The sequence below is a fragment of the Neomonachus schauinslandi genome, chromosome 5 (assembly GCF_002201575.2).
Source record: "Neomonachus schauinslandi chromosome 5, ASM220157v2, whole genome shotgun sequence".
Lineage (NCBI taxonomy): Eukaryota > Metazoa > Chordata > Mammalia > Carnivora > Phocidae > Neomonachus > Neomonachus schauinslandi.
Genome location: NC_058407.1, coordinates 33,422,330 through 33,494,418, shown reverse-complemented (window position 1 = coordinate 33,494,418; position 72,089 = coordinate 33,422,330). Strand labels below are relative to the sequence as shown.

Genomic DNA, 72,089 nt, shown 5'->3' with positions numbered 1-72,089 from the left:
CAAAACAACATTGAAGGAAAAGCAAAGAAACCAAGAGATATCTATCTATGCACAGTGTGTACATTAGACCCACCCATCTTTGGGTCAGACTGGTTTTGAAAATAGAGTGTATAAATAATAAGTACAGTCACCACAACAGAGAATCTCTCTGTTATGAGAATAATAAAAAATTAAAATGTATCAGTTACCTCATTTTTCCCATAACATTGGACTAATCTGAGAAGCATACATGTTTCACCTTGTCAATAATTCATTGTCAATGCATACTTTAAACATTTGTTTTAGACAAACCTCCATGTAATATATAGTGCCATTGTGCCTATAACGCATAGGAAGCCATTTCTCTAATTCCAATAATTAAGGTTTACTCAAACACAACTGTCTGCCATTGGATTAAATTTAAAAATGTACAGCAAAAATTATCTGAAGTAGTAAGCTTGGAACCAAATAGTCAATCCCCTGTAAGAGTAAATTTAAATGTTTCTTCTCTTCTGGCTGAGAGCCTCCCAGAAATAAATGTAGCAGGTGAGTAACATTAATTGCTCCATCCAAAAATAAAACTTTAAAATGTATCAAAGCCATGGGATACCTTAGCGACCAGCCTTTCCTGTCCATCAGAAACCCAGGGGCATGAATCCTGCCTGTTGAGAGGCAGAATTCCACAGCAGTTAGCCCTACGGATTTTAGAGACAGCTACCTGGATTCAAACGCTGACTCTGTCAACCCCCTGCCTTTAGAACTTCAGACAACTCAAAGTATCTACCTTAGTGCACTTACCTTCCAAAACACAGAAATGAGAAATAAAAACCTACCTCACAGCATTACTGAAATGGTTAAATAGTTGCGTATATGCAAAACACACTAAAACAGGGGCACCTGGGTGGCGCAGTCCATTGGGTGTCTGACTTGGGCTCAGGTCATGATCTCAGAGTCCTGAGATCGAGCCCCACATCTGGCTCCAGGCTCAGTGGAAAGCCTGCTTCTCCCTCTCCTTTTGCCCCTCCCCCTGCTTGTGCTCTCTGTCTCTCAAATAAATAAAATATAAAAAAAACAACACTCTAAAACAGTACCTGATGCATATTATGAACTCTGTGTGTTCATATTACTTTTTATCCCTATTCTACGTGTCCAGAGCATCTTTCTATGGAAGAAAGATTTTACATAAAGTTTAAGGCATAAGCCTAAAGCAGAGAGAAAAACATAGGTGACTGGGGTGCCTGGATGGCTCAGTCGTTAAGCGTTTGCCTTCGGCTCAGGTCATGATCTCAGGGTCCTGAGATTGAGCCCCTCATCAGGCTCCCTGCTCAGTGGGAAGCCTGCTTCTCCCTCTCCCACTCCCCCTGCTTGTGTTCCCTCTCTGGCTGTGTCTCTCTTTGTCTAATAAATCAATAAAATCTTTAAAAATATATATGTAAGTGACTAGTGATTAATTTGCGAATCTCAAGGAAGTAGACTCAGTAAGTGTAGTGATTCCCATCAAAATCCAACCTTCCAGGGGCATGCAAGGAGACAGCAATTGAGGACCAGACTTTTAATTTCTTGTTCTTCTTCCTTTTTCCCAGCTACTTTTAGAGTATTGTATGAGTCTACTTTCAATGAAGTTTTGTTTTATAGGATCAATTCTCAGTCTGCTCCAAGCAAATACCGTAGACTCTTGACCAATACAGGGATCAGGAATTCTGCCCTCCCTCCCCCCGCCCACCCCAGGCAGTTGAAAATCCACATAGGACTTTTGACTCCCCCCAGAACTAAACTACTAGTAGCCTACTGTTGATCAGAAGCCTTAGTGATAAAATAAACAGTCAATAAACATATATTTTATTTGTTATGTGTATTATAGACTATACCCTTACAATAAAGTAAGCTAAAGAAAAGAAAATGTTATTAAGAAAAGCATAAGAGAAAATAAATGTATAATACTGCGCTATATTTATAAAAAAAATCATGTGTAAATGGATCTGTGTGGTCCAAACCCATGTTGTTTAAGGATCAGCTGTCCTCAGAAAATATTTAAATTTTCAAGGTAATTTTAATTATCATTCTACGGATAAAATAACCCAATTTAAAAAATGATTAATCGGTCTTAAGTCACACAAGTAATCATAATATTTAATCCCATGCTAGAATCAACTAGTAAGGCTTTTGATACCATTTCATGCCCTTTTCCCTGTTCGAAGATTTTGAATAGTAAAACTCAGAGATTGAAATTCTTCCATTTGGAATCCTACTATATCAAACCAATCAAGGTTACATTTAGTAAAAAATAGCAAAATGTGTGAACTATAGAAAAACGAAAGAAATTAGTACTAGAAACCATACCAGGCTGTCCAAGTTGAAACCACAGAACAAGATTTATAATGCAACTGCCTAAGACAATTTCATATTCTGAAGTCATCAAAAAATATGTTTTCCTAAGTCAGTTGTGTTTGCCCCTTTGATGTTCTATCTCTCCGTGTCAATGGTACCATCCTCTCAGTGTGGATGGCCATCTGGGGATTTATTCTAGACTTTACCTTTTCTCTTGCCCCTACATCTTTGCAGGAAGCCCAGTTATTGTACTTCAGACTTCCTCTTTATCTCCTCCTTACTCCTTTCCTTCCACAATCTCTACCTCACCGCAAGCCCTCACCAGCTTTGTGTGGATTGTCTCCTAGCCTCCTTTCTCAATCATCTTTTGTCAGAGGCAGGGAATTCCAAAACTTTAGATTGAATTATTAAGGCCTTAGATAATGTGACCCAATCCACATTTCCAACCCTATTTCTTACTATCCTCCACCAGCGCTCCACCTTCTTCACTGTGCCCTATACAGCTTCTTCTTGTACTCCGCAAGCACTAACATGCCCTCATATTTCCATCCCCTTTTCTTCCTCTTCCCTTCATTCCTTAAGATTCAAATATTTCTTCCTCTGAATTTGCATATTCTGCATTAGCCACTGGGGAAATTGTTGCTTTCTTGTTACTTTTTCCCTCTCAGATGCCTTTCTTTACCTCTCACAAGAAATAGAAAGACAGATGGCCCTGGGTTGGCCAGTCACAGTACCCCCACTCTGCTGGCAATGGTTATGGTCTAGTATGGATTTAGCCTGTCCAATCAGAGTCCCTTTCTAATATTTTTCTTACTTGAGTAACAAAGAAACTCTCTATTTTTCCTGGAACATAGAACAGGAAACATGTTAATCTAGGTCAGACAGCATGCATATTCTCCATCAGATGAAAAAGCTTGTCTGTAGGGTAGAGGATGATGTGAAGTAGAGAGGAAAGGCAAGTGGAAAGATAATATTGACAGAGTTGAATTGCTCTCTAATTCCTGAGGTTCCCAGAGATATCAGGGTTACTATAGAACTTCCTTCCATTGTGGGAGCTTCTCTTTTGTCTTTCCAACATATCTACTTTTTTTTTTTTTTTTACAAGTAAGTTAGTTGCATTTCTGTCACTTGCAACCACAGAGTCCGAATGAATAATAGTGCCCACCTTGGACCGCATACTACCAGAGCACTTTCATTTTCTATTGTATTGTATTTATTTTATTCCCCAAATAAGACTGAAAATTGTTTTTTTTTAGGAGGGAGGGGAGATGATGGTGCCTCACGTCTGATTCTACAAAATATTAACACAATAAGTAATACATAATGATTGAATAAATATATTAACAACTGACTTAGCAAACTTTTAAAATAAAGCAAATTTAAACAAATATACAATTATAAACTTCGAAATAATAAATTTTTGTAAATGTTAAACTTTTTTCTCATAATCAAATTATGAATTACAATGTTTGACTGCAGTTCATAAAGCCCAATATAATCATTTTGCAGATGAAAGATATAGTACTCAAATGATGAAATTTTACCAAGATCACACAGTTGGTATGTGCCAACCTTCTCAACAACAACAAAAATAATAAAAAAGGAATATCCAAAGAAAAGTAATTCAATACATCAAATTAGATAAATTACTTTGTCATCTTTGTTAGTGTCATTGCTTCCATTTACTTATAAATTCCCTCATTTATATTTATTGTTTCTGCTTTTTAACAATGAATTCCAGGAATTAAAACTTTAACAGCTATAAAAAATAGATATCTTTCTCTTATATCTATTTATGTTTGTCCAACAGAGAATAAATCAATAGTAAAAAAGAGAGTGAGTTTGTCAATATGACACTCCAGGATACAGAACTGATTCTTAAGCTTTTGACATTTACCATAATTATATACTGTGAACATCATCCACCAAGACTTTTTAAAGATTTTTTCCTTCATTAGAAATAAACAGCGAAAATTGATGTGAATCAGTCCTACAATATTTTCTCTGAGTACTTCACAGAGTACTTGGTGAGAAATGAAATCTTTCAAAAATATGTGTAAATATTTTAAAGTTATAACAAATTCTAAATCATATAAAGAGTGTGAAATTTAAAAAGGCAACATTCAGGGGGTTTTTGAGTAAAAAATATTTTTGAGTAAAAAACATCTAGTTTAAGCTGTTTTTATGAAAATTCCATCAGTAAAATTAGGGATTAATTTCATCTACTAAATTTAGTATGTGCAAAAAAATAAATAGCAACAAAAAAATCCCTCCTTGTTTAACTCATGCCCCACATCTAATTTTTCAAAAAAAAGTTCACCATGACATCAGCACATTTCGCATTTGATTAGCCCTCATTACCTCCACTGCTATCACCTACAGTCAACCTCCATTTCTCACTTGAAATATTTCAGTAGATTCTTAACTAGTCATTGTTTTTTAATGACCCCACCTCCAGCTTTTTGATCTACATACAGTGTCATAGGGATCCTCTTAAAACATAGCTTAGGTTTTGTCCCTCCTATGTCTTCTCAGCTTACTTAGAGAAACTGTAGCTTGTACGGTGACCTATCATACCTGCATAACCTAGCAGTTGCCTCTCAGATTCCCAATTACTGAATTCTCTTCATCATGCTTCCAACCACCCGCTCTTCCCAGTTGTTCTGTGAACATATCACGCATGCCCACAACTCAGGGTATGTACTTTCTGTTCTCTCTGAAAAGCTCTGCACCCTGTTACCTGCACCCAGCTTTGTGAGAACTTCTGAAGGAGAGGACCTAACTCCCCAGGTTGATGACCCATAGAAGCTGTGAAATAATAAATTTGCTTTGTTTTTAGGCTGCTAAGTTTTGAGATAATTTGTTATGCTGCAATCGATAAATGATCAGATAAAGTAATTTTGCATGAATTTATTTGTTCATGGAACTTGAAAGATACCTTTTTTTCCTGGTGTTTCTTAAACTTATTTATTTATTTATTTATTTATTTATTTATTTATTTATTTATTTAGTCAGTGCAGCAATTTATCATTAACAAAGTACAGTTTCTTCCAAAATAAATTTTTTCTTAACCCTCAAAGGCATCATCACCCAGATCTAAGAATAATCAAAACTTCTTGAAAGTTTTTTCTTTTCTTTTTTAATATAGGGGATGTTAGATAAATCATTCCATCACGTATTACATGTAAAGGTTAAATATTGCTTTGAATTACTTATCATGCTCAGTTGGTTTCCCACATAACCTATTTTATTGTTTCTAAAAGAAATTGCTTATCTGGGGAGCTTTCCATTTCCTATCTCTTCTAGGGCCTTTTTGATTATTTATTCTGTTTTTGGTTTTGGCACATCATTGAGATTAGTCTTTGCCTACATAATCTCTCACCTAATTTTATGACCACTATTTTTTTTTTCTGACTCACCATTGTTTTCCTTTAATTTACTGGAATTTTTTTTTTTCTCAGAGTGATATATTAACTTTTCTTCTTCTTTTTTATGTAATTAAGACTTTATGTTCCAAACAACAACAACAACAACAACAATGCCAAAGACCAGCAAGGCTTTACTGTTATCCTTCAACAAAGTTCCCTAGGAACATTTATTTTACAACACAATAGTAGGTCATTTGTAAAACTAAGAAACTCAAAAGGAGCTTGTTCTTGGAGAAAAAGAATTGGCTGGAACTAAAGCTAATGCAATTTAGAAGTCACAAAACTAGCATCATTAACCTAGAATTTCTGTCTCTAAACCTTCATGAAAGAAGTGGGTGGTCAATATCTTGACTAGAAAGAGCTTATGGGATCAAGTAAAATATACTCAGTTTTCAGCAGGTGAGGAATGAAAACAGACAGAGTCATGATTTTAAGATCATCTCGTGCTAGAAAGAAAGCAATTTCTGTGCCCCTTTCTCCTACCGGTGAGTTGCATCTTTATGTAATTAAAGGTTTGTTGTAACCTGGAGGAATACCTTTCATCTCACTAGATTCCTGAAAGAAAACTACTATATTTCTTTCCTCCGTGACTTAGTGAAATGTCTGCATGTATAACTATACCCTGGAGCTTAATTATGTGTCTTCAATATAATGCAAGTCAAACTATTAATTATTTGTCCTTGGAAGTCCTTACCGTAAGATATAAGAAAATAGAAAAGAGAAAGCAACAGAATGACTTTCAGTCCTGAACAACAAAAGCACTTATTTTCTTTTTTCAAGTTATTTTCTACACAGGAACTAGCTCTCAATTCAGCAGATATATTCTATTGTAAATGATTGACTTCCTGATCTCATGCATGTTCAAGTGTTAGTTTGAGCCAAGTGAAATTGTAAATCTCTTAAGTGAAAAATGGTTTAATAGTAGTAATTTTATATTGCTGAACCTAGCAGAATACTTGATTTCCAATTATTCTTTTAAGAAATGTTAACCTACATTTGGGTTATTGTTCACCAGAAAGGAATATGTGTTTCTCACTTCCCACATTGTTTTTGTTCAGAGAGGGAGAGAGGTGGGGAAGGGGCAGGGGGAGAGGGAGAGAGAGAGACTCTTAAGCACCCTCCATGCCCAGCGCAGAGCCTGATCTCACAACCCTGAGATCATGACCTGAGCCAAAATCTAGAGTCAGACACTTAACCAACTGAGCCGCCCAGGCACTCCTCCCAAATTGTTTTTAAAACACATTGAACAAGTTTGCATATAAGATTTCATCTTTTCCAAACCTAATTATAATCATACATTTCAGCATATGTCTAGACTTGAGACAACATAATATTATATATAATACCAACTAGATTGCCTTGTGACCCAGGTGTGGACCTGCAGCTTGCACAGGCTCATATTCGTGTTCAGTTGTTTGTTTATTTTCTATGAGAACACGAATTAGCCTTTTAAAGCCAGGGAGGAACTTCTCTTGTGATCAGTGGAACAAATTGACCAAGTTGATTTTTTTTTTTAAGATTTTTTTTATTTATTTGAGAGAGAGAGAGAGAAACAGCATGAGAGGGGAGAGGGTCAGAGGGAGAAGCAGACTCCCCGCGGAGCAGGGAGCCCGACGCGGGACTCGATCCCGGGACTCCAGGATCATGACCTGAATCGAAGGCAGTCGCTTAACCAACTGAGCCACCCAGGCGCCCAACCAAGTTGATTTTTTTATTTTATTTTTTTATTGCAGGTAGAGCATATTTTCACTGTAGAAAACCTAGAATATATAATTGGGTCAAATGAAAAAATTAAAACCAGTTTCTACATTGGACACCTGTTACTCTTCTGATGTATGTTCTTCTAGTTTTTTTCCTCTATATTCACATAAATCAATATACACACATGCATTATATATATTTTGTGTGTGTGCGTGTGTGTGCAGTTGCATAGAAAAAAATTGTAGTTGATGGACCTGTTAACATGTTCTTCTATGAATTCTTGTTACTGTAGTATCCGTTCTGTTTCTCTGCGTCATGAACATTTTGAGGCAAACGCTAACCTATTAATAACTGTCTCATTATCTTAGAAATATGAGTATTTGTATATTCCTCTGATGCTAATACATGAATGTGTGCTTCAACTCATGTAAAATCAAATGTAATGGAACCGAAGCTTTGTCTAGTGAGGTTAAAGCAAAATAGGAATTAGCTGACTACTTAATAAGTAAAGTAAAATTGGAAAAAAAAGATTCCAGATGAATTTAATTACTTCTCAATGAATATGAGAAAATAATTGCTAAAACTACAATTTAATTTGGATTAGGTAAGCCAGTGTTTCCTAAAATGTTTCATAAAATGCTATTTTAGTGGATCTTTTTAGGTGCAACAGAAAAAAAAAAGTTTAGTAACCAAGTAAGTTTGGACATAGGTATCTTAAGTAAAGGAGGTTATTTGTTGTCATTGTTGTTTCTTATTGTGTATTTCTTTTGTTCTTAACACAGACACTTTAGATCTTTTCATATGCGAATGTACATTGCAAATATTCAGTAATGAAAAGTAGGATGAAATAGTTCCCCAAACTTTTGGCCAAGGAACTCCTTCATTCCTTAGATTTAAAAGATCTGACTAGTATTTCAGGGAACAATTCCTGACAAATATACTTGTGTAAAAATAAGAAACTATTCTTTTTGAATGCGTGGCACATTTCCTTTCATAGCTTTTATTTAGTGGTCTGTCTACATAAGACTCTTAGCCTAATGCAAATTTTCTAACATGATAGCTTCATATGACTCTGAACTCTTTAAATTCAGGAGCCTTTACTCTTTAGTCCCTAAGGTATTTCAACATCAGTTTCTACTGCTTAATCCTAAACTCTGAAATATTTCTTTTATTACCTCTTCTGTCCCACTTGTCTCACTTCTTTCCTTGATTGAACAGACTCCCAGTCACTAGACATCATAGTCCATAGTTCAATGTACCTTTTCCTTCTTTCCTCCACCTTGGGTTTATTTATCAATATAATCAATTGAAACTCTTTTTAAAGTCATTATAATAAACAGCTTAGGCTTAAGGCCACTGCTCTGTGTATTTTCTCTTTGTTATAGCAATGAATTTTTCAATCCTAACAGTGCCTTAAAATCAGCAAATCAGAATCTTAAATCTTTTATCTGTTCTTGATTGTACTGTCCTGATTGATTTACAATTTTATATATACACATATATAACTTTTTTAAGATTTTATTTATTTATTTGACAGAGAGAGCACAAGCAGGGGGAGCGGCAGGCAGAGGGAGAGGGAGAAGCAGGCTCCCCGCTGAGCGGGGAGCCCGATGCAGGACCCCGGGACCATGACCTGAGCCAAAGGCAGCCACTCAACCAACTGAGCCACTCAGGAGCCCCTCAAAATTTCTTAATCATGTTATTGCCAACTTATTGCCTATCCAAATCAAATATAGGGGCACCTATATTTATCTCTTTCAAATAAATAAACTCTTTTTAAAAAAATCAAATATAAACAAATGCAACATTTTTTTCACTTTTTCTAAGTACGTTTCCTCTAGTCAATCTAGACTCCTCAGATCTCTTGCTCATTCATTAATCTTTTATTCCTTTGCTTATGTTTTTTCTCTCTAGTTATAACTTTCCACGTTGCCTTCAGGATCCAAAATGAGATTTTTGACTCACTCATTTAGTTTCAAATCTGACATGTTATCATGGGAAATTTGCTTTTTCTCTTTTGGCCTCAGTTTTTTGTTTGTTTTTATCTATATGGTTGAGAGGATATCTATCTCTCAGAGTTGTGAAATTGAAATATGAGATAATGATTGCAAAGTCCCTAGCTAAATATAGATCTTCAAAATGTTAGTTTTCTTTCCTAAGAGATTTTCCCTCCCATATAGGCCTCTTTACATTTCTGTCATGTTTCTTTCTGTTATTCATCATTCAACTCTTTTATGGCTGTACATCTTGCTTCTTCAGTAAGCTCTTAGGAAACTGCACCCCTATTGTGAATCATATATCTTTTGTATCCACCATAGTAGTTAACATGTATTATATTCATTGTTAGGATCATCCAATATTTGTTGAGTGGATTTTGCTAAAGAAATTATGAAACCTTCTATTAAAGTACAAATCAAAATCTTGCAAGTTTAAATTGTGAAGGATCTCATGGGAGCTCTTAATGTGTAGATAAAAAAAAAAAAAGCCACCTAACTTTTAGTATTTAAGAAGAAAACACAAAAGGAAGGAAGGAAGGTTGGAAGGAAGGAAGCATGGACTACCTGCTCAGTGGGGAGCCTGCTTCTGCTTCTCCATCTGCTGCTCCCCCTGCTGTGTACTCTCTCTCTCTCTCTCTGTCAAATAAATAAATAAAATCTTTTAAAAAAATCTCTAAAATGTAGGTAAATTCTCTTTTAACTGTCTTCCATGTGAGTTATGATGGTAGGACATTATCATATATAGAGATATTTTAAGGCTTTTATAAAATTTCAAAGAACTACTATCTATAAAATGAGATCATTGTATATACTGTAAATATTGTATAGGTGTTTCTTCCCAGATTTCTAATATTTGATGTATTCTTATCATTCTTCTGATTAGTCATAGTTTTATGTTTATGTATCATTCATTACACACGATACGACCTACCCTTCCTCCCCTGCCCCTCTTGCTGAATGTGCTACCTGGAGTTGAAACCCATCCAAGTTCAGCTTCTTCACCCATCCCTAGGCGTTGTGTGCATTAAGTTTCAGAACCAAGCCTGGAGATGTCTTATTATAATCAGAGTACAGTAAACTCTCAATTATCTATGATGAGGGGTTACCAGGAGAGCCTATGTAAACAAATTGCTTTGGAGATTTGTCACCTTGGGTAAACTCTTCCATCCCTGGGGGGTGGCAGAAAGGGCAGGGTGGGGGGAGCAGGCAGGTTCCCTCCTCACAGTGACTGAAGCTGCGGAGGGGAGCTTCACAGGTAACGTCCCGAGTGTCCCTGTGTCATTCCCTCCTCATGGATAAAAGGCCTGACAAGGCTCAGAGCCTCTAGCAGCAAACATTTGTTTAGCAAATGCATAAATGAGAGGATTTATTTGGTGGGGCTTCACAGACCTGAAGTAAATAAATATATTTCACTGAAGAGACTGGTAACGCAAACTCGTAATGAAGGGGAGCTATATTCGAATGCTAGACATTTTTGTCGGGGATTCTATAAAATACGTTCACTGCAATAAGGCAACAAACAACCATGAAACATTTTGAAATCAATACTAAATATAGAATAATGCATCTGTAAAGATTGCCCAATTCAGAAACAATCCCTCTTCAGCTTCTATGGGAACTGCTGCTGATTTTCCCGTAGTAGATGCACAGGAAAATGTAAACGGCTTTTTGAGACAGGTGGGAAGACAGCCTCCTTCTAATTGTGCAACTAGTTGTCACTGACTGAGGTAGCTTGAACTCAACCAATATTCATTAAATACTTGTCAACTCTAGGCATTTTTCTAGTGACTAAGGATGAAAAGGTAAAGACGATAGTGCCCTGACCATTGTTGCTCCTAGGGCTATTTGGGGTGAGTTACAGAATTTGATCCAGGCTCTAGCTTTTCTAGGGCTACACAATACTTTGCTCTCCGTTCTGGGTTTGGGGTGTGTGTGTGTGTGTGTGTGTGTGTGTTTTCCTCTAAAGAAAGTGACAGTAAGGTAAATATTCTTAGAAAATTAGAATTGGAATACCAAGCACTACACGAATGCAAAGACTATAAGGAATCCACTTTCCTAGAGGCAATATGTGGAAGAAGAGAAAAGGACAGGGGCACCTGGGTGGCTCAGTCGTTAAGCGTCTGCCTTCAGCTCAGGTCATGGTCCCAGGGTCCTGGGATCGAGCCCCGCATCGGGCTCCCTGCTCCGCGGGAAGCCTGCTTCTCCCTCTCCCACTCCCCCTGCTTGTGTTCCCTCTCTCACGGTCTCTCTCTCTGTCAAATAAATAAATAAAATCTTTAAAAAAAAAAAAAGACACTCTTGTGAATTCAAAGGCCTGAATCTCAGTCATAATTCCACCATAAAACTTCAGTTGTCTGGGACTCTGTTTACTTTTTATAAGATGAGGCATTTGGAGTACACGAACTCTTAAGTTTGTTTCAGATGCCAACTACTATGAGACCAGGATTAGAGAAAGATGGGATTTTTGAGAAATACATGGGTGTCAAATAGATTTGGAAACATTGCATATGAGGATTTCGTAGAGTGGGGAGTCTAAGGAGATCTTGAGGATTTCAGTTTGGATAACAGATATCTGGGTAACCGTTTTAGAGAAGCTAGTTCACTCTTACCTCCCTCAAACTGCAGGCAAGATGAGGAGAAAGCAGCAACCAGGTGATTCACAGGCTTGACAATTAAGCACTGATTGCCTGGGAAAGTTATAACCATTTTTTTTTTTTTCTGTCTCCGACTTGTGTGTTCTTGTTCTACCATTCTAGAAAATTCCCCTGGCATAATGCATAAAAACTCATTACTCACTTAGCATGGAGAAAACACACACTCTTCAAGGCTCATTTAATCTGTATTTACAAGGAATGATGAATACTAAGCATGGGCTTGAATTATGATTTTGAGATAATGGGGTAAAGCATAAAGTTGTGACCACCCATGATCTCAGGTAATGGTGATATTAAGTGCAATAAGGTGGAGACAGAGGCTTACAGAGCCAGTTTCAAGTGAGCTTGCATGGTGACAGAGGCCCACATGAAAGGCTGTAAAGGTCTACTTGGAATGACACATGATTGTTAACAAGGCTTTAACTCTTATCACATACTCCAATTCCATTATCTACAAAATAGTCGCCTATTTATTTGTATCTATATGACAAGTCTGAAATATTTTAAGTTCAAAATAAGTCGATAATTTTATCTTTTTATTGTAATTTGGTAATTCTTCATTCTCAATCATTGTAATTGATATTTGGCTTACAAGATAATAGTCATGTAATTTTTCCTCTAGGGTATTTTTATCCCTTGTGTCTCCAACATATTGACTGCTAAAACAATCTTTAAAATTGTGACATTAAGATAAAGGTCGGATCTGGTCTCTCTCTAATTGTATCACAACCATTGTGTAATTCCTTCCAGGCCTCAGTTCGGTCACGAATGTTCTCCCTAGCTCAACTAAAGTGAAGTGAAATTAGAGGAAGATGCTTCTTTTGGAAATTGGGATCTTGATTATGTCATCCTTGGTGTTATCTACTATAAGATGTTCATTATAAAATAAAATGTACTATACTTATTTGCCCAATAAGTTTTTTTTTTAAAGATTTTATTTATTTATTTATTTATTTATTTGAGACAGAGAGAACGAGAGAGAGAGAGCACATGAGAGGGGGGAGGGTCAGAGGGAGAAGCAGGTTCCCTGCCGAGCAGGGAGCCCGATGCGGGACTCAATCCAGGGACTCCAGGATCATGACCTGAGCCGAAGGCAGTCGCCCAACCAACTGAGCCACCCAGGCGCCCTGCCCAATAAGTTTTTGAGGAATAAAAGAAACTCTGCATGCTATAGCATTTTTAGCCAACAATTCTATCACTGTCTTTTTCTGTTAGAACAGAAGTTTAGGTCTACATCTTCCCATTAAACATCCCTAAATTGTTCTAGATCACTTTTGAGCCTTGGTAATTATGACTAGTTCACATGTATATAAAATGCTGGTTTTCATAACAAATATTTATAAAACTCATCTCTTAATCTTGAAAAAAAACACAGGATAAACACAATCGGCACTTTCTGTTTTAACTTGATTCCTTAACATGATTAAATTAAATATTGCTGGGCATTAATTTTTCCTGAAAATCAGTCTGATGTTTTTGACAAAATATTGTTTAGTGCCTGAGGGATAGTCTTCATGACACATAAGCTACGCACACCAGCATCTCTTCACTTGGAAAATTCTGTGCTCTCTTTTGAGATACTTGGCAATTTTTATTACCTTTAATTGCAATTGTCTGTTTCGTAAATAGGCAATCCCTTCATAATGTGTCTCAGTGATCAAATATAGTGTAAGTTTATCTTGACTTATTAGAGTGTATAAAACTTTGGTTGTTGCCTCAAGGGAAGTGGTCACCCTCCAAGAAAAATTACATGCATTGTTTGTAAAACATGTGTTATATTGTTATTTTCTATTTTTTTTTCCACACACAATTTTTTATTTCAATACTAGGTTGTAACAAAATATTTTAAGTGAATTTTTACAATGTGGTGCAAATTGCATAAATACCCAACTGAAGTGACAATGAGATGAATAAATAGATACTCTGTAAATAATCCCCCAAAACTGGTAGCAAAAACTGCAGTATAACCTACTCTTCAAACTGATGAACATTTAAGTAATTTTAATTTAAATAGAAATCTGCATGCTTCTATTCTTATCACTAACATATTAAAAAGTAATAAGATAAAAAATATGATAGTAATAATAATTATAATAATAAAAGCCTACTCTGTGCTAGATGCCATGCTAGGGTTTTTTGTGCTACATCTCTTATCCTTAAAACATTCCAGAAAGTCAAATATTATCTCAATTTTCCAGTAGAGGAAATTCAGGCACAGAATGGCTGAATAATATGACTACAATCATACAGGTAACAAAGGCTGGAACCCAAATTTGAACTGAATCTACATGGCTTCTTGGATGAAAACTGTCCTAGCTATTTTGGAGGAGAAATCACATTTAATTTGCGCCAAGAAAACACAATGTTTTTCGACAGTTTATTATTCTTAATATGCAAGAATGAGACGCCTCTTGGGGCACGTAGGTGGTTCAGTGGGTTAGGCATCTGCCTTCAGCCCAGGTCATGATCCCGGGGTCCTGGGATTGAGTCCAGTGTCAGGCTCCCTGCTCAGCTGGGAGCCTGCTTCTCCCTCTGCTTGCCACTCTCCTCTGCTTGTGCTCTCTCTCTCTCTGTCAAATAAATAAACAAATAAAATCTTTAAAAAAAATATATGCAAGCCCTCTTACGGGCATATTTGAGGAAAAGAGCATAAGGTACAGCAAAAATAGCCGTAGTACTCTCATGACAGCTGTAGTCCCCACAATACCCTAATTTCTTCTATCATTTTCACCTCAGATTAAGCACCTTATCTAGAAATAAAACAGTAACCTTCTGTCCTTGGGCACCCACAGTCTCTGGAGCTTTTAATAAGGTTCTATTTTCAAATAGCCTTTGGCTTGGGACCCTAGAATCTTTTACATCTTTTCAAAGCCCATGACCTCTTTTGGTCATCTTGAGAATGCTTGCTCTTCACATCCTTTCATTTTAGCTTGGTGAAAAGTCCTTAGTTACTCACCAGCTCTGCTAGAATCAATAAACCACACTGGAATGGCATTGCTTTAGAATCCTTTGGGTGGCTATTTAAAAACACAAAAGATGGGGCCACATTCCAGACTTCCTCAATCAAATTCTCCACGGTGAAGTTCAGGAATCTGTTTTTTAAATAAATAGTCTCTGTGATTCTGTTGTGGAAACAGGTTTGGGAATTACCACAGAAAGACTCATGGCTCAGGATGGCCTCAAACTTAAATATCCAACCCAAGGGCATTTTCCTCTCTAGTCTGTCCTACTTTTAGCTGATATTTGTACATTTTATTGGAAGATGAATTCAGGAGTGGGTAGTGTGGTTGTATTGTGATATAGCCCACCAGTTCATTTTTCATTTTTGGGCTCTTTGCCCTTAAGGTAATTTAGTTTTTCAGTCAATGATCTATACTTAAAAAAGCAGAAAAATCATTAAAATCACATATCAAATACCGGCACATAACTAGAGGAGAGTGATTCATGAAAATTTCACATACACAGAAGGTAATGCTGAGAAGCATTTTAAAATTTTCGTTTCAGTTCCAAAAAGGTCTAAGACTTTTTCTACTCTCTTGTCTGAGGTATGAAAATTGCTACTTAGTGTTGGGAGAAAACCCACAACCTTTAAAAAATAGGATTTGGAATGGAAAAACCTTACTTTATATGTATCTGTTAGAGTACCAGTGTATTTGTGCTGAATGATAGACATTTATGATATGTACTTTCCAAGATGCTTAAATTATAACAAGGAAAGAATTAATTTGCAGGAAGGGAAAGAGGTATGTTCACTTTGAATCTAGTATGGAAGCACATTTTTCTCAAGAAATGTCATTGTTCTTTCATTACTTACAATAATAATAGTTAACATTTATAGAACAACTCTTAGGTTTCAAAAACTGTGCTAGCCCTTTAGTTACACATCTAATTTTATTAGCTTTTTTTTTTTTTTTTTTTTTTTTTTGGCAAATACCAGGTGTTAATCTCTGTTAGACACTGGGGCAATATAAAAATAAAACAAGTTACTTTCCTCTCCACCTCTATTTCCAGCATAGTTTTTCTGTTCTGGAAACACGTGTGGTGTTCTCTTTTTCCTGGCCATATATTGTTTAGCTAACAGAAACATGACTTTTTTGTCTACCCAGGCCCATACTAACAGTCCTACAGTCTCACCTTACTAATTTGGAAATAAATGATATAGGAGTGAAAATGTTGGGAGAGACAGAGTTTTGGGTTTTAACCCGCTCTTTTGTCAGTGGGCTATTTCAATTTAACTTTGTGCAGGTTTTACCAGAGATACAGTAAAGAGAATAGAGCCAAGGACAGTAAGCAAATATCTTGTATTTGTTATGCATGTACCAAATCCATTGAATGTGTTACCTTACATAATTTGACTAAGCTGAGAGGAACTCCAAGGGTTATCCAATTTGATTTTTTAACTTTTTCTTTTCTTTTCTTTTTTTTATAGTTAAGAATATGACATTCTGAGATTCAAATGGTTTGCTTACAGAATTCAGGCTTCTAGTTCCCAGTTAGTTGATCTTGTTGTTTATCACTCTCCAGCTGTTTGATGTTTGTAAAAGGCTCTAAAGAGCCTTAGCAAAGCTGGAAGAGAAAGGGATATCATATACAGGAATATTTCTAATGTGTTCAAATTATAAAAGTTCTATATATTTTTTAAAATTTTAATTCCAATATACTTAATATACAGTGTTATATTAGTGATTCAGCAATTCTATACATTGCTCAGTGCTCATCATGATAACGGTACTCTTAATTCTCTTCACCTGTTTCACCCATCCTCCACCCCCACCCCTCCCCTCTGGTAACCATCAGTTTGTTCTCTACAGCTAAGAATCCAAATAGTCTATATTTTTATTTTTTTTTTTTTTTTTTAAAGATTTTATTTATTTATTTGAGAGAGAGAGAATGAGAGAGAGAGAACACATGAGAGGGGATAGGGTCAGAGGATGAAGCAGACTCCCTGCCGAGCAGGGAGCCCGATGCGGGACTCGATCCAGGGACTCCAGGATCATGACCTGAGCCGAAGGCAGTCGCTTAACCAACTGAGCCACCCAGGCGCCCAATAGTCTATATTTTTAAATATATTTATAATGAAAAACCCCAGTTAAGCCCCAAATTATCATTTTAATTCAAAACTCTCAGCAAAAATTTTGCATTTCCATTTTCACATGTATTTGCTTTTTGGCATGCATGGATTTTTTTAAACATAGTTGGTCTGTATACATTCTTAAATCTTTTTTTTTTTTTTGATATTTTATTTATTTATTTGAGAGAGAGCATGCACACAGGAGAGCTGGGGGAGGGGGAGGGGGGAAAGAGGAAGAGGGAGAGGCAGACTCCCCACTGAGCAGGGAGCCCTTGATCCCAGGACCCCAACCAAGATCATGACCTAAGCTGAAAGCAGATGCTTAATGGACTGAGCCATCCAGGAGCCCCATAATTCCTTTCTCTTAAACTGGATTTCACTATGGTATTGTCTCATGACCATCAATATTTACAAATTTCTCACCCAAATAATACCTCAGAACTTAACAAAATTCATTATTGTGCTTTTAATTTTCTTTTATACAAAAAGCTAGATGAATACCTAAATGCATTTGTTTTCACAAATTTTGGAATATTTTCTTCCATTTATTATGAATGGTAAGAATACTGATTGAAAGCTGTGAATAATTGAAGATTGTTGATAGATACCAATATTTCCAAATTACTTTTCAGTGTGTTATAGCAATCACCATAAGTAAATCTCGGTGACTGTCAAGTAAAGTTGTCCCATTTATTTTATGGTCAAAGTGGGAAATTCTTCAGTAATCTGAATGGTGGATCTGGTGCCTGGTGCCAGCATGAATCCTAATAATGTCAAAAAGCATAAGAACGAAATACCAGGAACCCCCATAGAAATCAGCGTCATTATGGATAAATTTAGTAACTGTTAGTTTTTTAATCACTCTTTTTGCTTTTCTTTCTGACCATTGTCTGGAATCTTAAGTGGTAACTTTTGTAAGCAACATTTTCTTATCTCGGAAGAATAGTGTTTTAACCTATTGTTAACCATCCTTGTAGATAAGGATTAAACAATACTGAAAGGAAATGTGTTTCCCTCCACTGAGATTTTTTGAATTTTGATTTCATTGTAACACAAATTACAGAATACTTGTTATGAGACAGTGGTTTCAAAAACTGATAATCTGATTAGTGCTTTCTCAAGCATCAGTATTTATGGAAGCATAATAACAAAGTTTCTAATCCTTGACATCAACTTGGGCTGGCTGAATTCCTGGCAAAGGCAGATGGTGTCAATCATTTTAAAAACAATCCTAAATTGTAGCCCACCCTCATGTTTACCTCCTTTTTAGTGGAATGTTCTATGCCTTTGTAGTCAATATGGTTCTTCTTTTATTTTATTTATTTATTTATTTATTTGAGAGAGAGAATGAGAAAGAGAGGGCATGAGAGGGGGGAGGGTCAGAGGGAGAAGCAGACTCCCTGCCGCGCAGGGAGCCCGATGTGGACGGGACTCCATGGGGGACTCGATTCGGGACTCGATCCCGGGACTCCAGCATCATGACCTGAGCCGAAGGCAGTTCTTAACCAACTGAGCCACACAGGCGCCCAAAGCCACAGACGCCCGAACAAGGACTTGAACCCTGGACCCTCAGATTAAAAATCTGATGCTCTACCGACGGTTCTTCTTTTATTTTTAAAAGGTAAGTGCTGTTTTCTTTTAATAATAATCCAACTCCAATATTACTACATTGTTTGCAACCAAGGAATATATCGGTTTCCGGGAGATGCTTAGAAATATGAGAAGTAGGAAGAGGGGTTAGGAAAGGGCATTTTTATTTGCTTGTCCCAGTGCAGGGTTGGGGGTGGGGTGCTGCTGACATCAGGAAGGAGGATCCGGAGGTGCTAAACATTCTGTAATTAATAAGTGAGCGGCACACGAAATACTCTGCTGTCAAAATACGAAGAGAGCTACTGTTGAACATTAACAGGTTAAGCATTTTTCTGCCGTGAGCATTCGTATTGTAGCCTTATAATGCTCTTACTTGACCAATGACCCACTTGTAATAGACTTTCTCTTCTTATCTATCTTATGGTCATGGTCATTACAAATATTACTAGTGATACTTCATAGACTCTGTCTTACACAAATAAGGAGAAATGTTAGACTTCTTTCATATTCAATTTTTTTTTTCCTCTTATTATTTTTGGTCAGAGAAAGTATTTTTTTCAGGGGTAAAATACACTGCCAAATTAATGGAATGATATAGAAAGTCCAGAAATAGATCTCAACTACATACCAGAATTTGCTTCCAAAAAAATAAAAAAAAAAGGGTGACATTTAAAAAGTTGGACAATGTTCCTTATTAAGTGATGTGGGATAACTGGTAAGTATCAAAAAAAAAAAATTCTACCTACTTTTGTATATGGTAACAAAATAAATTTCAGATAATTCAAATGTTTAAAAGTAAAACATAAAAAAAATGTAGTATAAAGAACACATGGGAGAAATTTATTTTTAAAATTAGTTAACATGCAGTGGGAAGGCCTTTTTAAGAATGACAAAGAAAAAACAGCTTATGAGTTATTAATGAGAAAAATCTTTAAATTTAAATGCAAAAAAAATTTTAAAATTTTACATTAAAATAATAAGGAGACAAACGGCACAGACTGTGGGTGGTAAGAGTGTATTTTCAACTCAGGTCATAAGTGATCAATTTCCATAAAAAATAATTAGCAAAGTTTATTAAAAATGTAAAAATCTATTTCTCTTCCTTTGATACAGATTTCTAATCTAGCAATCCACCCTCACAGAAACATATTGATTGGATAACACTGTTTATAACAGTAAATGATTGGAAAATACCTAAATGCCCACTGGGAAAGTATTAGTGAAATAAATTATGATAATTGACACAACAGGATTCCCTGCTGCCATCAAACAGAATAAGGAGTCTCTATATGAATAATATAGAACTGTGTATACATTACATTTACTTTTTTTTAAAGATTTTATTTATTTATTTGACAGAGAGAGACACAGCGAGAGAGGGAACACAAGCAGGGGGAGTGGGAGAGGGAGAAACAAGCTTCCCGCCGAGCAGGGAGCCCAATGTGGGACTCGATCTCAGGATTCTGGGATCATGACCTGAGCCGAAGGCAGAAGCTTAATGACTGAGCCAATCAGGCACCCCTACATTTTAATATAAAAATTGTCACAAATAAAACACATGATATTCAAATTATTATTACTATAATTCAAATTACTAAAAAGGAAGTCTTCCTTCTACCCTAAGTTCCCAGATATCCTCTTCAGAAATGTCCATTGTTAAGTGTTGTGATTTGTTCTAGAGATAATCTATGCATATATAGGTGTAAATGTATATATGGCTAAGAAAATAGTGTTAACTTATTCCTAAGTGTTGTGACTGGACATTATATACAATCTTTTAGTAGAGTCATTTCATGCTCATTTGTAGAATGACCAAATGAGTTTCCTTAATTTTCAAATGATTTGGTGATTAAGACAGTCGAAATTAAAGGCCTATTTTGAGAAATAAGGTAGTGACCAATTCAATAATAGCAGAGAAGATTTACACTTGAATATTATTACATTAAAATGGATTTCATTGGGAACCTGGGTGGCTCAGTTGGTTGGGCATCTGCCTTCGGCTTGGGTCACTATCCCAGGGTCCTGGGATCGAGTCCACATCGGGCTCCCTGCTCGGTGGGGAGCCTGCTTCTCCCTCTCCTCCGTGCTTGTGCTCTCTCTTGCTGTCTGTCTCTCTCTCAAATAATTAAATAAAATCTTTAAAAAAATAAAATAAAATAAAATGGATTTCATTCTAGAAAGCAAGATACCAGCTTATAAAACCAGCCATCTAGTGTAGAAGTGAGGACATTCTTTCATGACAAATTGAAACATATGTATGAAACCTAATAAAAAGTTTTATTAGGTCTTATTTGCTATATATTGTCATGAAATAATACCTGATCTTAATTTGTGTAAGTTAGCACAGCAATTATATAATTCTGACTAATATAAAATTTATTTTTAATATAGCCGAGTGATGCACCCAGAAAGACAAGCAATGTCACATGAAAGGGTACAACTATTTCTTTTATTATTCTGAATTAGTTACACTTGAAGAAATTACAGATAGTTTATATTTGTTACATCAGGTTTATTAAACCAATCAGGTAGTATGAAAAGAAATAGCCTAATATTAAAAAAAAAAAAAATCTGTATCTGGATTAAAAGGTATTCCTTTTGTCAACTAGAAAAATACATTCTAAATAAAACCATAATCCTACTTTGAAAAACTATAAAATGCAGCCATAGAAGTATATTTTGTCATGTACAGTAGGTGTTTAAATAATATAAAAATAAAATTTTAATGGATTAGAATAGCTTCTATACACTGAAACCATTTATTTCTTTGAGTTAGAAAGAGAAAATAAAATAGATATTTCATTTAGGATATTATTTCAAAGTTATTTTGTGTCTACTACTTAAAATTCAATTCTACAGAATATATATTTTTTCCTACATGCATATAATGCAAAGGAAAATACCGTAATTTAACTATTGAGAGGCTTTTAAAAAGATAATATTTGCATTGCCTTAAATCAGTAACTGTGATTTTAAAAATAAAATAAAAAATTTACCAATTTAAAATTTTTTTCAGAGCACAAAGATTTAGTGCCTCCCCTAAAGAATTTATAAGTAGAATTACTTTTACCATTTTAAGTCTGCTAATATGCATATTTAATAAAATGCATGAGCATCATAGAAATAATTTTTAAAATGGTTGCAGCCTTCTAAAATTTAGCATTTCAATTCAAAAACTTGGTAGGGGCAAAGAGGTAAGGAGGTCGATTGGAGGGATTATAGTTAACAAGATAGAAGACAAAGTAATGAAACATTAAAAAAATACATTGGGGAGGGAAGTTAGGTAAGTACAAAAATAAATATAAGCTAAGCCGTAATATAAGTGCTCCTCTATGAAAAGTACACCTGAAATAGTTGTGGGCTCAGAGATAAGATATTACACCTGATTGAATGGAATAAATGTTTAATAGAAAATATAACATGTTAAAAAGACAAAATGGGTAGGTTTCCGTGTATGGCAGATGGAGGGAAAAAGAGGCATTCCAAGGGGGAGGATGAACAAGGTACAGTCTATGAAAATCTAAGTTGTTACAAGAAGGAAGAATAGTCAGCTTTGGTTTGCTACTTCTAGCCGCATATAGCAATTTCATAGTTAACCTGTTAGGTTACTCAAACATTTATAAACACTTTAAAGATTCTATACATAATTAAAACATTAAAGCCTCTATCAAGTTCTATATTTATAATTCAGATTCTCACTTTAATAAAGACTAACTCAGTATCCAGAGATGAGGGCAATTGTAGTTAAGTTTTATATCTGTATTAATATATTACTCTAAATTAGAGATTCAGCATGGTAAAAAAAAAAAAAAGAAGAGATTCAGCATGGTAACTGATGATTTCATATTGTAACAAATCAAAAGCACAAATAGATTTGTGTAAGTAAAGAACAACTAGAAATTCTAAAGTGTGTTTAAAAATCAATGATTCTGCTTTCTGAAAAGAGTTTTTAACATAATTTATTGTAAAAATATAGAAGTAGTCCTTAGAATGTATCACTACTTAACTATATAAAGGCAGAAGTTAATTCAAAGATTCTAAAATGAAATTATCTGTCCAGTCCTATTTCTTATCAGAACCTCTTTCAAATTCAGATAATTAATCAAATTACATAGCAGATAAGTAATGTTCTTTTCATTATTTTCTCACTAAGGAATAACCCAAAGAGATTGCTTTCACTTTCGGAAAACAACATTGCAATTGGTTTATCATTGATGATCGTCTGAATTTAATCCCCAGTAGTGAACAATGAATATATCAATAACTTGCCTTATTGCTGAATGATTTAATGTGATATTTGGCAAAAAAACCTTCCCTTTCTCAGATGACTATTCAATTCCCTTTTAATTTTTTAAATTAAACCCATGTTAACATTATTACTTACTCTTTATCACTATCTTTTCCCTGGAATGGAAATTTCTACTTTCTTTACCAGCCAATTTCAACTAAAGCCTTTAGCATTATCTTGGTGCAAGAAATGGTAACACAGATGCTCTCCAAAGTGAAATACTGAAACATTCTAAATATCTTCTCAAAGATTGGTGAAAAGTCTGGGAGATGGAGAAATGAAAAGGTCGATTAAGAAACTCAGTTAAAACATGCACTACAGTAAGCATGGGAATAAAAGGGAATAAGAAATACTGAAATCTTCACCAATATCCACATATTAGAACTAAGTAAAATAATATTCTTACTTACATGTATGCTGACATACAGGAAAAGTGTCAGCTAAAGAAAAAATAAACCACAGTGGTGTTTATTTAACAGTACAATAAAACAATAAAACTAATTGTTTACAATATGATTACATCATGTGTTCACTGGCAAGAAGCAAAGAAGGGAGAGAGGGAGGAAAACGTCAGGCAAAATCAAGCCTCGTCTGGCACTAAAAAGAGCATCACTCAAGGTGAGATCTAAATAATCTGTTCAATTTGTTGGATATTTACTAGCATCCTTGGGGAAGGAGTGTGGGTCAGAGCCACATTTTTTTAGTTTGCACCTTAGATGAAGTTTTACAAAGACAATCCGAATTCCAGTGTAACAGAATAAAAGGTTTTTGTCCATGTGAGTTCCTCTCTATAGGTTCAGAGACAAAATGCTAATACTAGGGTATACAGAACTCTATTTTACTCACACAAAGGACCCCAAGTTGCCTCTCTTGGAGCCTCTTTTGTAGGCAGGGTGTAAATAAACAGGACTGTAACCTGTGATTTTCTCTGTAACCCACATCATGCCTCACTCAAAAAATAAACCTGCACAGACCATTTGTTTGATCAGATGATTTGCTTGGTCAGAGAAAGCCCAGGCATCATTCTTAGTAACTTTAGCCTTCTTTAGAAAAATTGCTGTTGTATGTAGCAATTGGCCCTTTCTCATCTATACCCCTATTCAATCCACTGCTGGAATTTGTACATGTCCCAGTGGCAGCCCTTCCCACTTCCTGTCGTCTAGGTCTAAACAAGTAGAGGGGTCCAGAAAGTGACAGAGATGATGTACATTCTAAGTATCAGTGAGAAGAACCAAGACTTGAATTAATACAGTTACAGTAGCGTAGCTGTCATGTACATTACAGACTTAAAAATTCCAATGATACAGCTTTGAAAAAATATATTACAGCACATTTTTAATTTTACTTGTTCATGTATCTAGTTTTAATATATTGACTGCAATATTAAGAATTAGTTTTCTTTGTGTAAATCATTTCTCCCAGAAGCTATAAGAGATTATAATTCCCATCAAATCATTTCTGTTATACACCTGCAAGCTCTTTGTGTTGCATTCCTAATAAACAGCTCATCGTCTGAACTTGTAATAATTGGGTGAGCTTGGAACTCTTAAATCAAAAATAAACTTTCTCTAGTTTTTTTAACCACTGAATACTTAACATGATTTACATCATTTTTCAGAACGTGACATTTAAAATAAAGTTTCCTATTAAGCAAACATGAACACGAAAGTAGGTCAGAAACAAGCCGTTCGAATTATGTTGACAATAGCACCACGTCTCTTCCAGTTGTTTCCGAGTCCTGACTATGGTTAGAGCTGATACCAGTGTCCGAATCTGTGTCATTTGTATACAAGTTAAATACTCTTTGAGTCAAGGAAGGAACCTCCCCACTGCTGCTGGGGACCTCACATTCCTTCCCTCTGTTTTCCTTTAGTTGGCATCCATCTTTGTTGCTAATATGAAGTGAATTGAACTCCTTGGCCAGGAATTCATACTCTTTTGCTTTCATCTGAAGCAATGAGTCAGTGTATTTAATCTCTTTCTGGATGCCACTCAAGTGAGAGTGGATTTTCAAACCAGCTTTCATGCTTTTCTCCAAATCACACTTAACATTTTCTAAATTAGAGCTTTCAAGCTCACTTGTAGCGGCCCCTTCTGCGTCTTTGTTTATCTCTGTGCAAACACTTTTTACCTCTTTTTCTATTTCAGCAGAGAGCTTATCAATGAGCATTCTGTAATATGCTAATCTTTCCTCCAGGTGTACAATTCCATCACTTTCAGTCAGGTCGTCCAGAATCTGGTTTTCATCAGAAGGCAAGTCCAGCTTTTGCTCAACTTCACTGAAACTAGGCATTAAATATGCATCCTGGACATAATTTTCTCCATCATTTTCTACCCTATCAAGGTGGAACTTAGCTTCACACTTTTCAATTTCCAGATCCAGCTCTTTCATTCTCTTGACTTGCTGATGAATAGTGTGGTCCTGGGAAATAATCAGATGAACTAAGGTCTCCATACTATCTCGATCATGGGAAACTGTGTCCTGCTTAATTTTAGCCAGTTTCCGGAAAGTTTTTCTGACTATTCTTTTTTGTTTATCTGGTGGTAATGTCTTCATGTAATTTGCTGGACTGAGTTCCCACACTTTTTCCGTGTTTTGCACTAATTTGGCTTCAGCGGTCCGCCACAATGGAACTGGAAGGAAAGCATCTGCTTTAACCAAAACAAATTGCATATTGGGCTGCTCATCTCCCCAAGCTTTCCAAAGCTTCAGGATTCTAGTTAGTGGAGGAAGAACCCGTTCCGAGCCTCTCCACTTTTCTATGATGCAGTAATCACTGGGCTTCCCCAGCAGAAATCGTTTCTCTCCAAATGTAGCCTCATGTTCCTCAAGCAAAGCCTGGATGACATCAGCCGAGGTGGTGCGTTTAGTTAACCCACAGACAATCTTCTCTTCTTGGCAAACCCAAACCACAATTTCCTTCTCTTCTGAATCCATGTCTTTAGTGGGAGATCTGAAAGAAAAACAAAGTACATTTTATTTCTGTCATCACCTGTGTAAACTCAGAAACACGGTTTAGCTTTTTAATACCCTTTTCAGATTTTATCCTTTATCAGAGATGCATTTGGAGGCTGAGACTACACGTGAATCAGAAGTTTTACTGCAAGAAAAAAAGATCAAGGAAAATATCTTAATTTGCTTTTATTCCCTAGTGGGCTCTGGAAAGAGCAAATTGTCATCCAAGACAACTGAGGCTATTTTATCTATAGAAGTCAGCCACACTATAACTACAGTCAGAACTGCTAGAGTTAAGACAATACTCAAAGTGGAGATGAATAAGAGGAGATAAAATAAGACAGTTTTTGCTGGAGCCTTCAGACTAGACAAAGACCACGGAAGCATAGGTAGGAATGGTGGGATGATATTAGAGTCATAGGGCTAAAAACAGATCATTATTGAAAACAGTCATACTTTTGTTCAACAAATGCTTATTACACACCAACCATGTGCCAGACATGTCTGAAGATACTAAAGACACAACAGTATACAAAGGAGAAGACAACACAGATATAAATGTGTAATTATTATAATAGCAGGTAGTGGTAAATACTAAACAGAAAATTAAACAGGATGAAGGGACAGAGAATGACTTGGAAGAAAGAGAAGTTCATTTTATTCAGAGTATTTAGGAGAGACTTCCTCTAAGAAGATGACCTTTGAATAGGGGCATAAGTTTTGAGGAGGCCATCAGAGACCTAAGGGAAGAATTCTAAGAGTGAACAGAAGGGCAAGGGTCATGAAGCATGTTCTAGAGACAGAGAGAAGGCGAATGTAGTTGGAGGCTTGGGGAGGGGTGGAGTTACTGGAGGGAGGGAAAGGTCAAATGATAGCTGATGAGATCTAGCAGAAATGCATATCCCATGATTAGGCATTTGGATTTTGTTCTAGTTTTAGTGAGAAGCCATTAGAAAGGCTTAAACAGAGGAGTTATGGTTAAAATTATGCTTTAAGTATTCCTGGCTTGTTTAATGGAATGGACTGTAAAAAAAAAAAAAAAAAAAAAAAAAAAAAAAAGGCAAAAGCAGAGACAGGAAGGCTTAGTTGAAAGCCTAGCGCAGAGATCTAAGGCGAACTGCCTTGACTAGGGTTTTTAGCAGTAGAGGTATTAGGAAGTGGTCAGAGTTGGGACATATAGAGAAGTAAAGACTTGATAGTAATTTCCTTTGTAGCAGAGAGGGATAGGGAAAAAAAAAATCAGTTTTCTGAAGAAAAAAGAGCCATAGAGGTAGTAAAAGAAACAGGGAAGTTCCGTGGTTTCTGGGCCATACCCTGTAGAGAATTTTTAAGATCACATTTCCATCATGAGTGTAAGTCAAATTGACCATGTCTTTCATAATATCTCTTTAAAAGAATGTTAAGAAAGAAATGATATAGGGGCGCCTGGGTGGCTCAGTTGGTTAAGCGACTGCCTTCGGCTCAGGTCATGATCCTGGAGTCCCGGGATCGAGTCCCGCATCGGGCTCCCTGCTCGGCAGGGAGTCTGCTTCTCCCTCTGACCCTCCTCCCTCTCGTGCTCTCTGTCTCTCATTCTCTCTCTCTCAAATAAATAAATAAAATCTTTAAAAAAAAAAAAAAAAAAGAAAGAAATGATATAAAGTGAATTATAATCCAATATGATTTATGGAGACAAGATTTTCAAGTAGTAATTGGCTTGTTGTGAAAGTTACTTTACATAGCACCCTCAAAGCATATGACTCCATGAAGCATATATGGAAGAAATTTTCCCTGGTTTCTGGAATATTTTAACACTTAGAATTTATAGTGTTTATGTTTTAGTACCAATAGTGACTAATCCTACATTATTATCTTTATTTTAAACGACTAATTATTGCACCTTGGTTATTGACTTTCCTGAGGTCGTAAAGTGACTACTAACAGTGAAAGGACAAATCAATGACACCAAATAACAAAGAGTACCCAATAAAATTTAGATATCCAACTGTACCAATATTTTATAAATAATTATCCAAAAAGTCCTAAAGGGCTGTGATTGTTCTCTTATAAAAATATTTAACATTTACACTACATCAATCAATCATCAATCAATAAAAATATTTAACATTTAATGACTCAACTTTGAATAATGTGATATTTGATAATATTTACAACTCATCACTTAACAATTCTAAGCAACAAAAACATAGGTAGAATGTAGGGCAACAGAATTATTTTCATATTTAAATTAGTAGAGAAATAGGACACAAATACATTCTAAGCAAAAACAAATAAGTACTCAAAGTAACTCATACTAACTACTGTTTGTGTTATGGCCGTACAGCACACATTACCTCTAAATTAATCATTACCTTCATCTGTTTTGATCATGCCTATAAAATACTCAAAATTAACAAACTTTCTTTTTACTTTATGCAGTTAGAAGTTTACCTACTAAATTGCATAATTTAAAAAGAAGTAAACCATGCCCTGTGCACTTACTGTATATTAAATTATAACCATTTCAATATGCACTTTTTATAAATAATGGTAAAAATAACAAAATTGAGTAACTGTTGCAGTTATTAACCTTATAACACCAACAGCTATTACATTAAAACTAAGAACATAGGACATCTTTATTTTATGCTATTTTTTAGTATTCATGGTTAAACTCTAAAAAAACCCTACTAAAAAATACTAGCACGGAAGATTATAACCATCAGTCATAAAACATTTAATAAATAAAACTGTTCTAAGCTCTGCATATATCAAGTCATTTAATCCTCACAATTCTGTAATGTAGGTAATAATATTATCACCATTTTATTGATAAAGAAAATAAAGCACAGGGGTTTTTAATGATTTGCCTAAGGTCACACAGTTAGTGGTACATTGAGGATTTAAACCCAAGCAAGAAAGCAGGTTCCATAGGGCAGTGCTAACCATTATATTGTAAAAACAAGTTCATGAGTTTGATGATTGTCTTTTTAAGATTTTTTTTTTAAGTAATCTCTACACGGGGGTCTCGAACTTACAACCCCAAGATCAAGAGTCGTATGCTCTACTGACTGAGCCAGCCAGTGCCCCTAGTTTGATGATTTGGATATGTGGATTAAATTGGAAAAAAAATAATAAAATACACTACTCTTTTAAGAGGAACATTATTATATAAATTTGCCTTTGATAGGAATGGAACTCTAATGTCCTGTTAGAACACCAATTGGTCAAGGGAGGACTTTTCCCAATGGACAGTCACGGAAAGAAGTACATAAGAATGTATTACTGTCTCTATCTTTTCCATATTAATCTTGTTCTTACTCAGATGCAGTACTAAAGGATTTCTGACAGGTCTGGGCACCTCCGTTGGCTGACAAAACTCTCTTTTATAAATATACATATATATATATATATATATATATATATATATATATATATATATATAACAACGCCTTACTGTTGTTTTCTTAGAGTAGTCCCTATGTCCTGTTCCATTTTCTGGAAACATTAGTTCTGGGTCTGTAAGAAAGGATAACACATGACCTACAACCTCTTCGGCCTTACACTGTAGTTGTGAAGAAGACTGAGGAACAGAGAGCAGGGAATCCTTTGGTACCCTACGTAGAATAATAATGATTATGTACATGACAAGTCCCCAATACTTCCATGCCCCTACCCTAACTGGGACCTTTTTTGTTTGGGAAGGATCAAATGCTTGTCTATTGTGGCCTCCCATAGATATCTGCTACTTTTCAGCTCATGTGGATAATGTAACCCTAATGGTCATTAAGCACAACCTAAAAATAGTATTATTTCCACATTATGTATGAGAAAATTAGTGCCTTAATAATAACATCACAGTCTGACTGGTTCCAAACATTTTTTTTAAGTCTACCTTAAGCTACTTTATATTTTCTGAGTCAGTTATCTCTAAATATTTTGAGGAAATTTTACAACCATCATTCAAATCAGATAATTTTCAAAAGTTCTACCCCTTGATTGAATATGTTTAAAAGTAATGACCAATGAATTTCCATAATCTTCCATACCTAGTAAAAGATTCATCATGTTTAAATTCTACGTTTTAAACAGGCTTCGGATTTTGAAAACTGTATTTATTTTGTAGTATGGCCCCAATTGAGTCTCTATCCATTCATTTCCCAATCCTCTGTACCCTTCACGGTCATACTACAATATCTGACTCACATGTTTCATAAAGTTGCTGCAAATATCATATAAGAGAATGAGTAAAAGAGCTTTGAGAATTGTGAAAAATGTACTAGGTAAATATAGGTTATTAACACTAATAACAAAATTACTGTTATTTAATACAGAGAGGGGTGTAGTGTTTTTAGTATGTTCATTCAGTAATCTTATCGACCTTGCTATAGTAGTTAACAATATTATTTTACAAATACTTTCCAACATGTCTCACAATATTTTTTCACCTGTTTTAACTCATCAGTTTTTTGCATGTGTACTTCCAATATGACATAACTGTTTGGCTAATAAGAGACACTTTAAAACATCATTAATATAATCTTTGGATCACAGATGAGCCGAGAATGCTTTTAATCTTTCTCTGATTTATAACCCTCTGATTTTGATTAAAATTGTGCTAATGAGGTTCATTACACTATATATATTATTCTACAGCTGTTTCATTATTCCGTGTTTACCTTTTCTGGAATATCATCAGAAAATTAAGATTTATATGCTAAATAAAACATTTCAACAACATGTATTAACATCACTTATGGGTACTTTTCCATATTTACTCTGAAATAATAACTGAAATTAAATATTGGACTTCTTGCATTCACTCTATTGTCAATCAGGAAATTGAAAATATTTCTCCGTTGATAATTAATTTTAGTAACACAAAAACAATGACACAGAATTAAGTTGAGTTGGCTTGTAATTACAAATGCAACGTTCATACACTCAAATATTTCTTCAACACACTCCACTGAGTAATTATGGACAAAGCATCAGGGAATAAATTAAGTATCCAAATCTGAAGTTTTAAGATAAAAAAAAGTATTTACTAAGATATTACAATGCCAAACTGAAGATCTCTGAAAGCATATATTTACTGAAAAAAGATTCAGTGTGAAAGCAGAGAAAAATGAAGATAAATGGATAAACTTTGGCCATCTTTATTCAGTTGCCCAGAGGAAAAGGGCATTGAAGTTGGGGTACAGGGGAATAAATTGAAAGAGTAACATTCATTCCTAGTATATACTAGACATTAAAGTTTAATTGAAATTTGACATATGAAACTTACTAGGACAAATATTTTATATGGAAACCTACTTTCTTTTTTTTATTTTTTTAAATTTTTAAAAAAGATTTTATTTATTTATTTATTTATTTGAGAGAGAGAGTGGGAGATAGAGAGAGAGCACAAGTAGCGGGGAGAGGGAGAGGGAGAAGCAGACTCCCCACTGACCAGGGCGTCTGATGCGGAACTCGATCCCAGGACCCTGGGATCATGACCTAAGCTGAAGGCAGAAACTTAACCGACTGAGCCACCCAGACATCCTGGAGGCCTACTTTAATAACAATAAGAATCATTAAAATGATAAATTGTTAATTAATAATTACATTATAAGCTATGCTTCTAAAGCCCAGTATACAAACACTAGAATGCAATCTATATACATTTATGGAAACTAATTTGAACCTGTGAATGCATTTTCCACAGAACCTCTATTACAACTATTTTGGAGGTCAGCCCAGAAAGTCTGATACTGACACAATCTGGCTGCTATGTATAGGAGTGACTCAAAACGAAATGCTTTTATTGCTTAAGTCTCTTGGGAACCATATCCCATGCTTAGAAATTAATAGTGAGAACTTTTCCAGTTCCAAACTATTGGTGGCACCTATGCCTGAACATTGCGATGGAAGGATCCATCAGATTGAAAGATGAAGAACTATGCAGCTTTGGGGGCATATCTGAGTCCTGGTCCTTTGCTCAAAGACTGTTCTCTGTTTCCTTCTTATTGCTATTAGCTATTTTTCAAACTGGAGAGTCTCTCCTTCTAAACCAGTGGTTCTCTACCGGGGGTGATTTTGCCCCCCGGGAGACATTGGACAATGCATGGAGACATTTTTGATTTTTATTTTAGAGTCCGGGGGTACCACTAGCATCTAGTGGCTTGAGGTTGGGAACATAAATGTTCTGCAAGGTACAGAATGGTTTCCTGGTAGTAAAAGCTTATAGCCACAAACGTCAATAGTGATGCAATGGAAAAATCCTCTTCCAGATATACAACAAAATATATGTCACAGCTTCACCTTTACCCTTTTTCCTTATAGCTTCTGGAGAATTTAATACTAAAGTTTATGAAAACAAAAATAATAAACAAGGGAGACATTTCCAATCTCAAGTACTCTAAAATAAAGGATGAAAGTTGGCATTCTACTTAATGGAATACAAATGCACTTTTTTTTTCTCCTTTCACCCCACAGCCTATGTTATGTTTGTTATTATTAATCCTGCCCAACTGGATTTTCCTCTGTTAATCCCAGAACTGGTCCTAAGGAATGCTGATGTTCCTATAGGGTTAATTATAGTTTAGAAAAAAACTTCCATTCATAAACTAGTAAATCTTTCTTTTCCATTAAGAAACAGTATTTGAGTAGCTATGACATGACAGAAATGGTCAAGAGATCAGGGCACTGTCAGCCGTGTGGGGGGGGGGCGGGTTGGGAGTCTCCAGAAGGGGTTTTCGTTGAGCTTTTCTCTTACTACTTTACAGTCTATTCTGCCCTGAAAGAAGGGACAAAGACCAGAATTAGGAATAGACCCAGAGTTTGGGGGAAGAAGAGGCCAAGACCTGCAGTCTTTACAGGATGAAAGGGAAATTCCCAGAAACAACCGTGGGAAATGAGGGAAAGCATCTCTAGTGCCCAGGCAAGGCAGGGGGTGTTGTAGGCATGTAAAATATGCCTAGAGAAGTCAGAAATAGCCTTTAAAACTACCTTAGAGATAAAGCTACACTGAATATAACACTATCTTGTTTGGATTATTTAGAAGATACTCTGGACTCAAATACTGTCCAGAAGTCACCATTATTCAAATTAAATGGCAGACGACACTATATTTACAAATCTGGTTATTTGTGCTGATTGCTGAATACAAACCAAGGGTTATGAAGATTCTATATTTTACTGACCTTTGGCCAAGCTATGATATTGTCATAGTATGTTTTTTTCCATGAAGTTGAAAGTAAATAAATGCTTTTCAGTCAAACGTCTCATTCCACAGGGAAATGAGAACTGTCTCCTTAGTATTTTAACTCATAATACAATTTATTCCCTTCAAGTTATTTATTAAACCTCAAAACGCATTTATACTCCTCAAAAGATAGAAGTTAATTTTATCCTGCTATCACTATGCAATTCAATGTCATAGCAAGGAACACAACTAGAATTGATACAATATGAGTACATATGTAATTCATTTTTGTGTCCTGTATTCTGATAAATGAAATACAAAATAGCAATACAGAGGAAAAAAACTTAGTCCCTGCACAGATTCTGGTCCAGCAGAAAGCAGATTTTAATGCCTCATAATATATATTTTTTTTATAGAAAAGATAGATGGGTATGAAGTTATGAAAACCATTCTTAGGCAGTTCTTTCTCAAAACATCTTGCCCAGGGGCGCCTGGGTGGCTCAGTTGGTTAAGCGACTGCCTTCAGCTCAGGTCATGATCCTGGAGTCCCGGGATAGAGTCCCACATCGGGCTCCCTGCTCGGCAGGGAGTCTGCTTCTCCCTCTGACCCTCCTCCCTCTCATGCTCTCTGCCTCTCATTCTCTCTCTCTCAAGTAAATAAATAAAATCTTAAAAAAAAAAAAAACATCTTGCCCAAATAAGTAATAACTCTCACGGGTATGATGTCCAGTCAAATAGAACCTTCAATGTATAGCTCACTATATGTGGCACTCATATTAAAAACATACCAGTAAATAATACTGGGAGATAGAATAACCCAACAATGCAAGTTTCAGAAATGATGAATGGTAATGGGAGCTACAAGACAATAACAAGGAAAGAAATTTGGTTCAGTATATTTATCTCATGCTCAAATCTGACTACCTTGTAGTAATTCACATTTTCTTCGAACAAAAGCATATAAGTCATTAAGGACATTAAAGAATAAAGATAAAAAATAAAAAGTAAGTTTACCAATTTAAGTTCTATACCAAAGGTTATAAACTAATATTTGAGTTTACAGACCCAACTCTATGCTAATTATAAAATTTAAAATGCTGGGGATGCCATAATCAGTTTCGATGCTGAACATTTAAATCACATGTTACAACTGTTTTCAAACAAAAATATTATACTTCCAAATTTAATAGCATCTTTTCCCAATAATCAAAATTATCACAATACAACTCAAAATAGTTTTGCTAATAAATTAGTTACCTTCATCATTATTATATAAGAGAAAAATTTATATTTTGTATATGAATGAGCAACTTTGTAAGAGTAAAGGAATGACCCAAACACAAATAGAAATCTAGAGACAAAATTGGGTAGGATAAAAACTTAAATGTACTAAAAAAAGAAAAGTTCTATGCAAATTAACTGAATCCATTCCAAGTTAGTTACCTTCCAAATAAATTGTCCATTTGGAATTATGGTATATGAGCTTTATAACTTGCTTCAACAATCATTAATGAAACTCTAGTTTTAGCAAATGTGAATAAATGCTGAGGATAAAATGATATAGAAGATAAAATGATCCTTATGTTCAGGAATTTGTCATATAGCTCGGAAGGAGAAAAGCTACGCTTAGGAAGGGAGATTCTAAAAATTCAGGACCACTTAAACATTATTGAAAATCATAAGATAAACTCTGAGCAAATGTGCTATAAAATTCCCAAAAATAAAAAAAACAAACAACAATAATAAAACTTGGGTCATAATAAATAATAATAAAAACATAGTAATTGACCTCAATGTCAATTCATTCTCCAGTCCTATAACTCTTTGTAGAAAGTCTGATTAAATAAAAGAGCCTCAAGAGATTTAATTCAGGGCAATATGCTGATTTAGATCTTCTCTGTAGGAGCACTTGACTGGCTCAGTGGGTACAGCACACAACTCCTGATCTCGGGGTCGTGAGTTCAAGCCTCCTGTTGGGGAGTGAGTTTACTTAAAAATAAATAAATAAGTAAAAATACTTTAGATCTTGTCTGTAAAGAAGACCCCTTCAAATTGTGACTTCACATGATTATGTGTGGACCTGGTAATTGAAGGACAGGTATTTAAAAAGTAGTAAAGTGTGTGTGTAAAGAGGTACAATTGGATAGTAGTTCACTTTGTTGAATGCTTAGTATGTGCCCACCATTGTTCTAAATGCTTTATATACATTAACTCAGTTAGTTTTCATCACAACCCTGCCAGATAGGTCTTATTGTTAAACCCATCTCATAGATTAGAAAACTGAGGCACAAGAGATTAAGGATTTACACACACACACACACACATATAGAAAGCACTAGTTTTATGTTCTACTAATGCCAGTTTAATTTTCTAGGAAGTAAGCCAGGTATGCAGATTAAGAAAAACCCTCTACATAACATAATTGCAGGGTAGCTATAATACATAAATCTCATAAACAGAGAAAAGGGAAAGGAATGTGTAAAGAATGTGTTTATTGGAGACAACTGGGGGTTAGGTAAACTAAGCTTATAGTTCAGATTCCAGAAATTGATTTAATCAAACTGTAAATATTTAACATGTAGTATTTACCAGATAAAATGCTGAAGAAATATCTAATCTCATTGGAAATTCTTATGCTCATTTCCCAGTGTTACCTATGCCTGGCAAATACCTAGTTTCCTTGTTGATTTGTACTTTTTAGAGAAGTATTTTACAACAAACTGCACATACATTTATTAAAGGAAAGTTACCTAGCCTGAATATTTAGTTTAATGACAGTTGTAGTTATGTCAGCTATTAGCATGAGTTTTCTTGTGGGCAGCTAAGTCCATAATTGGTTTTGCCTACTTAGTAGAAGATATTCCCTAATGATGGTGATTTTTTAGCTTGTATCTGCCTGCAGCCACTTACTCTTCCCTCTCTAAATGTATTCTGAAATATGCTGGCATATTTGAATGGCACTAGAAAAATGTAGGAATTTGCATTATCCAGTAGGATAGCTGAAAACACAAGATGAGCTCCTTTTCCCCTGATTTTCACTTTCTGAACATAGTCTATAATAAAACATAATAAAATGTGACTTCCAAATGGAAGCTTCATCTGAAATAATCAGCTCTTCACATTAGTTGCAAATAAATTACCTAAAGAGCAACAAAAAATTTATAACTTATAGAAACAAGAATATACCAGGGCCTGCCATGTCATTTTGTTTAAAAAAAAAAAAAAGGAGTACTTGAAAATATTTTGGATAATAGAAAAACAGTGGTCATCCATGTCAAAAGCATCATACGTCCTTTTGCCTTCCCCAAACCTGAAGCTTTTTCATATGCTCTGAATCTCACAGCCTCCACCTCCTCTAGAACTTTGCTTCAAAATGTATCCCTTATTAAACTCTTTTTATCCTCTACCTTTTTCTCTGGTCCTTCCCACTATCCTGCCACGTTGTAACTACTGTTATTTTGACCACATATTTGCATCAACTATCTTTCATTCACAAACTCAAATACCAATCCACGCTCACTTTCTTTCATTAGTTCTTCTCTTTTCAGTAACAATAACCTACCATAAAGTGACTCCCCCCACCCCACCCCCAACACATTTCTTCTCAGGCTTGTCAGAGATCTCCGAACTGCCAAACTTAGCAGCCATTTCCGGAATGGATTCGACTTGACCTCTTTGTAACATTATGCTCTGTGATTTTCCTTCCCATTCTTGCAGCGATCCATGTCTTGACTTCTGGATTTCACCCTCTAAGCTTCTTGCTTTACCCTGCTAGCTTCTCCTTCACAGATCCTGCATGGACTTTGCTTCCTCTGTATATTCAATAAATGTAGGTGTCATGCAGGGTGGCCAGATTCTTTTGCAGCTCCTTCCATCAAGAGATGGAATCCATTTCCTCCTCCCTGAATAGACCTTGGGATTTGCTATGGCCAGTAGCACATGGTGAAAACCATGTATGCAAGTTCTGAAGTCCAGGCCTCAAGATATCTTGTAGCTTCTGCTTTCTTCCTCCTGGAATGCCATCCTGGTACTGCTGCTTGATGAAAAAGCCTGAGATGAAAGACCACATGGAGAGAGACGCCCAGCCATCTCAGTAGTCCCCTCTGAACCTAGACCTCAGCCAACCCACTCTCATTGAGAAAGCCTAGGTGAAACCAACAGAAGAACCACCCCCAGTTTACCAGCAGAATCAAAACAAACAAACAAGCAAATAAACAAATAAAAATTTAAAAGTAACAAAAAAATTAAAAAGAAGACAAATAACAAGTTGTTTTCAGCCACTAATTTTGGGGATGTTTTATTATGCAGTAAGTACTAACTGATACCAATGGCATCCCCCAGTTTCCTGTGAGTCATTTCTTGTCTCATTAAACACATTTTGTGGGTGACTATAATACTGTCCACAACTTTATCAGCCAATTGTATGCTGATATTCCCAAATCTATATATTTTGCCCTTGAGCTCTAGACCTGTATTCACAAACTCCTTTTTTGCATGTTTACTTCATATTTACATTGTATAATACACAGGAACCTCAACTTTGACTGATCAAAACTAATGCATCATTCTTTTCTCTCATATTCCAAACTATTCCATCTCCTGATTCCCCATCTTATCCAATGTGATCACCGTCCCCCCATTCTTTCTCTCAAGCTTGAAAACTGGGATTTTCCTAGGTCTTTTCTCTATGTCATCCCCCTTTAACAACCAGTCAGTAAGTCTGCTTTATTCATTCTCCCAAATGCCTTAAATATGCACCTTTATGTCTATCAACACCACTATGATTCAGACAACTCTCAGTTTCACAACAGATTACTGCAGTAAGCTATTAAATATTGTCTTATAAACTTTTGCCCACTTCACATTTGTGCTCCACAATATTGCCAGGCTGTCCTTTTTAAACTGCAAATCTGTCTGTATACCTTCCTTGATTAAAATCTTTAAATGGTTTTCAAGTCCTTTTTAAATCTCTCTCTCTCTCCCTCTCTCTCTTCTCTGTCTCTGTCTCTCCCTCTCTCTCCTGTTTTCTCTCTCTCTACTACCTACTCCTAGGACTCCTTCCATGATCTGATTCCCCCAAATCATAGCCAAGTGCTCTGTAGTATGCACGTTAATATGGACATAACTAGCTATCCCTGACTTCTTGCTGATCTCTGATAACTCCGAGGGCTGTCACATATATCAAGCTTTGGATTTCTAGACTGGATTGAACTACATCTGCCAGTTTTGTTTTCATCTGGGCCTTTCCTGTAACTTGCTTCCTTGCCTGAATTACTCTTTTTCCCTCTTCTTTCATACTCTTCTTTAAATGTCCCTTCTGTTAGGAAAATTTCCTTACCTTCTCTGAATAACCCCCTTCCCTCCACCCCAGATGGAAATGGGTGCCCTTTCTTGATGTATTCAGTGATAGTATTTTCTACCTTTCTTTTTTCTAGTTTTCCAGTCAGGTTCTGGACTGAATCTTTCATCTTTGAAGCCTAAGTGTCTAACATAGTAGATGGTAAATGTTTTTTGGGTTTTTCTTTCTTTCTTTCTTTCATTTTTTTTTTTTTTTTTTTTGCAGCATGGAGGTGAAGTGGGTTTGGGGAAGTAAACAGAATTTTTCAGTTAACTAGGGCCTGGTAGTTACAACTGTTCCACGACCTATTTTTGTAAGTAAAGTTTTATTGGAATACAGTCATGCCCATTTAATTATGTATTGTCCATGGCTGTTCTCATATTATATTGACAAAGTTGAGTAGTTGAGATAGTGACATTATGGTTCAAGAAACCCAAAATATTGCGGTGCCTGGGTGGCTCAGTCATTAAGCGTCTGCCTTCGGCTCAGGTCATGATCCCAGGGTCCTGGGATTGAGTCCTCACCGCATCGGGCTCCCTGCTCAGCGGGAAGCTTGCTTCTCCCTCTCCCACTCCCCCTGCTTATGTTCCCTCTCTCACTGTGTCTCTCTCTGTCAAATAAATAAATAAAATCTTTAAAAAAAACCTAAAATACTGATTATGTGTCCCTTTCACAAAATGTTTGCTGACTCCTGACCTAGATGATTTACCTGCACCAAAAGTCTAGATTTTATTATCTAACTAAAAAGACATTATTTAAACTCCCATATCTACATAATTCTATGTAGGGGATAAAAAGGTGAAAATCATGTGATCTTTAAACAGGAGAAATTTATAATCCCCTGGAAGTGATGGCCATGCTTGGAAGTCATTTGGACCAAAGGGAATGATTAAAGTATCACTAAAAGGATGGGTGCTAAATGCTTCATGGAGACTGAGTGGGTTTAACATAGGATTAGTCAGCTTGAAGGCCCTGACTGGGAAACCAGTCTTTTGTCTTCAAAGCCCTGTTCCAGGTGCAGTATGCTCCATATTAATCAGTCGCATATGGATGTCAGGAGGTATCAGAGTAGGCTGGATGAAAGGCCGCTTTCACAGTCCCATCTCAGGTGTGGTGTGTCTAAACACCAGGTGCTTGGAGGTGGAATATTTGGAAGCATACAAATTAGACCTTGAATTTTTCACTCTTCACCGGATGTTCTTCCCTCCCCAAAATTACCTTTGCCATTCTTTCTGTTCTTCATGATGATACAACAAAGTTCCCAAGCTACTCAGAGCCAAAGTTATAGTTATTAATGACTCTTTGCTTTTCATCCTGATATTCTCTACTGCCCTACCCACTCATTTTTGAATTCCTATCAGTTCTGCCCCATAGTGACTCTTTTAACAATAATCACTATCTGACATCTTGTTCTTTTATTGTTTGTTTGTTGTCTGCCTGTCCTTCCCTGCACTATCAGTTCAATGAGAGCAGACATCTTGACTATCTTTCTCACTATTTCATCCCCAGCACCTAAAATAACGTGTGGCACTTATTACAAGGTAAATAAATATTGAGAGTTGAATACATGAATGTTATTGATATTTTAAAATGCCTGCCTTATATTTTAATTATTTATGTATGTCTGTGTGTCTCCTAATAAGCAAATTCCTTAAAAGCATGATCCATATCTGATTCATCTTTAATCTTTCATCATCCCCCCCTCAGATGTGTGGTTCATTTAATACTTCTGAATTAAAAAAAAAATCATCAAATAACTACCATCTTGAGTCGGCACGCAGCAAATATATGTAAGTCGATGCCAAATCTGACAAAATGGGATAATTGATGAATGTTTTGTTTTTAGAAGCTAAGGCAGGTAAGTGAGCAGTATTGTAGTTATGTTCGTACCGTGGACAGTGTTACATAGCACAAGCTGTCATTTCACTTAATCCTGGAAACTGTGATCACAGCAAGTTCTCCTAATTCAAGGTAGAACCACTAATGATCAACATTTTCTTAAAAGGTAATTTAGTCTAAGTCTCATGCCTCTTATTAATAGTTCTAGAAAGAAATTCTTTGGCTTTCACTACTGGAGTAGAACAGGCGGTCAAGAAGCCAAGACTAATGCTTTGTATTCTTCTGCTAAAAAGTGCCTGACTTCCCACACTATTAAAAAAAGATGGAATCTCAAAGGTCCAAGATAGCCTCATAAGTACTTTTCCTAATTGTGTACAACTCTTTTCATATGAGATTGCAGTCATTACATATCTACCCTATGGAAACACTCATGGTTTTTCAATAGCATCTCTCACGGCTTCTGGGCAAATGTAAGGTCCTTATGTGCAGATCTAAAAATAGGCTTTACTATGAAAAACTGTGGTCTCCCCAAACTAATGCTCTGCTACTGGATCTTAAGTCCCTCAGTTAACCATACTGCAGGGAATTCCAAAAGGATTGAAAAATATCAGCGTAAAAGAGGAGCCTGAGATTAACTAAAGGTATCTGAGGTGGCTATAAAACCTTCCTAGTCATTGGTTGAGAACAAGCATACACTGTGCAAGTATATTAAGAAGCCGTAGCCACAAAACTCTTATCCATTATATACCCTAAGTAGTGAGCATAAAAACTTGCTAAAGTTGGACCACTACCTGCATTAATAAAATTAAAATTAAAAATGTCCACAAAATAGAACAACTCAGTTTTATGAACTGATAAATTGACCAATCGTTGACTGTAAGTCTAATACTGCTATATAAACACATTCTTAAAATTTTTTCCGTACACTTCCTCAATTGTAAAATTATTCTCTTTTTTTCAACCAACCCAACCAAGAATATGGATTCTTGCCAAACTGACCATATTTCTGCCTGCTTCTCGATCCTTATCTTTTGATTATCCTATCTTAGTCAGTCTTACCATTGTGTGATTCAGCCCCCTCCCACATCTTTTTATACATCTTATTGTGTTCGCTACTCTTGTCCAAGCCTGTCACCTAACTGTGGGAGTTTAATAATAAATGCTATCTAATTATGATGATGCTCCTTTTATTTTTTCTTTACCTTCATGTATTCCTCTGTTATATACTTCTACTTAGAGGCAATCAAAAACATTTATTGAGCACCTACTGTACAAAGGAACAGCCTTATTCAACTGCAAGAGAGTACACTCTCACCTTCTTAATTGCATCATAAAGACTGTGATTTTACCTACCCTGTCAAAGACAGTTTCCCATGGAAGAGTGATTTAAAAGAAAGTTCATGCTTGAGATATTTAACTGCAGTGTTGTTCTCTCGATTAATTTAATCTCTTAGGAATGAGGTTGTGTCTTTGCATGTCTGGTACAATACCAAATACACAGTCTACCAGTCCTAAAGAACTAAAATAAAAAGATAGCTACTCATAACATTCATAAATTTGTATTATTAAACTTAAAATTGTGCATAGCAAATAGCAAACACTCAATAATTCCTAGATATTATAATTTATAAACTAATCACATCTTCTAATAAATGGAAATAAACACATTTGGCTTTTACCATAATGCTACCTTTTGTGGTAGAAGTTATGTGGCAATGCATCATGTTTTAAGTAGAATTAAATTATACACCAAAAATCTATCTTTTAATTCTATTTTTAAAAGTTATCTTGAAATGGTAAACAAGCAAGACAAGAGAATTAAATTCTACTCTGCAGAGGGTATTTTAGAATCATAGGACCTTAGAAATTAAAGGAACTTTAAAAATCTAAATCAGGGGTGCCTGGGTGGTTCAGTGGGCTAAGCATATGCCCTTGGCTTGGGTCATGATCCCAGATTCCTGGGATCAACCCCCCCCAAACCTCCCCACCCCCCATCAGGCTCCCTGCTCAACAGGGGAGTCTGCTTCTCCCTCTCCCTCCCCTGCTCTTGTGCTCATTCTCTCACTCACTCTCTCTCTCAAATAAGTAAATAAAATCTTAAAAAAAAATAAAATAAAAAAATCTAATTCAATCTCTCATTTTATTAGACAAAGACTAAAATATTTAAATTATGTATCCTTTCTTTTTCTCAAAACTCCCCAAGAACACACAAGGAAATATCCTTTAAACTATGGTAAAAAACAGGGCATCTGGGTGGCTCAGTTGGTTAAGCGACTGCCTTCGGCTCAGGTCATGATCCCGGAGTCCAGGGATCGAGTCCCACATCAGGCTCCCAGCTCAGCGGGGAGCCTGCTTCTCTCTCTGATCCTATCCCCTCTCATGCTGTTTCTCTCTCTCTCTCTCTCAAATAAATAAATAAATAAATAAATAAATAAATAAAAATATTTTAAACTATGGTAAAAAACACATTGCCAAATTGTTAATGGTCTCACAAATTGGTTAAAAGAGGTGTGAGGATTAAACCTAAAAGCTGTCAGAATTCAAATATTTCATCAAGATCCAAAGCTAGTTTTGTACAACACTGATAGACTCATTCTAATCATATTCAGTCATTTACAATATACCTCTTTATATCTACAGAAGAAAAGAGATTAGTGGTGATGTAGAAGTTCTGAGTTGAGATTTCAAAGACCAAAATATCATACCATGTTTCAATATTAAAAACTTAGATATACTTCATAGCATTTCAATCCTACAGGCCTGAACAAGGAGTGAACATTTATTGAGTTTTTATTACCATCCTCCTAGTACTGTGCTGTCTTTTAAATATAACCAGATTTAATCTCATACTTGATGGTATAGGATTAACTCTATTTTAGAGATGAGAAGACTAAGTCCTCAACAGGCCATACAGAACAATGGTGAAGTGCATGGATTCAAATCCTGTCTCTGCCACTTATTTATTGTTGCCCTGTTCTGTTTCTTAATTGCCTCAAATGTAAAATAGTACCTTCTTCACAGCATTACTTAAAGTATTATGTAAATCACTCAGAACAGTGGCACATGGTGTTATAAGAAATGTTAGCAGAGGTAGATTTACTCTGAAGCTCGTGAAACTGAAGCATAAGGTCTACCTCATTTGCACAGTTGTCTTCCCCAGAACGACCTTAGTAATACTTTTATTCATAATTGTGTATTAAAGAGCAACCCTCCTCTAATTGTCAAGCTTGGATTTTCCCTTGCATGCTGTTATTATTGTTGTTGTTGTATTAAAAAGATTAAATATTTGCCCCAGGGGACACAATTAGTAATGGCTTATCTGAGATATAACCTAATGTCTGCTGGAATTCTTAACCAAGATATTTTTGTTTCTTTCTAGAATTTTCCTTTGTCTCATGAACTATAATTATCCTATAGAAGGAGAATAAATCCTCATATCATGTAAGAAAACAAATATTTCCTAGTCATATTTCCCTCTTATCACAAAAGAAGGAGGAGATGCTCCACAGTTAGGAGTGGGATCTATAGTAGCCATTCACCATCATCTGCCAAACCTCATGATATACGTGGTTGCACTCCAGGAACATGAAGGGAAGTAAGAACATGTCTTGAGAAGATGAGTTACCCTGCTTCTTGGTTTGTTTTCTATCAGAAGCTCAGTAAAGTCTATTTGTCAGATATGGTCCTTTACCATTTGAAAGCAAGAAGGAATGGAGCCTAAGAGCAGGAATAATGAGAGGTCAACCTTGAATTTATGGATTCATTCTTTAAGTTACTTATGCATCCACTCAACACAAATGTACTGATGTACTCTGATCCAAGTCCTGTATGGGGACCAGGTGTATTTGAAGAGTATATGTTGAATCCATTTATTCGATCAGCAAATATTTGAGAAACTACTCACTGATTACCTAGAAAGGAGCAAGATAGGTAAGGTCCCTGCTCTCACTGGGTATACTCAATGAGAATTTTTTTTATAGATATCTTAAGTCACTTTATTTATAAAGACAGAGGCCATTCTAGCCTGCAGATATAAACCTTTGAGGATAACTTTCCTTGTTTGCTAACATATTTAATACCCATTGATCATTCTTATTCTTGAAATATCTTGCTTCTCACTGCCAGTGCTGAGCATGAACCCAGGATTCTATTCCATGTACAAGACATAATTACTTTGCCCTTGGGTGACCATTTACATTAGTAAGTTTTCTTAAATGATAACCAACAAATAGGCAAACTTTCTCTAGAAGGTGTAGAATTACAACAGGTTAGACAGGAATGGAATCACAATCTATTTTTTTAAAAAAGGAAACGTTTTATGTGTTGTATATGTTTTGCCAGAAAGATGTCTTTAAAAACTCCTAAGCAAATATACATTACAGAACATTAAAGCGCAGAAGCATGTTGAACTTTTTTCTTTCACATATACGTAGTACAGATAACATATTGCCTCATTTTAGGAAGCCAGTATGCTAGAAACAAAGAAATTCCTTATCAAGGACTGGTATTCACATACTCCTGGAAGAGGTAAATACATGCTGCTACTCAACTTTATTCTATTTTCAGAACTAAAATTAAAAAAAAGAGAGCCACATTTTTGTGAATTTTTAGAGCTATTATCAGATCTCCTGGAACTACATACCAATCAAATACCATCAAAGCTTTATAAGTTATGCAGTCCAGGTAATAAAGATGTTCTGTAAATAAAATTGTTAACCAGCTACAAACTTTTAAACTTTTTTTTCAAAAATTCCATTTAAGAACCTTTCACCTTGACATGTTTCATGAATTGAAATAGTACATAATACAATATCTTATGTAGTGGATTTTTAAGTTGGCTTTAGTCATTTGAGTAACAATTCAAGATTTAACCTAAAGCTCAATTTCACTGTCTTCAGGGCTCTTGGTATATTTTTGCCAGGGACAAAGCATTCCAGTCATTGTTCCTAATGGGCTGTCTGCTGCCAACTAATAACTACTTAAGTTACCAAGTATCATCAGGGGAAATCTCTTTCAGAAACTTCTGGGAACTAAAAAGATGTACATACTCAAATATCGTGCATTTCTCAATCCATTTTCAGGAACATTTTAAGTATTTATTTGAGGTTAGACAAAATAGTACATGATAATTTCCCATTCTGCAGAATTCACAAACTACCATACTTCTAATTTCAGAGAAAACATCCATTTTGCCAGCAAATTTTACCTTAACCGCAAAACTTAATTCTTCCTTCTGATGAAGCATTTGTGGCATTGTTACTACAATTAGAAAAGTTTAAAAGATTAATTCTGATCATAAATATAAAGGATCTTAGATTGGCTCCATTTCTTTTATTTATATGAAAGTTAGAAATGAAAAGCATACAAAGTTTGTGCACCAAAATACTATCATTCATGACCATGCATTATTCTCAAATTCCCCAAAGACTGTTTCCCCATTTTTTAATTTAAATGTTTCTTAAAATTTAGAACAGAATATCTAGTGGGGTAGGATTAACTTCGCGTCCAAACCCATAAAATTGTTTGTCTATTTCCTTGGGTTTTGGATTATATCAAATGTCAACCAATCCTTTATGAGGTCTTCACTTTTACACAATACCAACAGAGCTCAGATGATAAATAAGAGAATAAAATAGCAAAAATATTTTTATAATTTAATTTACAAAATTATATAAATAACTGTATCACAGGTCCATAATATGCTAGGCACTGTCCTAGGCATAAAAACACAATGGTGACTAGACAGATATGGCACTGCTCTCTTTAAGCTTTACAGCTTGTATTTTCTAAAAGAATTTATGCCCCATACTTGGAAAAGACAGAGAATAGATGCAGAAAAGTTCAATAAACAGAGTCAAAATATTAATGCCTCAAATTCCTACAATTTCTTCTAGTAATCTATATTTTTTCCTGCTGACAAAGATGCAATTATGTTCAAGTAGCTCTTTTACCTGTATAAATTATACATCACAAGACACACAAATGCATTGCTCAAATTCTTCCCTTGCATTCTACAAGGATTTTTATACTATATATTTGAGGAATGCCTTAGCTGTTATCAGATACATGTTTTACCATCAATCACATTTACTATCAAAGGATTAATCACTTGTCATTTAAGGAAAGATACTTAATTTCAATATGTCCAAGTAAGATTATTTAAATCATTATGGAACCCGGTAAACAAGATGGGACTTAATCATGTCACTAAGTTTCACATGTAGTTTCACCTTTGAGAAGGTGCAAAAACAAAGCAGAACAAAACAAAAATACCTCATCTATAGTAATACTGGACACTGAAAAAATAAATATACATTAATTCTATTTCAATACACCATGTGCTTATGTACTGCTCAGTTTGAGACAACCATATTTTTCTCTCTCCAACCACTGCTGTGGCTTACAATTTTTCTTAAGGATGGAAAAATACAAATTTGTAAAGGGAAGCACTCAATTATTAGAGCAACTTACACATATCCTCACTATTACCACTTTCATCAAAACACATTCATAATAAAACATCACCACTGGGAACACCAATCCATTTTCTCAGAAAAACTTGAAATACTGTTAAACTCCTCATTTTTTAATGTTCTTTCTTTCCATTTTTTTTCATAATTTTGCATAAAAAATGTCATATTAAAAACTGTATACAGCACCTCGGTGGCTCAGATGGTTAAGCGTCTGCCTTCGGCTCAGGTCATGATCCCAGGGTCCTGGGATTGAGCCCCATGTCTGGCTCCTGGCTTGGCGGGGAGCCTGCTTCTCCCTTTCCCTCTGCCTCTCCCCCTGCTCATGCTCTCTCTCTCTCTCTGTATCTCTCTGTCTTAAATGAATAAATAAAATCTTAAAACAAAACAAAACAAAACTGTATACTCACCTCCCTGAATGAAAGCTAGTTTTATGGGTAGATGACACAGGGGCAGAATTGAGATAATATAAGTGGACATGTACTTCCCTGAGGGAAACTCACGGGGGTGCACACAAAGTTATACTGAACTGTTATCTGGCATACCAATGACAGAATTTTAGAATTAATAATAATCAAAATCAAAACAAAAACACACATACATGAAACAACCCTGAACTACAAGGGTATATTTAGAAGGCTCAGCATGCCAGAAACTTAATTTGTTTTATAAGACCACGAACTTTCCCCAAGTAATTTTTATATATTTCAATGGCATTTAAACTAACACACTTCAAAAATAATGCTACTGCATAATCATTTAAAAAGTAGTAAAGCTTTTCTATTGGCAAGGGAAGCCTTTTGGGATTATTTTTTAATGCACAGATACCACTAAAATACAAACCTATTTTTAATAACAATCACTAACATATTTTTTAAAGAATATCCAGACATATTTATTTTGACATATAGTTTCACTAATTACCAGAAATGTCGTATTTGTGATACATTACCAAATTATTAGCAAATAAAACTGGCTTAGAAAGTTTCATAGTTTTTGTTTCTTAGGCAAACTTAATCAACTAAATCATGAATACATTTGGAATGAATTAAAAACAGAATTTTTCAAGTAGACATTTATGCCCAAAATGTGGAGATTTACTTTAAAATTCTATCACCATAAATTATCATGCAGACACTTTAAAATAATTGTGTCATTTCCTACCATGTAATTGTATGCTTTTAAATTTACTCTGAGTAAATTATGACAAGTACTAACAAGCACGATGGAGAGAAGAGTTATGGAAAAGCCCTTATTCCAAAATAAATATGCTAATAGAGTAAAGCCCATATCTAAAATTATCCACACTTTGTTTTAGCATATAAATGTAACATTTGGGGTGTTAATAAAATATTTAATAGGACTGAAACACACATACTGGCTCAAGAAAAATCTCTGTGTGTGTGTGACACAGAGAGAGAGAGACAGACAGATAGAGGGAGAGAGAGAGAGAAAGAGAAAAACATTTATTTACACATTTACACTATGAGCACTGCAGGCTTGAAATAGCAAAACAAATCAAAATTGTAGTAATACGGATTAAGGATTCAAGCTGCTTGAATCCTCCTTTTGTGCCTAAAACCACCTAAAGCTCTCAAAGATATTTGAAACAATCAGTTCACCTAAGTTTGTCTACAGAGTATTTTCACTTTGGGAACTTTCCAGGTTTCAGGAATGCCCCGCTCTAAGGGGGAGCCAAAGCATTGTTTCCGGATTGTATCAGCAGCTGTGTTTTTTGTTCTAATTAGTGGCTAATAAATTCTAGTTATATCTCCATCACAATTTTAACCCTTCCTATAACATGCCAAAATTCTGTGTCAACCAAAATGAAATTTGCCTTCCCACTACTCTCAAATATGCAAGGCAACACAAAGAGAGATTTTGGTGATGGTAGCTGTGGAACCGGGACTGGCCAAAGGGGGAAACAAAAATAATCAAAAGAATATATATATTTTTTTCTTTTCAGTGATCCTCCAGGTGGAATAATATCCTCGCCAGCTGAATATAAATACAAAACTTCATTCCCTAGGGCTTTTCCCCCAAGAGCAATTTTCATCAGAATCGAATTGCAGCAAAACACCTACTTTCACACAGAAGCCCCCCCAGGACACACACCCTGGACTTTACCTGTTTTTATGCCGAGTCTTTAGCAAGTTTCTTCCAAAGGGAGCCATGGTTCGCCAGGCAAGTGAAGAGAAGGGGCCGTATCTTAAAGTTATCTGGGGATGGGGGTGGGGGTGGGGTATCTGCCGTATCTCAAAGTTATCGGGGGATGGGGTGGGGGGGGTATCTGGATTTCTAGGTGAAGGGAGGAGGATTGAAAGTTTCCTCTTCACCTCCTCAAACGTTCCTGGCTTTCAGCTCATTAGCAGCCGGCGAAGAGAGTTGCTAGAAGTTGTGCAACTGCTGCCTAACTTTGAACTGCTGGATTGTTGTGGCTGCTGCACCTTTGGAGACCTGCCCAGCTTCAGCCTCGAAGAAGGCGTTTGAGAGCAGGAAAAGAAAAAAAAGAGAGAGAGAGCGAGAGAGAGAGAGGAAGGGAGGGGGACTCTATTGTTTTCGGTAGTTATTTGCAGACTTGCTAAACTTTAAGAACTGCCAACCCCACGGGCATGGTAATACCCATGGAATGGGAATTTCACTCCATTTGGAAACCCCCCCCTCCCCCGCTTTCCACACCCAATCACACAAGGTGAACTAAACACATAAAAGGATTAAAAGTAAATACCCCTACCTCGCAACCAGCTCCAGTCTGTGAAAAGTAGTCTGATCGTGGCGAGCAAGAGTGAGGGCCAAGAACGTTTTGTCTAGCGATCCGGCACAAAAATCCCCTCCCGTGGCGGGGGGAGGGGGGGGTGTCAGGGCTGTAAAATATGTTGAGGAGGAGCGAAGCCGGAGACTGAATCAAGGTGGACTCAGAGGTCACTTGGAAATTGGAGCCTAAGTGTATCCCCAGTCCACTCCTCCACACCTTTCAAGTTCATTTTCCAAAAGTCGAAGGAGCTGAAGGACCAAAGGGCTCCGAGGCTGACAGACGACAGCATCGGCAGTAAGAACCAGCCGGGATTTGGGGTCCGACTCCCGAGGCGTTAACACAGACCCTTGCCGGGTCTTTGGCATTTACTGAGCCTTTGGGGCAGGCGAGTTTGAAGGAAGAGCCAACTGTTCGCTCCTGCCTCTCAACTCGTGAAGTGAGAGGAAGCGCCTGGAGGACTTCATGGAACTCGAAGTGTGCAGTGAAGGTCGAGGGGTGAGAGCGGGCATCACCTGGTCCCACGCGATCTCGAACCCACGACCCGCGCAGCGGGGGCAGAGAGGGGCGAGCGGACGTCAGTGCTGGCGGCCAGGCACAGTCCCCACGCAGCTCTCCTGCGCCCGCCACGCCGTGGGAAAGCGCCATCCAGGGCCAGGGCCCGGAGAATTTTCCCAGGTCTTTTTTTCTAGGATTTCGGCCCCCAGACCAACTCCCTCCCCGCCTGTCCTTCCCCTGCGTCTTCACCTTTCCCCTTTTCCCACCCTGCTGGGCAACGCCAAGCTTCCAATCTTTGGTTTCCGCGGGTAGGGGAGGGAGCGAGGGAAAGGAAATCAAAGCACTATGAGTTCACTCTGACTCACACTTCAAGCTACTGGATCTCTGGATCTTGACAGAGAACAGGAATGGCACGCACTTTCTTTATGAGTCCCCCTCACCCCCAACAACAGCAAACAAAAAGTGATCTTAACGGTTTCTGTAATTCTTATATGCATCAATTTAGGCAAGATTCTACAGAGCTCAAAAAAATCATTTTTTCCAATATTTACTATCATAATTCCTCTCTAGTTCTCCATATTGTATATATGTGTATTTCTATATGTAAATATACATGTATGTATTTTATGTGACAGTATTTTATTTTAAACCTGTTATGTATTGTTTATAATTGTTCATAAATATTATGTATAAATCCCAATTTGTTATAAATCAGAAAACATTACAATAACCAATGCCTTAATTCAATGACCTTTTTTTCAATTACTGGAAGAATGGATAAGTTTAAGAAAATATACCCATCGTTTAAATGGATCTATAGTAGTGTTACCGGAGAAAACCTTTAAAATATGAAAAGCAGTGATGATATATTTTGTTTTATACATATATATTACATACATATATACACACACATTATATTTAATATAAATAGTGTTGGGTATACTTCGGTTTTGGTTTTTATTTTATGTTACAAGCACGTCACAAAAACAATGATTTAAACTATTATGGAAGATTGCCCAGTTATTCTAAATTGTTCAAAATATAATCCCCTAAAGCTATACTGTTTACTTATTAATATAATGATTGCAATCAATTTACAAAGAATTTTGCATTTACAAATATCCCTTTGTTTCCTCTTGTTTCATTAAAACTCTCCTAATGAAAAATGTTTTATGTGAAAACTATATATACAAGTAATGTTAAGAAGGGTGGAGAACCGAAACTAGAGGAAACAACATTACATCTTTATTAGCATAATTTTACGTTGAGTTTCAAGTTAGTACAGATGAATCTTATTTAGGATGTTATTATTCCTCACATAAAATATTCTATTAATACTATTTATGACAAGCTCTTTGATGTGTAAGAATTAAACACAAAGGGTTAATGTCCCTTAGATATTAAAAGCTGAAAGGAATAGAATACCTGGGCAGTAATATCTAAATAGAAAAATAAGCAGATAACAATTTTAAAAGAAAATAATAAAACCGTGTTTTAAAATATCAACTTTATAAGTAACCAGATATATATAGGTAAATTGAAATGAGGTTTAATTTTGCATCTACCAAATTGCATGATTTTTAGAATGATGATGCCCAACTCTGTCAGTATGATGGTCAGAGTAGACTTCTCTACATGAGTAGTACAGATAGCCATATCCCTTATAGAGATGAATTTGGCTCTATATATCAGTAACCTTCAAAATATTCAAACTCCTTTATCTAAGTTTATTCTCATAAGAATGTTTTCCAAGGAAATAATCAGTTACCTAAAAAGCCTTATGCTTATTGATATTCATAAGAACTTAATGAAATACTGCATACAAAGTGTTGACATATAGTATTAGACAAAGTACTATTTTTTGTACAGGGTAAAGAATAATATAAAAAATTATCTCAACTTGAAGGTAAGGTAAACTAATGAATGTATGTCCTTTCAATGATATAGTGGAGCATTGTCTAACAGTTCCTCCCAAAGATTATCCAATTCTCTGGAATAATGCATTTTTTAACATACTATTTACTATTGATTAGGCCCAAATTCTATGAAATTAGATGTTAAATTACTTTTTAAAAAAGGTAAATTGCAAATGATTTTTGTTCAGAAAGCAAGACAAATGATTTTGTCTGGTAGAAAGATACCACAAAATGTTATGGTTTTATCGCCGTGTATGATATCAACCAATTTGATACTCAACCTATTTTTATTTCAGCCTTCTTTCTTTAATTCACTAACTATATATAGCAGTCTTTCCTATCCACCTTTGGACCAGCTTTGCAATTCTACTAGACCCCTCATTAAGAAGTTAAATCTTTGACATTTGCCCACTATATATTTCTATGAGATTCATACATTTCAGTTTTTTGAAAATTATGCTTTTAATAAGTCTGAGCTTGCATCAGTTTTTTTCTGAACCAGTAGGAAGTCTTCACAGAAGAAAAATGGTTACTTATCTTAAAAGATTTAATGTGTAAAAATGAGTTTTGATGGTAGAGAAGAGTTAGAATGTCCTTTCACTCATCTATGAATATGAAGCTCAGCCAAAATAAATAGATGTTTATTTCCTTACATATTTAGATTAACATATGAAAAATCAACATGGAAGATGGTGCATCATACTTAATAAAAGAATGAATGAATATTATTCAATCAAAGGAGGATTATGTAATCTGTGGTTGAGTTAATATCAATAGCTTAGCAGTGTTAGAGCATGTATGTTGAGGAAAAATCCTGTTTTGAAAGAGAAAATTAAGAAACAAATAAACAGAAAATGAGTGTATCAATTCTCGTTCTAGTTTATTCATAGACCCAGCCTCTCTTTGTATTAAGAATTTTTTAATTGAAATTTTCCCCAGTATATTGAGATATAATTGGCATGCATCACTCACTGTAAGTTTAAGGTGCATAGCATAATGGTTTCACTTAACAGATATTGTGAAATAATTACCATAATAACTTTAGTTGCCAACCATCATCTCATACAGACACAACGAAAAGAAAAAACAAAAAAAGAAAAATGAATAATTTTCCTCATGATGAGAACTCTTAGCAGTTGCTCCCTTACCAACTTTTATGTATTTCATACAGCAGCGTTAACTGTAGTCATCATGCTGTACTTTCTATCCCCAGTACTTATTTATCTTGTCACTGGAAATTTGTACCTCTTGACCACCTTTTTACAACCCCCCCATTTGTCTCCACTGCCCCCACTTCACTTCTCATAACCACATTCAAGGCTTTTTGTTATTATATGAACTTTTCTGTCTTTTAGCTTTAACCCATATGACTTCATTAAAAGGGTAGTAGATATGAGTTTTGAAGCTCCGTAGACAGGGATCCATGTCATTTTCTGGTAAAGATCTTGGATAAATGACTTAACCTAACCTTCAGTTTTCTGATCTCCAAAATGAAAAAAAAAAATGATAATAATACATTCTCATTTTCCATTAGATGTTAAGTTTAAGGGGATTTTTTTTCAAAAATATTGTTTTGTGCCAATGTGTTGTATTCTTATTATCAGAAATTTATTCTTCACATTTTAATGATTATTTTGGCTTACTGGTATAATTATCATACACATCTGTGCCTGTAAGAGCCAGTTTTCCCCAGGGCCTGCATAAAAAGCACAGCAGAGCTCAGGTTCTACATCATGGATTATACAGATACTTGACTTTGAGCTGATTTGTCACCACTTACATGGTCATCTGTGAGGAAATAACACACTATATGGCTTGTTATAATCAATCAGTTTATCTGATTTACTCAAAATCCAACTCTCAATTAATGGAAAAATAGTAAGATACAGAACCTGTTTTGTTTGGACAATTGAGGACTCAGAAATAATTAAACCTGGCCAGAAGAGTAAAATCAGAACTGGGATGAGAACTCCAAAGGCATTATTATTAATATAATTATTATTATTCTAATGAGTGTCTGTCTTCTGAAATTCTTTCCTGGCTTAAGTTTGTTCATGGTGATAGAAATCATGTCTAAAAATTGGAATGAATGTAACTTCTCACAGAATCTTTTTAATAATGTGTGTTGGTGTCATGGGTTGTGAAATAACCTATCTAAAATGTTTTAAGCGTGGAAGAAATAACTACGTTGTATGGTTTAGGAAAAGCCCAGAAGCAGAGACTCCATTTCAGCTCTAGGGTTCTATGTTCTTTTGCTTCTCCAGAAAAGCTTAAAATGGCACTTTTAACTTTTGTAGGACTTATATAATAATGTGTCTAATTAGTCACCCAGCTTCAATAGGCGGCTCCAAGCTTTTAATTAATTAAACAGTATTTGAATAGCTGGCTAGTTGGGTGTCGGCCAAATACCTGTGTCCTAAATAAAAGGCCAAATTTCTTCACTTAGTAGCCACGGCTTTTATTAACTCTAATGAGATAAAGTGACAAATCCATATAAGGGTGGCTGCCACTAGAAATTGCTCAACTTCAAAGAAAGTGTTGTGAAACACAGATACTTTAATAAAATTAGATGGGTGCATGTCAATGTATAAACACCCCAGATATATGTTCACCTACTATACTAAATAATAGAATCATAATATTATATTGTAGTGCTTTGCATACATCACTTTTATGTCTGATATCTCATTTGATTATAATATGATCAGTAAAAAAGAACATATTATTTCAGTTTATGAATAAGAAAACCAATTTTTGAGACATGTGATAAATCAATTTAACTACTGCTCAAAACAAAGAACAGTTAAACTGGAATCAAAGATGGTTTTAGAGTAGGCAAGAAACATAGATACCATCAATTTCAAATCTCTCATTATATAAATGAAGAACGTGAGACTCAGAGATAAATGCACTTGCTTGCGGGTATGTGTTAGCATAGAGTAGAACCAAAAATAGAACTTGTGGAGCACATTAATAACTCAGATATAGCTTTTCAATTAACATATAAAAATAGATCTAGGGACTAAAAAAGACCTTAGAATTCATCCATGCCAGGACTCATTTTTCTGCTAAGGAGATTCTGAGTGCAGAAGAAAATAAATTAATTCCGAAATGTGAAAGAGAATTCTCCAGATTCAGTATTCTTTTAAAATCACATAACTGTATATGCTCAGTCGATCTGCAAGTACTTTAATAACTTGGGTTCGAATTTCACAGGCCTAAATGTCCTCTATTTCACAGTTTTATAAAGAGAATAGTTTTAATCCAGTGACAAGAATTTTTATGAACTCATAAAGCACTAGTACAATTTAAAAAAAATTGTCTTATGAGGATATTTGATGTGCTTATTACTATAAATTTATTTTTTAAATTTTAATGTGTCAAAGACTAATGAGTTTAAAAAATAAAATTCATAACTCTCCTTTAACAAATATGGGATTGATAGGGAAAGAAAAGGTAATACCATGTGTTTCCAGTTAAGATATTAAACAACACTTTAGGTAGCTCAAGCCAAGCACAGTTTTATGCAGAGAATTGGTTACAAAAGTGTTGAAAAGAATGGAGAAACAGAAGCTGAATACCAGGGAGCTGCAGCCATACTTGTGCTGGAACCCATGAGCCGGCAATGGCTTCTGCTAGCTGGAGAAACTTCTTTGACTTTCCGCTCCTGTTAGACCTGCAGGGCTGCTTCGCTTTTCTTTTCTCCTTTCCTTTCCTTTCCTTTCCTTTCCTTTCCTTTCCTTTCCTTTCCTTTCCTTTCCTTTCCTTCCTTCCCTTCCCTTCCCTTCCCTTCCCTTCCCTTCCTCTCTTCTTTTTTTCTTTTTCTTTTTTTTTTTGAGAGCGAGCCCTCATATGCCAGAGTTGGGGGGGGGGCAGCGCAGAGGGAGAGGGATAAATTCCACACCCAGCGTAGAGCCCAACACGGGGCTCGATCTCCCGACCCTGAGATCATGACCTGAGCCAAAATCAAGAGTCCTAGGCTTAACCAACAGAGCCACCCAGGTACCCTGAGAACTGCAGGGCTGCTCCTTTCAGAAGTGGGTATTCCAACAGTGCCAGGCCAATATTTGCAAGTCTCTCTGCTCCTCCTGCTTTTCAAACCTCTGCTAATATTTCTCAATATTAGAATTTAAGAAAGGTTGGCACTTAAGCCTCTAGCTTGGCAAAGTGTCTCTAAAATATAGTTGGCAAGCTTCTAACCCTGTTGCCACAGGAGGAAATACAGAAGGATGTGGAGTTGAGAATGATTAAATCATGCACGATTTGACATTTGGTAAATAGTTTTACAATATATTGCTACCTAGATTACCAAGACATTTGACATTACCGAGATTATAAGACATTACAAAAGACATTTTCTGTGTATGAACTAAGTGGGGATAAAACAATTCAGGACCGTGGTACATACTTCCAAGGGAGAGAGGTTGAGTAAAGGCAAAGCTATTGGATATGTCCTATTTTTAAGACTGATGTAAATTTTAAAATATAACAGTGAGTGCTCAGAACTTGGTAATGAAAATTCCCAGTTAATACTCCCTTCCCTTTAGAAAAGCACAAATGTTCTGAGAGCGAGAACTACTGCCATATAATATCATTCCTACTGACTTAGATCATGAGTTCTGGAATCAGATATATCGGAATTTGAATTTGGCCTCGGTTATTTACTGGTTGTGTGACACTGGGGCACTGAGTTATTTAAACTCTCTGAACTTTATTTTCCTAACTAACCTCAAATGGATAGAATCCACCCCTATTATTATCGTTGTGAAAATTGCAATAGATAACATAGACCATTCCAAGGACATAATATATGGTCAAAAAATGTTAGCTCGATTCCCTGCAGTTCCTGCCACTCTGAGTATGTATGATTCAGGTTAAAATTATTTTGCTGGAATGGATTGTTCCTACACAAAATTATGATCACTTTTTCTTTTCCCACCTCTTCAACTACTCACACATGAAACTTCTAGAATTATTACTTGTAAGGAATTAAAGTTGGTGGTCAATCTTCAGGTCTGACTAGATTATAGGTATTATCAGTGAATCTTAAAGATGAACAAGCATTTGTACAGAGGGAAATAATTCAAATATTATTCTTCGACTCAGAGCATTTTAAAAATGTTACAAAGAACAATCATTTGTTGGTTTAAGACCCTACAGTTTACTTTGAATATTACTAATACCAAAAATAAAAATCTTATACCTGGTTTCCCCTTTGAAATGCATCATGTGAGAGATTAATATAAATTTTCGGTAAATTTGAAGAGACTATTATGTAATAACAGATTAAAAATTCTTAAACTATTAGTTTTAAATGATACAAACATAATATTAAATTTGCTAATCATTATTTCTTACCATGTATTTTTCATGTTTAAAAAACACATTGACTTGAAGCTAGTTATTTGATACAATACATATTAATTGGATGCCTAGAGTATTGCAAAGTACTGATATAAAGCCTACCATTCAAAGATGAGAAGGCACAGTTCTGGCTTTCAAAAAGCTTGAATAGAATAGGAAAAACAATTATAATATAAAATACCATTGCTTGAATTGAGTTATGCAGAAAGTACAGTGGTGATGTGGGCGGGAAGCAATTAAATCTACTAAGGAGAGTTGAGGAAAAATAGTAACTTTGAGAAGTAGGTAGTAGTGTTGTTATTTTATAGATGTTGACAACAATAATGGTTTAGAATTATAATACAACTACTTACATGGCCTTTGGAAATTTGCTCTTACCTGATACTTCGTGAGTTTAAGTTTTGTGTGTGTATGTGTGTGAATGTCAGTTTAATTCCCCATACAAGCCATCTTTCCCTGTGATATGGAGAACATATAAGCTGTGTATGTATCAAAGCCAAATACCAGTTGTTATGGATTGAATTGTGTCCCCCAAAATTAATATGTTGAAGCTCTAATCCCCAATTTGATTGTTTTCAAACATAGGGTGTTTAGGGAATTATCTAAATGAGGTTAAATGAAGTCATAAGGGTGGGGCCCTCATCGAATAGGGCTAGTATCCTTATAAGAAGAAAAAGGGAGGGGCGCCTGGGTGGCTCAGTCGTTAAGCGTCTGCCTTCGGCTCAGGTCATGATCTCAGGGTCCTGGGATCGAGCCCCACATCAGGCTCCCTGCTCCGTGGGAAGCCTGCTTCTCCCTCTCCCACTCCCCCTGCTTGTGTTCCCTCTCTCAGTGCCTCTCTCTGTCAAATAAATAAATAAAATCTTTAAAAAAAAAAAAAAAAGAAGAAGAAAAAGGGACACAGAGCTCGCACTGCAAGCCTGCAAGCGCACACAACAAAGGGTCACATGGATGCAGAAAGAAGGTGGGAATTTACAAACCAGGATGAGCATCCTCACCAGAACTGAATTTGCCATAACATTGATTATGGACTTCTGGCCTCCAGAGCTCAGAGAAGATGAATTTCTGTTACTTGAGCCACCCAGTCCAACCAGACTAATATAACAATAACATGAAGCATATAAACTTGGGCTAATTTATCCTTGAGGAAGAACATCACAGTACTTTTTGCCCTTTGGAAAAAAAAAAAAGAAAGAAAAAGAAAAGCTACCTCCTGTAATATCACTTTGTGTTCCAGGAGAAGAGGTGGGTGATTTTGTACCTCGATCTGGGAAACTCCTGGGGGGCTCAAGGGTCTCAGTCCACACCTTCTCTTTGAGGTTCAATATTACAGACTTTTGCAAAGAATAAAAGTGCCATTCTGACTGAAAGGATCCCAGAGCTGGTAAGCGTGATTCAAATCCACTGTAAGGAAGTTTGTAGGTTGTATCCTTCTCAGTAGGGTCCTACAGAAACCCCTGTATGTAGCATGGTAAGGAAATACTCATTCTGAAAAAGTTTAAAGACACAGCCACCATAGCTTTCAAATTTTAGCTAACTTTGTTAGCGTAAGTTAAGGAGAAAGCTGTGACTCTCAACGTTGCCTTTTCTGCCCTTTCAGGGATCCAAGCCTGTTTGCAGTGGGCACCAATCTGACTTTGGGGCTCCAGTCCTTGAGCCTGAAACCTTAAGAGAGCAAGAGAAACAGGGGCAGCTAAAAAGCCATTGCTGCAAGTAAGCTGTTCGCATTTTCAAAATGCCCTTCCCAGTATTCTGTCAGCAGGACTGCTTTGTTTTGATAGATAAAGAGGAAGGAAGCAAAGGAGAGAGAGCTGATGCTAGGTTTCCTGATGAATATAGGCATTTACTCAAGTGATAGATGGGAGATATATAAAAATGTGATTCTATTGCTACCCCAATCTAGTGGCTTAGATCTTATAGATTGTCATATGAATGTAGTTTAATAGGAGAATGTTTAAATAAATAAGGCACTCCAATTACAGACAACTTTATGAATATTAAAAATAATAAGTTAGATGTATATACAATTTGATGAAATGATAGCAGTAATTACTTTCCTTCCAGTTAAACTGCATATCAAGGATTGCTAATGAAAATGCCCGAGGGTGTTAAGCAGGGGATGCTAATGAATACAGTGGCTGGGATAGGGCTAGTGGATTGCCACAATGTGCAATGTGGGTCCATTATTGCTACATTTTCTCATTTTTTTCAAGACAACCCATGAAAATATGAACTTTTAAAAAGTTTTTATTTAAATTCCAGTTAGTTAAAATAGAATGTAATATTAGTTTCAGGTGTACAATATAGTGATTCAACACTTCCACACAACACCCGGTGCTCATCACAACAAGTGAACTCCTTAATCCCCACCACCTGTTTCACCCATCCCCCCCACCTCCCCTCCCGTAACCATCAGTTTGTTCTCTAGAGTCAAGAGTCTGTTTCTTGGTTTGCCTCCTTCTCTCCTTCCCCCCCCTTTGCTCATTTGTTTTGTTTCTTAAATTCCACATATGAGTGAAAATATATAGTATTTGTCTTTCTCTGACTGACTTCTTTTGCTTAGCATAATACTGTCTAACTCCATCCTTGTCATTGCAAATGGCAAGATTTCATTCTTTTTTATGGCTGAGTAATATTTCATTGTATATATATACCACCTCTTCTTTGTTCGTTCATCAGTGGATGGACACTTCAGCTGTTTCCATAATTTCGCAATTGTAGATAATGCTGTTTTAAACAGCGGGGTACATGTATCCCTTTGAATTAGTATCTTTGTATTCTTTGGGTAAATACCTAGTACTGCAATTGCTGGATCATAAGTTAGTTCTATTTTTAACTTTTTGAGGAACCTCCATATTGTTTTCCACTGTGGCTGAACCAGTCTGCATTCCCATCAACAGTGCAGGAGGGTTCACCTCCTCTACATCCTGGCCAACACCTGCTTTTTCTTGTGTTGTTAATTTTAGCCATTCTGACAGGTGTGAGGTGATATTTCATTGTAGTTTTGATTTGTATCTCCCTGATGATGATTGATGTTGAGTATCTTTTCATGTGTCCGTTGCCATCTGTATGTCTTCTTTGAAAAAATATCTATTCATGTCTTCTGCCCATTTTTTAATTAGATTATTCATTTTTGGGTGTTGAGTTTTATAAGTTCTTTATATATTTTGGATATTAACCTTTTATCAGATATATTTGCAAATGCCTTCTCTCGTAAATGCCCATTTGCAAAATGCCTTCTCCTGTTCTGTAGGTTGCCTTTTAGTTTTGTTGATTGTTTCCTTAGCTTCTATTTCCAGAAGCTTTATTCTGAAGTCCCAATAGTTCATTTTCACTTTTGTTTCCCTTGCCTCGGGAGACATAGGTAGAAAGTAGTTGCTATGGCTGATGTCAAGGAAGTTACTGTCTATGTTGCCCTCTAGGATTCTTATGTTTTCAAGTTTCGCATTTAGGTCCTTACTCCATTTGGAATTTATTTTTGTGTATGGTGTAATAAAGTGGTCCAGTTTCATTGTTTTGCATGTTGCTGTCCAAGTTTCCCCAAAGCTATCAGTTGCATTTTTATACACCATTGAAACAGCAGAAAGAGAAATTAAGGAATCAATCCCATTTACAATTGTGCCAAAAACAATAAGATACCTAGGAATAAACCTAACTAAAGAGGTGAAAGATCTGTACTCTGAAAACTATCGAACACTGATGAAAATTGAAGATGACACAAAGAAATGCAAAACATTACATGCTCATGGATTGGAAGAACAAATTTTGTTAAAATATCTATGCAATTTAGAGCAACCTACATATTTAATGCAATCCCTATTAAAAAAACAATAGCAGCATTTTTTACATAGCTAGAACAAACAATCCTAAAATTCGTATGAAACCACACAAGATCTTGACTAGCCAAAACAAACTTGAAAAAGAAAAGCAAAGCTGGAGGCATCACAGTTCTGGACTTCAGGTTATACTACAAAGCCATAGTGATCAAAACAGTATGGTACAGGCATAAAAATAGACCCAGATCAGTTGAACAGAAGAGAAAGCCCAGAAATGAACCCACAATTGTATGGTCAAGTAATCCTTAACAAAGCAGGAAAGAATATCCAGTGAATTTTTTAAATGTGACATCTTTCCATATTAAAAGCATGGCAACAAATTGTGGTTTTAAAGATGTTAAAGCCAAATTCAATATTTCTGAATGCAGACACCAACCAGAGTGTTCCAGGTTGAGATCTCACCTTTAATTAACAATAATGGCTTAAGGAGAGTTATTCAAGGTCACCTGACAAACTTCACTGAAACATGATTGAATTCATTATCATATCTAAAGAAATAATGTCTTAGTCAAAGAGATGCTAGCCAGTTACTGAAACAGAAAAGTAGAGAGAAAGAAGTGACTTGCTAAGCAATCTCAGTACAAGTACTACCCATCCCAAGAATCAATATATCAGATCTTGATATAATAGACTCTGCATAGCCCTATAGCTGAGGGGTTGAGAATTTGAGCTCTTGAGACAGACTCCGTATGTTCGAATCCCACTACCACTTACTAGTTACTCAGACTCTCTGTGCCTCAGTGTCTCTATTTGTAAAACAGGGATTATAATGGTATGTACCACATCAAAATGCTGCGAGAAAGCAGTGGCTTAATAAATATTAGTTATTATTCCTGTGAGGATGAAATATTAGATTATCAGAGCCTGATGCCAGAAACCATTCTTATCATTTAATGGTCTTTATGCTGATTTCATTCTCATAAAACAATTCCTGATTATAATAGACTTGTGTGCAATGAAAGAATGTCTTGGCCTGAGGGTGTGAGAGCAGACACTGTAGTTAGAGTTCTTAGTATAATTTAAGAAATTGCTTGTGATTGAAGTACTTTATTCTCTGGTGAGTTCAGTTATCACACATTAGTTGCCTAGAGTTTGATTATATCTAGAGCTAAGACATGATCCAGTTCTCTGGATCCTAAACCATGGTGAATTCACCAAGATCGATGCCAACCAAAGAGAACTGTTGGCAGTTAGAGTGTTCTTTTTTTCGCCATGAGGTTTTCCTTCAGATTTTCTCTTTCCAAACAGTATAAAAGCAAGAAATGACTTAAAGTTTAGAAGGAACACATAACAGATGTCTTTATTGGTAGATAATATGATTGTTTAAATACAGGGGCGCCTGCGTGGCTCAGCAGTTAAGTGTCTGCCTTCAGCTCAGGTCATGATCTCAGGGGCCTGGGATCGAGCCCCATGTCATGCTTCCTGCTCAGCAGAGAGTCTGCTTCTCCCTTTCTCTCTCCCTCTGCCTCTCCCCCTGCTCGTGCTCCCTCTCTCTCTCTCTCTCAAATAAATAAATAAATGTTTTAAAAAATAGGATTGTTTAAGTAGAAAAACCAAAAGAATATACAAAAAAGCTAGTAGATCTAATAAGTGAATTTGATAAGATCACAGGACACAATGACAAAATACAAATATCTATATGGTGTCCATATGCTAACAATAAACATTTAGAAAATAAAATTTAATAAAGCAGACCACTAGTCTGAAAACTGCAAAAACATTACTGAGGGAAGTTAAGTTTAAGAAGACCCAAATAAATGGAGAGTATGCTAAGTGGAAGACTCAATATTTCAAACATATCTACTATCCTCAATTTGGTCTCTAGAGTCGTGTCAAACCCAATCAAAACAAAGTTTTAAAATATAAACAAAGAACCCAATTTTAAAATTGATGGGAAATACACAGAACTTTAAGTAGCAAAAATGATTCAGCAGAAGATAAAGTTGAGGAATTTATATTTGCTGATTTCAAAACTACTATAAAGCCACAGTAATTAATAGAATGTGACATTTATATAAGGACAAATAGATCAATGAAAGATAATAAATCCATACACATCTGATCAATGGTTGTTTAAAGGAAGTGCCAAAAAATTTCAATGGGGAAACAAACATCTGTCCAACAAATGATACTGAAGCAGTTGAATATTAAAAAGGAAATTTTAATCTTGACCTCTAAAGCATTTACAAAAAAGAGACATGTTTTATAGATCTAAATTTAAAAGCTAAAATTGTAAAGTTTCTAAAAGCAAACATAGAGAAACATTTTCATGACATTGGGATAGGCAAAGATTTCTTACAATATTAAGAGCACTGACCAGAAAGAAGAAAAGGGATAAATTAGATTTCATAAAACTTCCTCACTTCTGTTTACTGAAAGACATTCTTATAAAAACAACCAAGTTGCAAACTGGGAGAAAGTATTTGCAATACATATATCTACTCACAAAACCGTATAATGTAGCAATAAAGAGACAAGTGATCCAATTAAACATCAAAACCTGAAAAAAACACTTCCCCCCAAAAATATAAGAATGTTTACCATGCACATGAAAGAGTTCAACATTATTAGTCATGAAGGAAAAGCAAATTAAAATTAGATACCACTTTATACCCAATATAATGACTAAAATTCAAAAGAATGGACACACCAAATATTTGCAAGAATAGTATTGGTGGGATTTTAAAATGGAACCCCACATAGGAAACTGGCAATTTCTTTTTAAGTTAAACACATACCTACTCTATAACCCAGAGCATCTATTCCAAATATTTTATATAAGAGCAGTGAAAATATATGTCCAGGAAAATACTTAAATGTGAGTGTTCATAAGAGCTTTATTCATAATAACTCCAAGCGGGAGAAACACAATGTCCATCTCAAAGGAGAATTATTAACAAATTATAGTATAAGTCTCCAACAGAATAATAGCAATAAAGAGGTACAAACTGCTCATATGTGCAATAAATTAAGTTAGTCTTAAAAACATACTGAGCAATAGTAGATGCTCACAAAAAAGTACACAATGTTTACTAATGATGTAATGTATGGTAATTAACATAACATAATAAAATTTAAAAAGTACACAATGTTTGATTGCATTTATATGAAGATCAAGAATAAGCAAAACTAAGTGTTTGTGATGTCAGAGGAATTCACTGGGAATGTGCATAAGAAAATTTTCAGGTGTGAAAGATAATTTTCATCTTTAATGGGTTTTAAATTGCACAAATTCAAACATTTGTCAAAATTCACCAATCTTTACACTTAGGATCTATGCCGTTCACTGTATGTACATTATACCTCAATTAAAAAGCAAGCCACAGAGAGACAAAATTATATATTGGGCTACCATTTAAGATCTCCAAATTGGAAAGTAAAGAGTCTTTGGAGAGAAAGAAGAAGAAAAAAGTTTACATAGAATTTCTGAGATAGAATCTAAGTTAAGATCTTGTGAACAGATACTAGAATGATCCAAAAAGATTAAGATATGTAAATGTCAAATAGAAAGATAGAGGACAATCTGAAGCACAAGCTAACACTATTGAGTGCTTGGCATACACACTTTGTGCATACACACTTTGTGATGTGTGATGTGAGAACGGATGTTTAGTAATTAGATGTTTACCCTGCCATGCAGATGGGACACTCAGCTAAAATTTATTTCTGCTAATAACTCTTGTTCTGGGAAAGACTTCCAATTTAGTTTATTTTATATAGCTAAGAGAGGGGCAAAAGTTCCTCTTGAGCCCTTAGAGTCTCAATTGTCTTCAGCTCAGAATAATATTCATGCCAAAGTGGTTCACCTTGGCCCATATAGTTCACTGAGTGTTGTGAAAAAAAATTAAATTAAATATTTGCAATTAAAGATTGTGACATTTCCATAAAAATCTGAATTTCCGGGAAATGCTGAAAAAATGGAAGATCTGCCATCTTGGGTCTATATAACCACATGAAGAAAAATAACCTAAGCTCAGTTGCAAGCAGATGATCCTCTTAAATAAGACTTAAGTAGGACATATTATTTGCTCCGATAGGCATTTGAGTGTGTATCCCTGATATATGGCCTGAGTGTGGATCCCTGATATATGGCCAAAGAGGACATAGAAAAAAGGTGATATTATAACATAGAGGGGAGACAAAAGATCATATAAAGAGAGAATCCATGATTTAGAAACGAACAGATTGTGTTTACTGAAAGATAGCAATGGAGACTAATAATGCCAAAAGCAAGGCATTATATAACAGAAAAGGACAAAACGAGAGGCCTGTCCAAAAGGAAAGTGCATTTGATAGTGACTAATACCCTTTGGATGTTTCCCAACTTGTGAAAATGCTGTAATAATAATAGGGTAACTCACAGATCAATTAATTTCTCAAAATAGCTTGACTGATGTTGGAGAATAACCTTTCTCTTAGAATAAGAAGGGAGGGTAGGCTGAGCAGTCATGACCAATGTGATAAAGGCTTGGAAGGTGGAGGAGATTTGTAACCCACTCAGAGTATCTAGGTCTGTGTTTCCTTTCCTGTAAAATTAAAGTATAAGACTAGCTGTTCCATACAGCCCTTTCGGTTCCAACATTCTTTGATTTAAGGGATTAGGATAGCACTAAAATGTGCTCTAGTACCCCAAAGGGCTTTTCTGGTATTTTCATTCTATACGTACGAGTGCCTCCACCTAGAGTACAAAGTGGGAAATTGTTCTTCTTCCAAGGCCACTCACTTGGACTCCCCTTGGGCTGAAGTAACCTCACTTTCCTCCTCCTTCTTTGTTCAGACTACCTTATCCTCCACCCTAGTTAAAACAATTCAATTCATGCAGAGCCCACTTAGATTCTACATGGTCCTTATGATAAAAAGAAAGATACTGACATAAAAAGTTTCTTTATTTAATATGTATAACACACTCTTAAGCCTGGAAAGGAAGAAAGCCAAGGTTGAACTGAAGAATTGCAATCAGTTTGAAAATACAATCCAATCTGACTTTTTACTAAATGTACTTCTAAGTTAAAAGTGTTAGCCTGTCTTTTACTTGGCATACTATTTTCTACAACATGTTAATACAAGATATTCTTTAACTTGTACTTGGATCCAGTGTTAATATTAGAACGATGAGCTGTTGTAATAGGAAGCATTGTTTAGTCTCATCCAAGCTCTACTTAATAAGTCCCCTTATCCTTATTTAAACTCTCTACTCTTAATAAGTCCCCTATCCTTATTTAAACTCTCTACTGCCCTTTTTATTTTTTTTAAGCTACACAATGGGAATAATATTGAACCCTCCTTCACAGTATGCTGTGTTACATGAAATCAAATTAACCTGGCACAGTGTGCCACGGGGCATAGAATAGGTTCTCAATGAGTGAATAGTTCTCTCAAAACTGAAGACAGGTTTAATCTTTAGTTTAGGGACGCCTGGGTGGCTCAGTCGTTAAGCGTCTGCCTCCGGCTCGGGTCATGATCCCGGGGTCCTGGGATCGAGCCCCTTATCGGGCTCCCTGCTCCGCGGGGAGCCCGCTTCTCCCTCTGCTTGTGCTCGCTCGCTCTCTCTGTCTTTCTCTCTCACAAATAAATAAATAAAATCTTTTAAAATAATGTTTGGGTTACTCTGAGGCCTGTGGTATTGGTTACGGTGTTTCTCTACTCAGAATGCCATCTTGTTTACTTTAGTCCTCTGCCTCTAACTACCTGCCCCTACTTACTCTTTCTGAACAAATTGGCTCACCAAGTTGGAAACACCAGCATGTGCCTTCAGGACTACCATACTCCCACTTTTTTAAAAAACGGTAATTTATAAAATGTCAATTGCAATTAAAAATAATACTCAAGACTCCCTTCAAGGAAAGCATTCTCTCATACCATTTGGCTAAGAATCTCTTCAAAAGCAATTTGCTTCCTGGATTTCGCTCTCCAAAGATTGGAAAATGAGAATGTCCTTGTGAGAGGTAAGGGAGAGATAGCTACCCTAAAACCATCAGGGAGGGGTGCTTAGAGTTTCATTAGTTTATTAATTCATCCAATTAACAATATTCACTGAGTTACTACCAGGAGAAGCATTATTTTGTGTTCTGAGAATATAAGAAATAACACACACCAAAAAAAGATTATTGCTTTTACTTACAAGACAAAATAATAATGGACAAATAAAGACTATAGAGATTGATTAGGATAGCAGTGGGATGAGTCTTAAAATAGATGGTTGTATCAGTCAACTAACACCACAAAAGTGCTGCATCACAAATTACCCTAAAACTCAGTTACTTAAAACAAATTATCTAATCCTGTTCATATGTGAGTTAGCTAAGTTGATTCTGCTTTAAGCTCAGGAAACTCTGCTTAACACTGCAGGCTTGCAAGACAGCTAGTTCAGCTTTGATTCCTATTTCTCCTCATTTGGGGACCATCCAGGAAGAGTTCTTGGGGCAGTGGCAGAAGAGTGAGGAGGCAAGCCCCATGCTGCAAACACATAGCAAGTCTTTGTTTTCCTTCTGTCTGCTAACATCCCATTGACTAAAGCAAGCCTCATGGCTGAAGTCATGGTCAGAGAGTGGAAAGTATATTCCACCCACTCCGGGAGGAAGCAGGAATGAACATTTGCTAAACAGTAATCTAATTCAATGTTCACTGAAAATCTTGGAGGAAAAAGGTTGGCCTGTTTGAGGAAGAGCCCGAAGGCCAGTGTGCTTGAAATACAACGGCAGAAGAGAAGAACTGTAGGTAGGGTATTATAGTAGAGAGGGATGCAGTGGCCCACTCAGGAAGATTTAGGCCACAGACAGAAATTAGTCTAAGTGCAATAGGAAAGATTCAGAGGGTTTTAAGCAGAGGGTAACAAGAATACGTTTACCTGAAAACAACAACAACAAAAACAACAAAACAACTTTTCTGGCTACTCTGTGATGACTGCATTGAAATGGATCAAGACTCTCAGTAGGGATGCTATTGAGTGACTCTTGGGAGCAGTAATGGCTTAGACCTGGATGTGATAATGGAGCAAGAAAAAGCATTTGGATTTGGAATACATATTGGTGGCAGACCTCCACCACAGGGGGTTTTGATAGCTTGGAAATGGTAGGGAGTGAGAAAAAATTGTAAATTGCTTCTAGTTTTTGATCTGTGCAATGTAGTGAATGATGGTTCCAATAACTGAAATGGAGAACACTAGAAGAGAAGGATATTTTTAGAATGGTGTTTGGAGGAGTTGAAAGTTTTGTTTTTGGAGAATAAGTTTGCTTAATGATCCTCCAAGTAGAGCTGCTGAGGATGTGACTGGATATATGATTTGGATAGTCAGAGATGCAATTTGGGAGGGTATTAGGGAATAGGTGGTGTTCAAAGCCATGATACTTATCAGGAACCCCAAGGAAAGAATCTAAATTGAAAAAAAATAATAAGACCAAGGAATACTAATAACATAAATCATTATGTTCCAAATTCAACATCTAATATCTTCTTAAGATAAAGAAAGAAAAAGTTTTTCACTAAATCTCCTCCTAGCAAATCGTAGCTCAGGTGCATCTGTTCTGTTTTGAGTGTTACAGGTGCTACAGAAATTTTCTTAGACTTTGTAACATTAAAAAAAAAGAGGTAAAATTTTTCTTTCAAGAAAAATTCATCTTATTTTTTACCCTAGACAATTACATTTTAATTTGTAAAAGTAAGAAAAATAAAAGAAGAAAGTTGTTAGGGACTTTTTTTTTTCTGTAATGCTTTCATTTTGGTCTTACTCTAAAAGGAAACTTATAAGGACAACTACTTGAGCATTACACATAGTGTGGGTAGTGGTTTTGTGAGCACCTCAATATTTTGATACGAGAAACAAGACTATATGATATGAGAAACAAGATTATAAGTGAGATCAACAGTAACTACAAGGTGCAGCATCCTTAGTTAAATATGGCAGTTCACTAACAAGTGGATTCCAGGCAAAGCTTGTGTTATAACTGGAGTTTAAGTTGCAAAATATGCTTTGACTACAAAAGTTCATCATCAATTTTTCCAAGTTAATTACCTATAAAGATGCAAGAGTAGAGACAGGAAGAGCCAAAGGGAAATGAGCTGGGAATTTACAGAGATTATGGGCAAGGCATGGTTACACATAGATCAAGAAATTGGGCATTTGGTTTACATTTACCTGAGTCTTCAATGTCTGGGTTATATGCATTTCATGTGTATGATAGTATATGTGGGTGTGGGTGTGTGCATGCACACAGCTATCCATATGTCTAGAAAATGGACTTTAATTGAATGGAAAAATCAATTGAGTTTACAAAGAGATTGACATCATTGTTTGTTTAGATGAATCAGAGTTACAGTTCCAAACCAGAGACTCATTTAGAGGAATGGAGTAAACCCACAGTTTATCCTAAGCACTCAGCTGATCAATGCACATGATCCCAGGATGCTCTTCATAAGTAATTTTTAAAAGTTGACTTTCCCAGTCAGGGGGGGAAGGAATGACTAGAGCAAAGGCTGAGAAAACTGACTTAGTTAAAAGCTCACGTCAAATATTAAGACTAGTCGTCTTTATGACAGAGTCGTAAATAATTGAAATTGAAGTAGAGATGTGGCTGAAAGGAATGTTACAAATGGAAACATGGAAAAATATGTGAGAAATTTGAAATAATTAGGATTTCAGCTCAGTTTAGTAGATATGCATTTAATCCTAATAGATTGTAAACCTTGCAAGAATACAATGAGGAGTTAAGAGTCCTTTCCTCTAGGTCACAGTTGTAGAGGAGGAAAAAATGATTTTCCCTCTACACTTCTAGATTCTTGGCTGAGAAACCCTATAATAAAAGACAGATTAACAGGAGAAAAACAAACAGAAGTTTAATAACATGCATACCGTCTGTATACATGGAGATATCCATGGGAGGTAACTCCCCAAAATGACCCAACCCTCCACCTTAAATGCCATCTCCTGCTAAAGACAAGAGAAGATATTGAGGTGGGTGAGGGAGCCAGGGATGGAAGGCTACCAAGAAAAGCACCATAGACAAGTGTAAGGTTGCTGTGCAGATTTAAGTCCTTCTCCACTGGTAAGAGTTTCTAGAGATTTGGCCATTCCTCCTCTTCCTGGTACACAGAGGGAGACGCCCTTACAAATGGGGATCTTCCCTATTACCATAAATATGTTTTACAAAAAGGTAACTCCTACATGGTTTTCAGAGCTCCTATGTCTACTGTTTCTTAAAAATAACCATTTCAAGAGAATCCATACACCAAAGAGCATATTTTGGGGTGGCAAATTCTGCTCTCTTTCCCAGTTTGCCACAAATAGATGAGCATTTAGCAGAAACTGGGAGGAGTAGAAGTAGATGAAACTACTTTCGGAATTCAAACTTGGAAAGGTTTACTTTTACAGTCTTTTAAAAAATGAGAGATGAGGGCGCCTGGGTGGCTCAGTCGGTTAAGCGACTGCCTTCGGCTCAGGTCGTGATCCTGGAGTCCCGGGATCGAGTCCCACATCGGGCTCCCTGCTCGGCGGGGAGTCTGCTTCTCCCCCTGACCCTCCTCCTCCCTCTGACCCTCCTCCCTCTCATGCTCTCTGTCTCTCATTCTCTCTCTCGCAAATAAATAAAATCTTAAAAAAAAAAAATGAGAGATGATATCAGAAATGAGAGACATGGAAACCAATGGGAAGATGGAGGGCAGATTCCAGACGGTAGAAACCCCACAGGTGAAGTTTTAGGTATTAGAGTATTAAAAAGCTGGAGAGCCTGGGAAGCTGTTAATGGGGATGACGGAGCCACCAAAGGGACAGGAAGAAATCGACTGGAAAGGAAGAACTCATCAAGTTGCTTCTGAGATTTCCCATCTCCAAATTAAATAAGTCCACAGACCACTCTTTCCAAATGCCAATCTTACAGGCATTTCTGTTGCCTATTTCAAGTAATTACCTAATAAAGGTCTGACTAAATTCACAGTAGAAGCTCTGAAGTCTATGTAGATAGGGATGTTGCAGTCTATAGGTACCCAGAATACACCTATTTAGATGGATAAATAGATAAACCTATTTGGAGTTAGCCACTCTATGGTGACCTGAAACTGGAAGACCAACACATGAAGATTATCAAAGGGTGATAGTCAAACTCTGTATTACTTATTTTATGGGCTAAATAAATGCTAGCAGGATTTTAGGCAAAGCCTTTAAAGTAAAAATAGTTTACCCATCTCCATAGGAAAGCACCTGAAATACTGCTTTAAAGGCATCATTTGGGTATTTCCTAGAGTACTTTTTAAAGGCAAATATCCACACATAGCCTACCCTCTGAAAACAAATCATTTAATGGGCTTTTCTATCACTTGAAGGCACCAGGGCTAAAAAGGAAAGGGGTAACAGATTTTTAAAAATACCAATAGAGATCAGATAAAGTTTATCTATATCATAATTTTACCACAAAAATTACACATCTTTTTTTTTTTTCTCCCTAGAAGAAAAATGGTGTCTAGCATCTATTTGATTTTGGATCATTTGACATTAGTTAACACATTTTCCCCCAAAACTTTCCAATTTATTATATTTAAAACAATTCTCACATTTACAGCCAATATTCAAGTGACATTTTGTCAACATTTCCTTGAGCTCTATTTATTAATCACTTGAGGAGAATAGGAATCACACTTCCTCTTTACTAGCAGGCTGCTATCACACATTTTTAAAGATTATTCTTTGTATTTGCAATCCAAAAGCAGATAAAGCAACTAATTTAAATGTCGCACAAAGAATATAAAGTTCCTCTATTTTTTTTCATAAAGTGGTTTTAAAAGGATTCTGTCACAAAGATAGTGAGAAGAAAGTAAATATAATCCTCAGAATTCTAATTAAGTGAAAATAAAGCCTTTCAAACCTCTGTTGCGCCCTCGTGTGGTAGGAAAGCAAATGTTTAGCAGTATATATTTCACATTTCTTTGCC

General features: G+C 35.9%; 1 protein-coding gene across 1 annotated transcript; it reads right to left on the bottom strand.

Annotated features, from left to right (window-relative positions):
* Nucleotides 1-21,178: 21,178 nt before the first annotated feature.
* RASSF9 (Ras association domain family member 9) lies at nt 21,179-48,978 on the bottom strand. Its single transcript, XM_021687654.2, has 2 exons — nt 48,932-48,978; nt 21,179-25,990 (listed from the first exon to the last, which is right to left on the bottom strand). The coding sequence occupies exons 1-2, from the start codon at nt 48,976-48,978 to the stop codon at nt 24,730-24,732; spliced, it is 1,308 nt and encodes a 435-aa protein (XP_021543329.1). The 3' UTR covers nt 21,179-24,729.
* Nucleotides 48,979-72,089: the final 23,111 nt, after the last annotated feature.

Coding starts and splice junctions, on each gene's coding strand:
- RASSF9 (XM_021687654.2), bottom strand. CDS start 48,978: ATGGCTCCCTTTGGAAGAAACTTGCTAAAGACTCGGCATAAAAACAG. Junction 25,991..48,931: donor AAGACTCGGCATAAAAACAG/GTAAAGTCCAGG, acceptor TTTTTCTTTCAG/ATCTCCCACTAAAGACATGG.